Source organism: Peromyscus maniculatus, chromosome 20 (genome assembly GCF_049852395.1).
Source record: "Peromyscus maniculatus bairdii isolate BWxNUB_F1_BW_parent chromosome 20, HU_Pman_BW_mat_3.1, whole genome shotgun sequence".
In the NCBI taxonomy this organism is placed as follows: Eukaryota; Metazoa; Chordata; class Mammalia; order Rodentia; family Cricetidae; genus Peromyscus; species Peromyscus maniculatus.
The window spans coordinates 216,042-288,130 of record NC_134871.1 but is presented as its reverse complement, the minus strand read 5'-3'; the positions used below and the strand labels follow the sequence as shown (position 1 = coordinate 288,130).

General features: G+C 42.1%; 1 long non-coding RNA gene across 1 annotated transcript; it reads left to right on the top strand.

The window, feature by feature from the left end:
• Nucleotides 1-33,197: 33,197 nt before the first annotated feature.
• LOC121824412 (uncharacterized) lies at nt 33,198-42,865 on the top strand. Its single transcript, XR_006066304.2, has 2 exons — nt 33,198-33,951; nt 41,996-42,865. It is a non-coding gene; the product is annotated as an uncharacterized LOC121824412 (long non-coding RNA).
• The last annotated feature ends 29,224 nt before the right edge of the window (nt 42,866-72,089 follow it).

Below are 72,089 nucleotides of genomic sequence, written 5' to 3'. Positions count from 1 at the left end.
AGACTAATTGTCTCCCACCTACTAAGATGACATTTAACAAAAATTAAAGGCTGAGAACAAGCAAGGACAGCATTTACAATTCAGCCTCTAGGAAACTGGCCTAGCCCTTCTGAACAAGCGTCCTATCAACTTCAGTCAACAGTACAATCCTACCGCACATCAGGTGGTGAATTTGATCCCAAAGAAGTGATCAGGATGCATGGACCACTGTTCTGATTAAACACAGCCTGCTAGAATTAAAGCACCATAGGCTGTTTGCAGAACTCCTTGGTTTTAATTAGAAGAACCCCATTTTAATAGCAAAGATACAATGTAGTCAGCAGGCTCCTGGGAGTGACAAGTGTAATTAGGCCATAATACAGTGTGGGTAATCTGCACCCACTTGTGGAAATTGCAAGCTGATCAATTAAAACTGCCCAAGTTAATTCCTTGAAGCCTCATTCGGTGAACTGAGGCAGGCAGTTCTCATCATGGGAGCCTTAGGGAGCAATTCATTTCACCAGATCCTGACAGGAAGGGAACTAACATTTCTTACCAGCTGATTATACATAAACAGTAAGTGCAAGCATTCATGCGAGGCTGCCTCCCCCCCCCCACAGTCACCATATTTCTCTCACTGTTATACAGACATTCAAACTGAAGTTTTCAATAAATTCCTTCTTCTGACATATATCCAGTATGTGGCAAAGTTTGATTCAAATCTGTAGTCATCTAACATCCATGATTCTGCTGCCAGGAGACAAGGGAGAGGCAGGCCTGCATAGGTGCAGGGTCTGGATGCTATGTGTAGTGAGATAGCTTTGACAGGCTTCTTAAATGAACCCATACCTGGTTATTCTCATGGATAGATCCACCTACTGTGTACATAGGGAATCAACAGTAAGGGAAACTCCAGAAAAAGAGGGGTTGTCAGAGGGCTAACTCAGGGTGTGTTGGGGTCACTTCTGAAGTATCAGAAATAAACAAGAAGTATCAAGAGTCTTCCAGTATTTATATGATGTCACGTAGACAGCAAGTCCACACCAGGCCAAAGCCAGCACAGATCTGTGAAACACATGCTAGTGCCATAAGTAGTCCCTATATCTCCGAGATCTCCAGAACAAACAAGCCAGGTCCAGAGCACAAGATACCTAGGAGATGAGGAGATCCCAGGCATTCACACATTGAGCACAAGCAAACATTACCTCTCCTCACCTCACAATATCACTGCTATAATGTGCCCAGTCTCCTACCCTATGGCTTGTTAACAGTGAGAAACAGGCCCTTCCTGAGCAGACAGCAAGATGTTCTTATACATACCACTCTGTGTCATGACATGCTCTGATTCATGTCAGGTCATGGCTTAATAAAAGTCAACCTAATTACCAAAAGAACTTTCCTACAATTGAAATTAATTCAAGACAAATCAACATAACTATATGCTATTAGATCCATAACCATGTCTTCCTGGGTGCTTGCTACATCCACAGTCCTTGGTGCATTCTCAGTAGTACCTGATACATGAATAATAAGAACTACACAGAAATTTGAACTAATTCTGGCTGTTCACATTAACATTCATATTGCCATTATGAAACTATTGTCGTCTGAAGAGCACATAGTGAGGCATTATATCAATGATATCCTGAAAGAACAAGAGATTTAATCATAAAATTGACTTTAAGTGTGAAGTTGATATTGAAGAAGTAATAGTAAAAGAACATGTACGTAGTTTATTATTTGTACATTTTCTCTTCATTAGAAATAGCCTAGTAGCAATGTCACTGCAATAACACAAAGTGCTATTGGCACCCAGGGGGCCCTTAGAACATGTTGTCAGGTTTGGAGGAAAAGAAGCTTTTGGGTAGTTGGGTAGTAATTAAACATGTCCAAAGGACACATGAATCAGCTAGATGGGGGCATGTGCTGCTAAAAGCCATGACAATGAGAGCCTTAGAAAAATTAGTGGATGCAGAGGATTAGATTGTATTGGCTCAACTCTGCCATGATCTATAATGAGGGTCCGAAAAGAGAAGAGTAAAAATTGAAGCAGTTATTGATGCAGTTTTGTCTTTTGCAAAATGATGATTGAGAAGTAGTCATCGTATTCACTTTTCAACAGAAACTGTATTTCCAAGGCAGATGGACAGACTTGTGATGGAAATAGATGTTTTATGGAAGAAAGTCATGCCATGAAGGTGGAAAGCTGGAGTCACAACGTTCTCTTCTAAGGTAATCCTCATTTTAGGCCCAGTGAGCTGCACAGAAGGTAAAAAACAAACTTCAGGCTCAGGGACAACAGAGAATATGCCCCAGAAGAGTCAGACTGGGCCTGAAGGATGTACAGAATGGACCAAAAGCTGGATGTGGAAGAAGAGTTTGTCATTTAGAAGAATAATGCAAGGAAGTCCACAAAAGCCTGACAAATCAGCATATTGGAGGGGGACTGTCATCCACTTGAGCCAGAGTCCATACAAAAACTAAAAATTGGTCCAGGAAGATGGATCACTGGGTAAAGTAGGCCAACCTGAATCCAAACCCTAGGACCCACATAAAGGTGGAAGAAGAGTACTGATTCCAGTAAGTTGTCTCCTGACCTCATGTGTACCTGCACACACATCATGCATGTGCATGTGTACATGCACACACACACACACACACGCGCACACACACGCACGCACGCACGCACGCATGCACGCATGCACGCACTCAATCAATCAGTCAGTAAACACTTTAAGTTGTCCAAAGTCCAATTTATCCTTAGAAAATCTCCTTTTGGAGGGAGGGGGATTGAAAGGATGGTTCAATGGTTAAGAGCAGTTTCTGTGCTGGGCAGTGATGGCACACACCTTTAATTCCAGCACTCAAGAGGCAGAGCCAGGCAGATCTCTGTGAGTTAGAGGCCAGCCTGGTCTACAGAGCGAGATCCAGAACAGGCACCAAAACTACACAGAGAAACCCTGTCTCAAAAAAAAAAAAAAAAAAAAAAAGAATAGTAAGCAACTGGCAACTGCCAACAATGTTGTACACAAAGATTCTCCCACTCTGGAAGATCCATGGAAACTAGAGTAACTGTAAGAGAAAAAACAGTCCTCTGCCCCATCTTTGGTTCCAAATGAGTCATTAGCCAAGATGCCATTGGTAACATTGATGTAGCATTTATTACTCTCTTATCCCCACTTCTTCTCATTTTAATTGAAAACATCTCTGTGGTCAGCTTGAATTACCTGTGATGCAGATGTGCATGGGAAGGAGTGGGGGACCATATGAGAGAATGGAGTAGAGGGCAAGGGTCACCTTGGGAAGTGGTTACCAAAGCAGTTTCAATGTTGGCATGGAGAAAAGCCATTGGATGGGCTTATAAGTCATTCACAACATAAGAACTTTGCTTTAAAGGTAAATAATAGCCTGGTGGCTATGAGTTTTTGAATGAGCATAAGGATGCACTCAAGTGTGAAGTCTGTTGCCATATTTTGTTTAAGATTGGCTTTTTTTTACAGGTCCTTTATGAGAGACCACATGTCACATGAACTTGTTTTAGATATGAAAACTTGGATGTTTTAGACATGAAGGAGAAAATTATGTCATCTTTCAAACTTTGTGCACAAAGGGGCCCTACCTGACTTGGATTCTCCAACCACAGAAAGCTGGTGGGTGAGAAGTAGCTGGTTCCTGCTAGACTCCCCTGGGCAAATGAAGGAACAATGTGGTATTTCTTCCCTATACTGACCATAGTGGTGTAAATTATAAATGGAGCCAGGAAGTGGTCATTCACTCCAACCCACCTGCAGCATGTTCAAAATAGCCAGTGCTTGCTAAAATAAATCCTTACATTCCAAACAGTCTACTTAGCACTATTTATTCAGCAAATTTTATTAATCATCTGACAGTGTCAAGGATTGTACTGAAAGTGTAGTTTCTGATCCACATAAGTGCGTAATAAATTTTGGCTGATAATAATTTTACCGGTATAGCAAAGGCACAACAAGAGAAGTTGAATATGAGATGGAGGAGAGGATGGCGCATGAGAAACTAAAAGGGAAAATGGAAATAAGTTCTTCATAACATGAGTTCACAAGAGCTCAAGCACTCCAACTGGACATGAGCCTTTTTCTTGCTCTTTGCCACTTAGATAATTGTATGGAAGTTAAGGTTTTGAGGTGCAAGTAAGCACCCTGTTGGACAGCATGTAAGCCCTTGGAAAACTGCTTAATGATGAAGAAGAAAAATAAATTTAGTCAAAAAGAAAATGTCTTCTACGCACTGCTGCTCATTTATCCCTAGGTAAAATTTACCTGAAAGGTTGCTTAACAACCAGACTCCAGCCAGGAAGGCAGGGAGGCTAACTGAAGATCTTCAACTCTCCCTCCTCTCTCCAAACCCAATCCCCTAGTATTATCTCCAGCTCTGCAGCAGACCACCTGCTGCAGCCTCCCTCCCCCACTACCTCCATCTCCAGTTGATCACACAAATCTTCCCTTCCTAAGTTCCCTCTGCCTGTTCATTGCTTTATCCCAGCTTCCAACTCTAGCAGGCAAACCCTAAAACCACTTCTGCCAGGGAAGCAGGCAGGCTAACTGCAAAACATCACCTCTTTCTCATCCCTCCAAATTACAGTTCTCCAGTCTCACCTCAGCTTTGCAGGAGATTTTTTTTTACTGTGGTCTCCCCTCACTCTTCGCTCCCACTCCCAGGGGACACCCTGCTTTCCTACCTCCTGTGGACCCCTTGAGACTCCCTTCCAAACCCATTCTCATTCCAAAGTGTCAGCTCTCAATACCTAGAAACACACATTACTTTGGAACCACCAGTGTTCACACCTTATCAGGATCCCAGAAGAATTTTCTACCAAGCAACACACGGCCACCACTCTTTCCCGAGAACCAGAGAGGGCAACAGAAAACAAAAAATAAAACACCTACCCCCCAAAAAAGACAAACAGATATCAGCACCTAGAATTACAATCTTCCCAAACCCAGATGCCCAGACAACAGTGTAAAAACACAATTATGGCCAGACACACACATTTTTTTTTTTTTTGGTTTTATGAGACAGGGTTTCTCTGTGTAGCTTTGCGCCTTTCCTGGAGCTCACTCGGTAGCCCAGGCTGGCCTCGAACTCACAGAGATCCGCCTGGCTCTGCCTCCCGAGTGCTGGGATTAAAGGCGTGCGCCACCACCGCCCCGCTGAGAAAGCTTTTCTTAACTGAAAAAAGGAGAAGCCTATCAAGGTAAAAGAAGCATACAGAACAACAAATAGACTGTACCAGAAAGAAAGTCCCTGCTATACATAATAGTCAAAGCACTAAACTTACAGAAAATAAAATAAAACTTTGAAAAGCTGCCAGGGAAACAGAACAGATAACACACAAAGACAAGCTTATTAAAATTAGACCTGAATTGTCAGTGCAGACTTTTAAAGCCAGAAGGACCTGGACAGATGTTCTATAAACCCTAAGAGACCACAGAGGCCAGTCTGTATTACCATATCCAGCAAAACTTTCCATCACAATAGATGGAGAAAATGATACATTCCATACTATAAAACAAAGCTTAAACAATACCTACCTACAAATCCAGCCTTACAGAAGGTGCCAGGTGACAAATACAGACCTAAAGAAGTTAACCCCCACCCAAGAAAACACAATGAAAAAATAATCCCAAGCCAGCAAATGAAATGAGGGGGAACACTAACGCACGCGTGAGCACATGCACACACACCACCATCACCACTACCACCACCACCACAACAGCAAAATAACAGAAATCAAACACTGCCCATTGATACCTCCCAATGTCAATGGTCTCAATTCACACACACACACACACACACACACACACACACACATACACACACACACACACATATATATATATATGCTAACAGAATGGATATGAAGACAGGATCCATCCTTCCACTGCATTCATGAAACACTACTTAATATCAAGGATAGACATCACTTCATGGTAAAATGGGGAGATCACATACTAGTAACTGAACAGAATACCTGAAATCTCTACCTACAACAAAAGGAAGAAATCATACCCAGCATCATTGCAGTCACCAACACAATGGGAAGAAGCCAGCAACTCAGAGTAGCAGCCACTGCCTCCATGGTCCCACCACTGTTTGTGGTTCGGTCCAGGCCGAAGCTTCTCCCAAGCCTCCTAGGCTGGCCTCAAACTTGGGATCCTCCAGCCTCTCCCTCCTTCAGTAAAACCTAGCGGCATGGCATGTGCCACCACAACCGGCCGAGTATAGCTCGGGCCTGAACTGGGGCCCACAAGGCCACAGACAAGCAGCTTTTTCATGAATTCGTACCACGAACGCTGGGCACCAGATGTAGAAGGAAGTTTTAAAAGTTCTTGGATAGAGAAAGATATCCCAAGCAAATTAAACTAGGAAGCAAGCTGGGATAGCTATATTAATATCTGAAAAATTAGACTTCAAACTAAAACTAACTAATCGGAAGATATTGGAAAGGACACTACATACTCACCAAAAGAAAAGTCCACCAAGAGGATACTGTAATTCTTAACATCTATGTACCAAACACAAGGGCACTCAAGTTTGTAATAGAAACACCACTACAGCTTAAATCACATATTGACCCTCACACTGACATTGGGAGACCTCTATGGCCCACTCTCACCAACAGACAGGCCATCTGGACAAAAACTAAACAGAGAAATCCTGGAGCTAACTGACATTATAAACAAAATGGACCTAACATAAATTTACAAGATACCTTACCCAAACACAAAAATAAGATACCTTCTTCTCAGCACCTCATGAAACTTTCTCCAAAAATGACCACATACTCAGACACAACCAAGTCTCCACAGACACAGAAAGTTAAAGTAATGACCTGCATCCTATTTAGCCACCATAGATTAAAGCTGGACTTCTAACGGAAAGCTTACAAACTCATGGAAACTAGTTTGAAAATATTAGGTGAAGAAAGTCAAGGTGGAAATTTAGAAAGAAATTAGAGACTCCGTAGAGATGAATAAAAATGAATATACAACATATCAAACTTATGGAACACAATAAAGGCAGTTCTAAGAAGCAAATCCATAGCACTGGAGTACCTACATTTAAAAAAATGGGGAGATCACATACTAGTAACTGAACAGCATACCTGAAATCTCTACAACAAAAGGAAAAAAATCATACCCAAAAAGAGTAGATAACAAGAAACAATCAAACTCAGGGCTAAAGTCAATAAAATAGAAACAAACAATAGCAAACACACACACACACACACACACACACACACACACACACACACACACACACATACACACACACCATCAATGAAACACAGAGTGAGCTCTTTGAGAAAATCAAGAAGATAGACAAACCCTTATCCAAATTAACTAAAAGGCAGAGAGATAATATCCAAATTAACAAGATTAGAAATGAAAAGGGTGACATAGTAACAAACACTGAGGAAATCTAGAGAATTATAAGGATGTCCATTAAAAATCTGTATTCCACAAGATTGGAAAATCTAAAAGAAATGGATAATTTTCTCCATGCATGCTACTTACCAAAGTCAAATCAAGATCAGATAAGCAATTTAAACAGACATACACCCCCTAGTGAAATAGAAGTAACAACTAAGAATCTCCCAACCAAAAAAAAGCCCAAGGCCAGATGGTTTTAGTGAAGAATTCTACCAGACATTCAAAGAAGAGTTAATGCCAATACTCCTCAAACTATTTGACAAAAAAGAAGCAAAAGGAACATGGCCCAGTTCATTTTATGAGACCAGAGTTACCCTGATACCCAAGCAACATACAGATTCAACAAATGGAGAATTATAGACCATTTTCCCTTATTAACACAAACACAAAAATTCTTAATAAAATACTTTCAAACCAAATCCAAGAATACATTAAAAAGATTATTGACTATGATCAAGTAGGCTTCATCCCAGAGATACAGGAATTATTCAACAAGAATAAATAAATACTTAAATAAATAAAATACAATACACCATATAAACAAAATGATTGAAAAAAATGACCATCTCATTAAATGCAGAAAAGGCCTTTGACAAAATCAAACACCCTTTCATGACAAAAAGTCCTGGAGAGATTAGGGATACAAGAGACATACCTAAACATGGAAAAATAGTAGAATATTTAAGAGTCCCTCTGCCTATCAAGAAATAACACAATTAAAATGGGGTATCAATCTAAACAGAGAATTCTTAAAAGAGGAAACTCAAAGAGCTGAGAAACAGAGAAATATTAAACATTCTTAGAAATCAGAGAAATGCAAATCAAAACTACATTGAGATTTCATCTTACAACTATGGGAATGTATAAGGCCAATATAACAAATGACAGCTCATGCTGGCAAGGATGTGGAATAATGGGGAATGCACATCCATTTCTGATGGAACTGCAAACATGTGTAGCCACTATGGAAATCAGTGTAGTGGTTCCTCAAGAAAATAAGAATCAATCTACCTCAAGATCTAGCTATACCACTCTTTGGCCTATACCCAAAGGATTATTTATCTTACCACAAAGATGCTTGCTCAACCATGTTTATTGCATATCTACTCATAATAACTAGAAATTGAAAACAACCGAAATGTCCCTCAACAGATGAATGGATAAAGAAAATGTGGTATGTTTACACAATAGAATATTATTCAGACATTTGAAAAATGAAATAATAAAATATGCAGGTAAATGGATGGAACTAGGAAAAATATCATCCTGGAGTGAGGTAACCCAGACATAAAAAAACAAATGTATTTGTTTATATATGGATTTTAGCCATTAAGTAAATGATAACCAAGCTACAATCCATTGAACCACAGAGGCTAGATATAAAATAAGAAACTAGGGGTGGGAGGCAGATATATATTGTAGAATATTATTTTAAGGTGTGTTTCATTTGTTTATGCTGTGGAATATTTGTATACTGATGCAAGGATACATTGCATTCTTTTATGTTGCATTTGTTTAACTCTGTGAAGCTGTGTTATTTTGACTGTCTACAACACCTGGTGGTCTAAAAGAGCTGAACGACCAATAGGAAGGCAGGAGGAAGGATAGGTGAGGCTAGCAGGCAGAGGGAATAAAAAGAAGGAGAAATCTGTGGAAAGAAAGAGGAGCAAGAGAACAAGGAGAAGAGGATTGTGGTGGTAATCTAATTGTACTGAAATGTGATTTTGATTGTATGTTAATAAATAAAGTTGCCCGGGGTTAGAGCTATTAGAGCCATAGCAAGAGTATGGCGGTGGTGGCACACGCCTTTAATCCCATAGATATCTGTGTGTTCAAGGATATAGCCAGCATTGGAGACATATGCTTTTAAGACCTAGGGGGCTGTACCTTCAGACAGTGACGAGGCAGTCACGTGTTTGGGTTTACAACCAATGAGAAGGCAGAACAAAATACTTTAAATAGACGAACAGACAGGAAAGAGGACCCTCATTCGGGAAGCTGGGACACCGCAGGCGGAAGGGTGAGATTTTAGCTCTGAGCTCTGACCTCTCGGCTTTCTCTTTTACATTGTTTCTGTGTTTCTTATTTAATAAGACGGTTGGTTACATCTATAGAGGATGCTAGGGGCCAGTCACCCAGCCAGCCATGGAGTAAGAGTGAAAGTAAGAAGAAAAAGCCCAGAGGCAAAAGGTAGATGGGATAATTTAAGATTAAGAAAAGCTGGCAAGAAGCAAGCCCAGCTAATCCCAGGCATTTATAATTAAGAATAAGCCTCCATGTGTAATTTATTTTGGAGCTTGGTGGCAGACCCCCCCAAAAGAGTAAAAACAAATGACTACAGATATATATCCCTAGGAAAGGGAAATAGAATAGATGGTTATAGATGGATAGGGGAGTACTGAAATGGGAGGATCAAGTTGGGAGGTGAGGAATGGAGACAAGGGAAAGAATAGAGACAAAGACAGCTAAAATTAAGGGCCATTTGAGGGTTAGTATGGAAACCTAATACAGTAGAAGTTTTCTAAAATATATCCATATATGAAGGCACTCTAAATGAAATTGCCAGATAGTGGGGAGTCAGAGCCCCAACTGGACATCTCTCATAACCAAATGAAGCTTCCAGTACTAGGAATAGATTATATCTAATTGAGTTATTGGCCAAAGGGGTCCCATGGGAATCCACAAATGACCCGGGCTGTTGCCAAGACTATAGGTTGCTCTCCACAAACTGATGGCAAGCTCCCATTGCTGAAGACAGCACCCACACAACTCATCAAACATGGAGAAGTCAAGCTGATGCCTACACAGAGCCTTCATCCCTATGTGCTAGCATCTTTGGTACAGGAAGGTTCTCTGTATGCTACCAAAGGAGAATCATGAGCACCAACCCAGCCATAAACCCTGTGATCTACAATGGTGTCCTGCCAACAAGATATGCCAGTGCAGTGGTGGCACAAAGCTTGTGGCAACAACCAACTAGCATGCAATTTGACTTGAGGTCCACTCCACAAGATGAAGTTCCTACTCAATACTGCTTTGGTGACCAAGAACCTGAGACTAGATAGCCCAGGATGTAAACTAAAACCAAATACCACTGTTCTAAAAAACAATTTAAAAGTAACAATAAAATGACTCAGAATGATATTCTGCTATACTCACAGGTCAGTCTCTTGCTTAGCTATCATCAATCAAGCTTCTTCCTGCAGCAGATGGGAGCAAATACAGAGACCCACAGATAAACACTAGGCAGACAGAGACCTTGCAACACTCAGCCCTAAACAGAGTGTCTCTATCAAATCTCTCCACTTGGGGCTCAGGGAATCCCAGCACAGGAGGAGGCAGAAACAGTGTGGGTCAGGGGGGGATGGAGGACACCAAAACAAGGACCTTTAAATCAACATGATCAAAGCTCATTTGAACTCACAGAGACTGATTCACAGGGCCAGCTGGGCCTTTGCACCAGGTCTTCTGTGTATATATTAGGGCTTCCAGTTTAGTGTTTTTAATGAGATTCCCAAGTGTGCAAACAAGTGGTTCTCTGATCCTTATGCCTTCTCTTGGGATCTTTTCCTTCTGTTTGTTTGTTTTCCCAATTCTGATATGTTGCCTTTTGTTTTATCTCATTATATTTATATTTATATTATATTATATTATATTATATTATATTATATTATATTATATTATATTATATTATATTATATTGAATGCATGTTTTTCGAGACAGGGTTTCTCTGTGTAACAATCCTGTTTGGCCTGGTACTCGCTTTATAAACCAGGCTGGCTTTGAACTCACAGAGATCCTCCTGCCTCTGCCTTCCAAGTTCTGGGACTAAAGGCATGAGCCACCACTACCCAGCTTGATTATATGTTATTAGTAAACAAGAGAAGAAAATGTAAATGGGGTGGAATTTAATTCATACATAAAAAAATGAAATTATGTCAAGAAAACTAAAGTACATCATATTAAGAGACATAAGACTCAGAAAAACAAGTATTGCATGTTTTATATTATTTGTGAGTTCTATACATTATATAAGCACAAAATTTTTATATATACATAGATATATATGTATGTATATCTCAGGTAGGGGTTTTATTGCTGTGAAGAGTCATCATGATGATGGCAACTCTTATAAAGAAAACATCTAATTAGGGTGGCTCACTTATAGTTTCAGACATTCAGTCCAATATCATCATGACAGGAAGCATAGCAGTGTACAGACTGACATGGTACTGGAGTAGCTGAAAGTCCTACATCTTTCAGGCAACAGGAAGTTGACTGAGACACTGGGCAGTATCCTGAACATAGGAAACCTCAAAGCCCCACCCCCACAGTGACACACTTCCTCCAACAAGGCCACACCCACTCCAACAAAGCCACATCTCCTAATAGTGCCACTTCCTATGAGATTATGGGAGCCAATTACATTCAAATGACGTGTGTGTGTGTGTGTGTGTGTGTGTGTGTGTGTGTGTGTGTGTGTGTGTGTGTGATATGAAAGTGGAATCAATATGGGGAATTAACAGGAATACAGGGAGGGAAGGAAAGGTGCGTGGAAGACAAATATGATCCCAGTATATGATATACTTGTATGAATATGTCTTATGAAGCCCATCACTTCAGAATCTGTGAATGAGTAAATGAGCATATGTCAATTTTAAAAAGTCTTATACATTAAAACATGGACATGGATGTTGAAAATTAGATAGAGATTGATAATAGATTATTAGTAAAATCTAAAATGATACCACCATGTTGGGGAACAGTTGGACAGTTTCTTTAAATGTTAAACAATGACTTACATTATAACCCAACCTCTACTTCTGGTTTTCCACCCAAGAGATGTTAAAACATGTGTGTAAAAGAAAGAAAAGAGAAACACATGTGTTCATGATGGCACTATTTAACATATATAAAAAGCAGGGGTCTGCAATAATAGCACACAGTTTTTATATGGATTTGTCTTTCTGGCTGATTTGAGTATCAGTCTTTAATTGTTCACTGTCTCAATGTTGGAAATATTCAGGGCCATGCATCAAAAACTTACACTAGGCTGGGAATATATCTCAACCTCAGAGCACTTGCCTAAAATGCACTAAACCCTGGGTTGGACCCACAACACTATTAAAAAGCAGACTTTCCTGTGGCTGGTGTTCCTTACAGATATCTGCCCTGTGATGCCCCTGCCCTTGGCCTCTGCTCTGGTCCCTTAACAAAACTTATTTGTTTCCTAGAAAACAGCAGAAACAGCCTATCCAAGATCTGGTTTAAAATATTTGCTTGGCAGTTTTCCTGGGAATCTGTCAGTTGATCTTCGGTGAATTGATTTTCTCCAACTACACATTCACTTGATGGTTTTGGTCAGCTGCCTTTTGAAAGATTGTTTTTCAGTAAACTGAGAGCCACTAAATGGCTCTTGCTCTCCTCGTGTGTGCTCCCCCTCTACTGAGCTTCATTCTCAGCCATGGGAACATGAGTCCAGTTACAGTCATGTGTCATTATCATGTGAAGCTCCCAGTAGGGTCTAGACTTGAAGACCTGACCTTCGTCCATTCAGATTTCTTCCTTGCTAGGTCACATGAAGAAGGGTGTAAGACAGATAGCATGAGGTTTCTGTAGGCAAGTTATCTCCCCCTTTTTTTCTCAATAACCAAGAGATTGTTTCTTCAAAGTTATCCCAAATGGTAATATATTATATAAATATAAATATTATATAAATGATATAAAATATATGATAAAGTAATATATGTGATATAAAAGACTAAGCTTTGCTGACATGAGAGCCACAGGGCCCTCCCAAAGTGCTTGGCAGACATTCCTTGTAGTCCCTTCCAAGTATCTCAGAGTCAACAGGCATTCTGCATATCACAATCCAAGGGAAATAGCTTTTTTAATGATAGAATATCAACTACCCCATAACATGAGAATAAGTATAAATGAATCCCATCACTTGGTGCAGAAATTTCCTTCTCTCACATCCAAATGGCTCTTTCCGATTTGACCACAGAAAGAATATGGATTTCTCTTTTAAACAGACATCAGATCAGATCATGTTCCCCTCATGTTTCTTCCTTTTAATATAAATTTGGGCTGTCTGTTAACCTTTCTGAACTTCAGTGTTCTCATCACTAATGAATGTATGAAAATATCTGTGTTTGCAGATTGATGATCAATCAAGCTAATGTATGTAAATTACTTTAACATCTGTAGGCACATGACATGCTCTTCCATTCTTCCTCTGCCTCCTACCTCTGCTCTGAAGTATATGGGATCCAAAGGTTTGAATGTGATGTGGCTAGCCTTCAAATGCAACCCCTTACAGAAGAGCTACCAACGCTGAAAATAATCTCTGACCACAAGCTCAAATAAAGTTCACATTGATCAGTCACTGAAAACCCACAAAGAAAGCATATTCCACAGGGGGCAATAAGAAAAGCTGAAAATAGTGAAAGCCCAAATAAATTTGCATCTGAAATATCACTTCCCTTTGACTTTTCTTAAAACTCTATTTCCCTTGTGACTATATACATTTCTCGAGAGTTCTACTGGAAATTTCCTTTCTAGATATTGCTATTCTTGCCATGGAGTCTCTCAGGGGAAACAGCATTGATCAACTGATTAAGTGACTGCCTTCTGTAATTCCCAAATCAAGGAATCCACAGAGGCTAACTAGTGTACCAGGTAGAGAGACTTACGTGAAAAATCTTGAATATGAGTGAGATTCTCCAGCTTTAACCTGGAAATCTCCCAAGTGTCCATCTGAGAGAAGGAGCCCTAAGGAAGAGAAATATTTGGATTGAAAATGTCAAGATAGCCAGTTGGTAAAGTGCTTGCCTTGAAAGAACTAAGAATCCTCTGAACCCACATTTTTGAAAAAGCTGCATGTAATGGCATAGGCTTGTCATGCCAACACTAGACCGACCGAAGGGGACAAGTGGATACCTGAGGCTTGTTGAGCAGCCTGCCTAACCTAGTTGGCGGGTTCCAGGTTAGTGAGTTCCACATTTCAACACAAGTGGACAGCACCTGAGGAATGACACCTAAGGTTGTACTCTGACTCAGACACACACACACACACACACACACACACACACACACACACACACACACACACACCAGGGAGCAGAAGACCAGAGGGAAATATCTCAAATGTAGTTTGCACTGCCTTCCTGGGGGATAAGACTTAACAGAGCACAGAGACAGTGAAGACCCCCTAACGTGTGCTTGCCTTCAGTTATTGACTTCTGCTGAAAGACATTTAAGGACAATCACTGAGTCTGGTGCTTTACTTTTCATATTACTGCATTTTATTTGGCATATGTTTGTCCAAACCTTAGACCTCATCCAAGACTTGCTCATTCTTAACTTTTAAGGGAAGAAGCAAACATTGAAATGGGACACAACAGATGAAAATGTTTGTGCCAACTTTAAAGTCTGGTTCCCCTTAAGGCACAATGTCCTGCAATGCACAATGCCTCTGCTTCAAACCCACCAGGGGCTCACTATATCTGAATGTGGTAATGTGCACTTTTAACTGAAATTAAATGATATGCGTTTATCACGTACAAACTAGGTAAACTGGAATAATGCCAAGGTAAATTAAATCAATCAGGCACAGAAAGACAAATGCATTAGGATCTTCTTTATATGTGGCATTTTGAAAAGTTGACCTCATACAAATAGAGGACAGAATATGTTAATCAGGCACAGGAAACACGAGATGCAAGATGTGAAATTTCAGGTAAATTTGGAGTGGCCCATGACTCTTCAGAAAGAATATGATTATGGGTATAGCAAATCTAGACAAATACACCACACACACACACACACACACACACACACACACACACACTCACACCCTCCTTTCTTCCATCACACCACTTCATTTATTGCCTGGGAAAGTTGCTGATGAGATATTTCTCATCGAGTCATGCATAATTGGTTTAATGTTTCAGTCTCCCCAAAGCATTTGCATTTTAATAGGGGACAATATTTTATTAGCATTAATGTTAATTATTAAGTAAAATAGCTTCATTTTTATAGCACTTTAGACTTTACAAGGCACATTTACATATAGCATCAAATTTATACCTGCAAAGGTGAAAAGAGGAGCAAGATCCTATTAAGAGAAAGAAAGTTATCTTGAATTACATCTTCTTCCTATAGCAGGATGCTTCCCTTTTACTTGGTGGTGGGGGGAGATATTTAAAATGAGATCTCACTGAAAAACCAAGAAAAATTCTAAACTCTACATGATCTGTAGATTTCTAAGCATTCCTACAATCTGTTGGAAAAATTTTGTTTCATTATTAATAGCAAATAATGCTCATTGCAGCAACTTTTACCTCCCAAGGGAATTCCTGATATGAATTTTTTATTAAAAGAACAATCAAAAATCATTAAACAAATGTCAAGTTCTATTCGTGATTGCTGAACTTTGGGACTTTGTCCACCTTGTAATGTTGCCCCTTTGTTTTCCCTCAATTCTTTTATTATTATTATTATTTATTTTATTTTTATTTAATTAAATATTATTTTTTTCATTTTTCTTTATTAAGAAATTTTCTACTCACTCTACATACCACCCACAGATCCCACCTCCTTGCACAGCCTTGGTGCAGTGGGAAGGGGCTTGGACCTGCCTAGGCTCAGTATGCCGGGCTCTGCTGACTCCTCCTTGATTTGGGGGATGTGGGGATGTGGGTTGGCTTGGGAGAGAGGGCTGGGGGTGTTTTCCCTCAATTCTATGTGGAGATTCCCTGGAGATGAAAACTAGGAGGCTCTGCTCTTGTGTGTCTTGGTTCTCTGAATCCAGTTATTGGAAGCATTGAACAAGAAGGATGCTACCTGAGAGGAATCTTGGCAAACTTTAACCAATGACTGCGACATAATTGCCTTATGTTAGAAGCTTAAAGGTAGGAAATACCAACCAGGAAACAGATAAATATATCATTAAGTTCCCATCTAGGGTAGCAAACAATTAACATCCACAGAAGTAAACCTGACACTCTACCGTGTGTCGACTTCCAGTCATGATACAGCATTGCCAAGCTCATGATTGACATTACCAAGCCGCTCAAGCAAAGACATGTGCCACTGAAATTTCTTTTTATTATTTTTAACTATGTGCATATATGTAGATATGTGTAGATGGATATGTGCATGTGAATGGGAGTGTCCACTGAGGCCAGAAGAAGGTATCAGATCCCCTGGAGCTAGAGTTGCAACAGACATAAACTCATCTGGATACTGGGAACTGAACTCTGGTCCCCTGGAGGAGCTGCAAGTGCTTTTAACTGCTGAGTAATCTCGGCAGACCCACAATTATTCAAATTCCTTTGAATAAAAGCATTCACTCAATAGAATGAAAAAACAAGAATAGGAAGAAACTGACAATAGAAACTAGTGCATGGGTGGCTCATTTACTAAATTTAACACAGACCTTTAAAAAGATGTGAATGTGCTCCAAAACACCAATAACAGGATAGAGAACACTATCAGAAAAGGAAATCTGTCATAAAGACTCAAACAGAAATTAAAGGACTGAAAATACAATAACTGAATGCTATAATAATTAGATACAGTGAGTGAAGGACAGCTCATACAAAGACTGACGGTCTGAGATACATCAATAGAAAACGTCCAATCTGAAGCCTGGGGGGAGGGGACAGCAGAGTACTGAATGCCCAATCAGGAGAACTGAGGGGGAGAAATTCATAATGAAGAATTACTATATAATAGAAAATACAGCTCGAATGTTATAACAAAGATTCTTTCAGGCAAGAAGTAGTTTTAGAGATAAGAGGCCTTCTTTGTAATGACAAAAAAAAAAAAAGGCTATGTACCTAAAGGACTAAATCATGTCTATGTGCAAGCACAGAGGCCCCAGAATTGGATTATAGAAAGTGACAGAACTATCAGGAGAAATCGACAAGATGATAACTACAGCAGAAAGTCTACCAAAGCCCTCTGTAATTGTTGGCAAATACAAGCAAAAACCCAGTTGCTTGAACTTCTTGGTAGGACTGTGTCATGATACCTGTCTACACTAGAAATGGAGAGTAATCAATTTATTTAATTCCACATATAGCAAATATTTCTCCATCTTCACTTGACTGGACCCAAGTTGCATTTTATTTGGTCTGTATTTACCACTTTCAACCTCTTAAAGACCAGAAAAATAGACTGAGACTCTTAAAACACTACCTGCAACAATGATACTCCTTACAAATACACTTGAAACATACATCCAAGTTGATTACATGCTGTAAGATTTGAGGGGGCGGGGAGGGGCAAAACAGCTTGACCACACAACTGCCATGACAGGCTTAGAGGCCCAGACACAGCTTCTGGGAGGCAACACCTGGATTCAGGAAGAGCCATAAGCTGACCCCACCCAGTGGGGCCTCCCGTAAAAGGAAATACCTGACATTCCAACCATTCCCTCTACCCACCCCAACCTCTGCTATGATAAAAACCCCAACCCAACTGAGCTCAGGGCTCTCTGCATTCACTGCTGCATCAGACAGACAGAGAGACCAAGCCCTGGAGTTCGCACGCCTTTAATCCCAGCACTCGGGAGGCAGAGCCAGGAGGATCTCTGTGAGTTCGAGGCCAGCCTGGGCTACCAAGTGAGGTCCAGGAAAGGCGCAAAGCTACACAGAGAAACCCTGTCTCGAAAAACCAAAAAAGAAAAAAGAAAAAAAAAAAAGAAAATAATAAAGGCTCTTTGTAAGGATTTGATCCTTAATTACATCATCAGCCTTCGCCGGCTTCCCAGCCTAAAAAGAGGGTGAGCCCTCTGTGGGCTCTCTCCCCTCTCTCTCTGCTCCTTCCTCCCGTCGGCTCCCCTCTCTCCCTCCCCCATTTTGTGTCTCTTTGTCTCTGTTTCTCTCTCTCTCTCTCTCTCTCTCTCTCTCTCTCTCTCTCTCTCTCTCTCTCTCTCTCTCTCTCTCTCTCCTCTCCCCCCCCCCAATAAAGCTTTAAAAGGTAACCATGGCTATGATTCTTTTGATCAGCATGCTGCTCTGACGGCATGGTCGCTGCCGGCGGCTACCAGCCAAGAGGGGCAGCCCTGCCAGGGGCAACGCTGGGGCATAACTAACATTCTTTGCTTTTACATACTGGTTTTGGTCTCTGTGGTGGTCTTTTGGGGATTCCCCACGACCTGGACATAACAAGATTAAAGTAAACTTTGGTGTTTTCCAACTTTTTTTTTCAGTTTTTCTCACAAATGTTAGAAAATTAAATGATGCCATAATGAAAAAAAAAACAATGATTTCATTGTAACACAACTAGATATTGACACAGAGAGGAGGGGCTTGGTCCTGCCTCAACTTAGTATACCAGACTTTGTTGACTCCCCAAGTGAAGCCTTACCCTCTCTGAGGAGTGGATGGGGGCTGGGATTGGGGGAGGTGGGAGGAAGGGAGAAGAGGAGAAAGGGGGAACTGGGATTGGTATGTAAAATGAAAAAAAAACTTTTTAAAATAAATAAATTTTAAAAAAGAAATCAGGTTAACTAATTCTGAGGGTGTAATTGTTTAAAGTCTGTATCTGTCAGCTAAATCTGTACATATGTTAGAAAAGGGAAACGGTCCACTCCTCTCAAGAAGTTGACCTTTCAGAAATAATATTAAACAAACCCAAATGAAAACAAACTAACGAAATAAAGGAAAGGGAATAATTTGGATGGTGGCATGGATGAATCAGAATAAAAAGTTAATAATTCACAATTTGGCTCTGAGAAAACTAAGTCAGTGAAGCCACAGAAAGATCAATGAGAGTCAAAGAGGGAAAGAGAGATACAAAGATACAGACTTCAAAGCTTAAAACCTCTGAACACTATTTAGAGAATGTTAGTAGACCTCAGTAGACTCCTAGATTCTGACCGTGGGCCAAAATATTCAATATGCAAAGATATCAATTGTCTCAAGTTAATATACATGCTATGACCTCCCTATCAAATGCTCAGACCTGTTCATGAATGTTAGCCAGCAGAGGGTAAATTTATAGAAAACTGAAAGGACTAAAACAGATGAGATCATTACAAAGAACTGTTAAATAAGTTACATTATGAGATAGATATTAAGATTGATCACAGAGTCATGGTTAACTAAGCCTATACAAAGATAAACAAAGAGATCAATAAAGCCAAAAATAGCATACAAGAAAGGCTCATCCACTGTCACGAAATTCACAATGAAGATAACGCTACAATTGAGTGGGAAAATAATGATCTTTAAAGTTCTTTTTGCCTTTATTTTATTTTATACACATGGATGTTTTGTCAGCATACATGTCTGTGCACCATGTGTGTGTCTGGGTGCCCAAGGAGGTCAGAAGAGGGTGTCAGATCCCCTGAAACTGGAATTACAACAGGCTATGAGTCACCCCATGTGAGATCTGGGTCCTCTGTAAGAGTAGCCAATGATCTTAACTACTGAGCCATCTCTCCAGTCCCAAGAATGATCTTTCTAATAACTGGTACCTTGATAATCACGACTATTATTAAAAAGATATCACGTCCCAGAGAGGATTTCACACCTAGATAAAAACATTCAAAACAATAGTGTTTCGACAAAATAACCTAGAAGAGTATGCTGACACTTCAAATAGACAAATACTAAAAAGAAAAACAGGACTTTTACTAACTACAAAAAGAGAAAGCCTGATAAATTAGAATTTCAAAGCCTGTGGTTTTTCTTAGTGATAACACATGTTTAAAGAGAGAGATTTCCATACTTGCCTTCTTCTGTACCCTCTAACCCCCTTCCTAACTCCTGTAAGTGCTCTTCAGTTCACAATGCTGACTTTTGTTTTAGTTTCGAAAGAACAGGTGGTACTTGTCCTTCTGTCCCTGGCTTGTTTCACTTAACATTCTGTCCTCCACTTCCTTTCATTTTTCTGCAAATGACAGGATTTCACTATTCTTTATAACTTAATAATATCCCATTGTATTATATACACCATCCTTTCTGTATCCCTCCATCTGTTGATGAGCACAGAGGCTAACTGTGTCATAGTCACTGGGAGATAGCATACAAGTATCTCTTTTGTATGTTGATATCATTTCTTCTGGATGTACTCCCAGGAGTAGAAAAGCTGGATCGTAAGGTAGTTATAGTTTTCATTTCTTTGAAGGATCTTCACAGTTTTTCATGATGACTGTATAAACTTACATTCCCACTTTAAAAAAAAAAAAAAAAAAAAAAAAAAAAAAAAAAAAGTATGAGCTTCTTTTTCCTCCGCAGCCCCACCAGCATCCGTTAGTTGTTAATAGCCATGGAGGGAGACCATAACTCATCACAGTTGTGATTCTTTTGTTGTTGTTGCTGTTCCCTGCTGAGTGCTGGACATCAAAATAATAGAAGAATTTCAAATTAGTGATCAAAAAGAGCACCTCTAGAACTTAGAAAATAAGAGGAAACCAAAGCAAAACTAGTGGAAGAAAACAAATGTGTGAAAAAGCGAAGTGAAAGAATGGGAAAGTTTGTTCTTTGAAAAGCAATAGATCTAACTTGGCTTGACTTTAGAAAGAAAGGGGGGAGAGAATAAGAAAAAACTAGAGATCCACGGCCAAGCCCCAGGAGTCCAATCGGTGAGAGAGAGAGGAGGGATTATATGAGCAAGAGATATAGAGATCATGATTAGAAAAAGAACAGAGACAAATAGCCAAACTATCAGAAACACATGAACTGTGAACTAGAAAAAAAAAAGGCCTTAACAAAATCCTAGCAACTCAGATTCAACAGTAAATCCAAAAGATAACACACTATATATATATATATATATATATATATATATATAATGATCAGGCTGGTTTCATTTCAAAGATAAACAATGGTTTAATTTTATATTCATAGATAAGTGTAGCTATCTCTTCAAAGAATCTTCTTCACAGCAGCAAGACATCTTTACAGAAAACCCAAAAGGTCAACATGCAGATAACAAGTGATCATGAGATGGACAGTCGAGTTGGCACTTCTCCAACACAGTTCCTTTACCTAAGGCACAGGAACCATTGCTGAAGTGGGCAAGAGCAGAAAGACTAGAAGAACCAGAGAAACAGGAGTTGGCAGAGAGACTGTATCTCCTAGAAATATCAGGGAAATTTCACCCATGATACCTCAACAATATGACCATCTAAACAAGACCTTGACAAGAACAACACCAACAGACATGTTAACATGTCTCCCATGGGGCCTAACCCATAGACAAAGAACTCAAAGCAACTAAGGAATAATTCTGAGAGTGGGAGAAATAGTCTTCCCCAGGGATGAGTCCTTAATTGGTTATCCAGTGCCGAGTGGTCAGCCTTGAAAAGATAAATGTATTTGAGCAGGTGTGTGTGTGTGTGTGTGTGAGAGAGAGAGAGAGAGAGAGAGAGAGAGAGAGAGAGAGAGAGAGAGAGAGAGAGAAAGGGAGGGAGGGAGGGAGGGAGGGAGGGAGGGAGGGAGGGAGGGAGGGAGAGAGGGAGGGAGGGAGGGAGGGAGGGGAAGAGGAAGAGATCACAGAAAATGAATCAATGAATTCTAGAGTGTATGGGGGTACATGAGAGGGGTTTGAGGGACAAAGGGGAAAGGGATAATGATGTAATTATATTGTAAATAAAAATATAAAGGTAATAAAGATGGTTCAACATTTGCAAAAGGATGCAATTCCAAATCTCCATATCTAGCAAAGCCATAGAGTATGAGAAGGAAGTCCTGATACACAAGACAATATTTATAACTCATATATCTGGCAAAGAGTTCAGATGGTGTGAGAGGTCCCTCTGCCAATAATAAAACAAGAGATTAAAAGAATGGATAAAAGATTGACCACTCTATGAAAGACACCAAGTGGGTGGCCGATAAGAAAAGATGCTAGAACTCATCATTCAGCAAGGTAGCACAAGACAACTGCATGATTATACTACTACACACCACCAGAAAGCCTACAATCAAAATGGCTATCTGCCGGTGGGTGCTGTGCACTATGAGTATTTTAGGAAAAGAGTTAAACTGTACTTCTGTGACTTGTGTGGTTTTTTTTTGCTGAGTCTATAAAAAGGTTTATTCAATAAATGGTAAACTAATAAAGACTTTTTGTAACAACCCATAATCTTACCAAACCTATGCTCTAGTCTCTGAAAGTACTCAATATTTAACCCATTCTTCCTACTTATTGTTCAAGACAATTCCTTAAATGAATCCTACTTATGATCTTACTGTACCATTGAACAGAAGGCCTTTATTACATTAAAAAAATAGAATTGCATTCACCTAATATAAATTTAATATCTTAAATGTCATATTTATTTTTAAAAAGTGGCAACATAAAGAATACAAAAGAAAAAGAAATAAGATTTAATTGTTTAGATGTTTTTAAAGAACTGTAATGTGGGGTTTTTTTTGTTTTGTTTTGTTTTTTGGTTTTTCGAGACAGGGTTTCTCTGTGTAGCTTTATGCCTGTCCTAGATCTCACTCTGTAGACCAGGCTGGCCTCGAACTCACAAAGATCCGCCTGGCTCTGCCTCTCAAGTGCTGGGATTAAAGGCATTCGCCACCACCGCCCGGCTAACTTGAGGCCAAGTCTTAATGCCCTGAGTTCAATCCCAAACACCTACCTGGTAGGAGAAGAAAACCACTCCAGCAAGTTTTCCTCTGACCTTCACACATACGTCATGACACATAATAAATAAAGAGATATGAATTAAACGTTTCAAAAGGGAATATGACAGATAATAATATTTGGAAATTAAGAACAATATACAGGAGCCACTAAGATGGCTCTGTGGGTAAGGCACTTGCCACCAAGACTGAAGACCTGAGTTCCATCCTCAGGACTCACATGGTGGAAGGAAAGAACCCACTTACACAAGTTGTCATCTGGCCTACACACATGCATAAATAACACACACGTTATTTAATGAGGAGGAGGGGGGGAGGAGGGGGAGAAAGAAACACCTTTTTAAAGAACAGTACACAGAAAATGTTATGGCTGCAAAACTAATAGCCCATAATTCCATGAAGAAACCCACGGATTCAATTCTCCTGATCTAACTCAAGACCTCGCTGAACACTTAAAAAGAGGCAAACAGTAAAGCCACGGAACCCTGCATTGCCCTTTAACTGGACTGCTGTTGCATGCTGGCACCCGGGGAGCACGAAGGCATCAACACCCATCCACAACAATACACAGCACCAATTTTCCCTTCATCAGAAACCCTGTCACCGCCTCTGCCCTGCAGAAGAGCCCCAGCACAGCTGTTAAGACTGACACCGAGACGCAGAGCAGAGGAGCCCCAGAAGGATGAGCCCACAAGCATGTCTGCCTTCCACTTCCGGCTCCCAAAACTGTCTCCTTGCAACAGTACCCAATATGAAAACAAGACAATTATTTTTTTCTAGTAGGGATCGCAGAGAACAGAGGAAGAGAGCTGGGAAGGAGAAGGGGAGTCAAGGGCTGGGGAGACCCACACAGTGCGGTTCATTTTCAGGAAGCAGCCGGGCTGGATCTGCAAGAGCAACTCATGTTTTCTCAAGATGCGTTTTCTTTGAGGTCCCCCACTCCGGATACCCCAGTGCCCTCCTTTCAGCCCTGGCCCTTGCATCACCACCAGCCAGGGGAAGGAGCCGTGGCATGGTAGTGGTCACAGTTCCCTTGGATAAACTCTACCATAATCTTCATAAACCTCAATGCTCAAGGTGCAGGGGGAGATTGGAGGAAGCTTGTTTTTCCGTTGGTTTCTGTGTGACTGCTGTGGCTGGTCATTCCTAGAACAGGAAGCTGGGGAAACTTAGGTGGGAGACATTATTCTGACCAGTCGGGTTTCTTCACCAGTCTAGGGTACAACTGATTAGGAAAAGCTTCACACTTGCATAACCTCCTTCCTGGAGGGCAGCTTCCCATGAAAAAGTGAATGGGCCTCTGGCTCGCTCAGAGACACAGTAGGCTCTCTTCAGTTGCTGGGCTTCTGCTCCACCCCCACACTCCCTTATGGCTCTTAGGGCCGGAAATGGGACCCATCCATTCACTCACCAAGTGTTTATAGACTGTCTTTCCTTCTAGGTGTTTAGAAAACCTCAATAAACAAAATGAAGGACTCTGTGCCAATGGATTTATATTTTAGTGCGGGGAGAGAGTAAACGGAAATAAATAAGTTTATGCAGTATTAGAAGGTGCTAAGAGAAACTTAAAAGACAGAGAAGGGCAGGGAGGCTGGCAGGCATTGAGGAGGGTAGGAAGGGAGCTGAGTGGCCATTTTAGACAGAGTACCAGGTCAGGCTCCACAGAAAGAGGGTGAGGTCGCCTGAGCAGAATGGGTGAGGATGACATCTAGTGATCACCTGGAGGGCCCTATAGGCTGGAAGCAGGAGTGACCTCAGTGTTCCAGGGTGGGTACAGCACCAAGCAAGAGAAAGCACGGGAAGATGTATATGGGGGGTGGGGTTCTGCCAGAGACTGTGAGAACTTGGTTTTGTGAGTATGTCAAGCAATAGCCATGGTTGGTTTGTGAGCAGAGTGGTGATCAGGTCATTCTCCCCAGACCCATCTCTGGAGAGGGAGCAGAGAACTTCCATGTGCCATTAGCATCTGTCCACACTGGAGGCCCGACGCTTCCGGAGACAGCCAGATGACCTACAGGTTAACCCCATCCTTGTCAGTCTACAAGGGGGAGAAGAGGAAACGTGACAGGAATCTCTCCAGACTCGGATAGACTTCTGAATGCACTTTCAAGAGGTTTGCCCCAGGAAAGTAATGGCTTTATGTTAAGCTGTTCGCTTTGCTTTTCCTCTCTCTATTTTTCTTGTGACAAAAGAGGCAGATTCCAAAGACCGCTAGAAGGGTTCACTCTTCGTCCTCCAAACACAGGCCAGCTAGGCTGGTGGTTATGCTCACACACTCCACTTCTCTGACCAGCCCACCCACACTGCCTTATGGGGTGAAATTCCTCTTTGAAAAATACAGACACGGAGAATTATTTTAGGAGAATTCTTCCAAGGCTGTCGGTTCCTTTTGAGCAAGACCCATCAGCTCCTGGAAGAGGAAGGATATCATTATTCTAAAAGTCTGAAAGCAGCAGGGAAGAGAAGGTCTGCAGACCAACTGGAGAAGCAGCGAGACAGCTGTGTCTCTCACCTCAAATTCAAACAGATGAAAGCAGGACCATGAGGTTGGAACTAATGATAATGACCTGACACCCATCCCACCCCATCCATCCCACCCACAACCCCCCCCAAAAAATCACTGGTCATTGAATTCTGGAGCTAGAAAGTTACTTAGAGATTTGCCAGTCCTGCAATCAAATCATGCCCCACATTGACAAGTCCAAGTGGCTAGTAGTCAGTCACATCACAGTCGGTCACTCGCAGGAAAGTGTCAGCCCAGAATTAAAAGTCTCATGAGAATTGCTTTAGCCCAGGGCAGCCCCTCCTGTTAGCACAGTCTGGCAGACAGTAAAGCCTCCAGATACCCTGGGGTCAGGTACATGGCTACAGCTCAGAACTTCATGTGACTTACTGTTGGTCATCGTTTGCTCAGTGTCTCATACAGAGCTGCACCAGGGCTTGAACAAAGGTCAGACCCTGAGCCCAGGCAGAGTACAAGGAAAAATCTGAAGTCCCATGTGGGTTCCATGAGGCTCTACAGAAAACCTCAGCCCAAACAGTGGCACTCGGATATCAAACTGAAGTGGAAATATAGGTGGCTTGATGGCGCTCTCTGACCCGACCTGTTGAAGACTTGTCTTTAGGACATGGAAGTACCATCCTGTATGCCCTTCCCACTTGACTGATGTCCTCATCCTCCTGTAGGATGCAGGAACACCCAGGATGTTCAGTTATTTGCTCATCCCCACCCTCTGCAGCAGGGCTCTAATCTCAGTACATAATCAGTACCTTTCCCTGCCGAAGCTCCAGCGTCAGGCTTTGCAATGAAAAGAGATGACTAGACTCCCTGGACCCAGAAGCAAGTAGGGTAGCAATTGATTAGATCAAACTGCTTTTGTACTCATTCATGCATCCATTCACATAAAAGACCTAGCATCACTGCCCGAGGTGTTTAGAAGATCTAAATGCAACTTATTTACCTACTGCGCCCTGAGGAAATTCTGATCATATTAATGCAGCATGTGCAGTGAGAGGTACCATTTCTGAGTCCCAGTTTCCTCGACAAAACACCTTCCATGTCATCTGGTACAAATGTGTCACGGGGCACAAACGTGAAAAGTGCTACCAGTCTTTGTGTCCTACAAAGCACAACTTCTAGGCCTGACTACCAGCTTATGTCACAAGTGCTCAAGGGTGTGACCCGTTATAAAGAGGATGTTTTCAAGGAAAAAAAAGTGGAAGAAGGAAAAGTTCTTCCTTGTCAAGTACAACTCAGAAGAAAAGTGGGAGGAAGGAGATACACAGAATCGGTTGCTCGGGTGTCATCAATGTGCCCATCAAGTGACTCTGTGATGATATAAGAATCATCTATTTATTTATTTATTTAGATTTTTCAAAACAGGGTTTCTCTGTGTAGTCATAGCTGACCTGGAACTCGCTCTGTTGACCAGGCTGGCCTCAAAGTCAGTGGATCTGCCTGCCTCTACCTCCCAAGTACTGGATCAATACGAGAAAAAATTGACATCTTGACACATGCCAAAAGGCAGAAGTCTGCTTTGGGAAGGGTCTTCCAATTGGATACTCATTAGGTACAGGAGGGATGTCAGAAACTTTACAGCACAGAAGTCAAGCAGAAACTACCTTAAGCAAATAGCTCACCTCATCAGTAATGAGGGAAACTGGCATTGTGTGCATCCACCATAATTCATGAAAAGTCCTTCCATGATGCTGCTGGAAATGCGGGAGCTGAATCTAATCACGAGGAGACACCGGGGAAGTTTGACTAGAACAGTCTATAACACACCTCACCTGTGTCCTTCTGAATGCCTGCCACAACAGACAGGAAGCTTTGCCAGGCTGTAAGACGCTCGAGGGACACAAGTTCAGTGTGGGACTCAGCTCCTCCTTTTACCATGTGACAAGGGACTGGTACCTAACAAGGGAAACCCACATGAAATCCACAGATTAAAGGAAAAATTTTACCCAGTTTTGAAAGCTTAATTAGTTGTGACCCAATAACTGAAAGTATTATTAGTGAAAACATTTGGCATTACATTTAAAATGTATTATCTATAATACATATCATATATATTTAAGCAAACTTGGCCACTTGCTAACATCAAGAGAATTCCTTCTACTATTCTCTCAAGTTCGTATTGTCAGAATAAAAAGTTTAAAACATTAGCAACAAAGGGATTATATTGTGGAAACCCCTAACCCCTTTGTGCAAGGACCAGCACAAAGCATACCAGAGTGAGTGGCCTGACTGAGTTTCTGCAAACCCATATCTCGTATGGGCCTCATCTATCTTCAAGGCTTCCAGTATTTATGATAAGATGGAGATGATGCTACATGGGCCCATTTCCTCACTGATGGCTTCCCATAACTACCCATCCACACTAGCTAAGGCTTTAAAATGTGTCTCTCAGAACCCACGTTCCACATCTCATTCCCATTCCCGACTGGACCGACAGGATATCCCCTCTGCTGCTGCACATCAAGTCACCCGCCATACTTCAGTCAAGCATAAACCAGGTGGCAGTTGGTCTCTAATGCTGTTTTGGACCCTGTATTGCACTGGATACAACTCTTCCTGTGACATTTAGGTCACATGATCAGCGCCTCTCTGTTCTAGAGAAAAACACAGATAAAATCAGTCTAGATCAGACTCTTGCCGTTTTGGAGATTCACAGTCGCAGTGAATGAACACAAGGTTGTTCTCCACACCCAAATGGACCCAGAGACTAAATTGGACAATGGAGATAAAAAGTTGTTTCTGCCTGTTAGCCAGTTAGGACAACCTAAGGAAAGTGCAAGAGTGCCCCCTGCTGCCAAGACATGGAATTTCAGCTTCAAGATGTGCAGCCTCGAGGTTTGAAATCCAGCCTTCTGCTCCCAGAGCACACATTCTTCAAATCCTATGCCACAGCTGCCCTTAAGCCAGCACTTAAGATTTAACCTGCATTATCTCACTTCATCCCTTCAATAGTCTCAAGAGCTTGGTCGAAGAGCCATCCTTGTGCCCTCTCACAGATGATTTAAAAGCAGTCACATAAGATGGTGTATGGTGAAGTTGCTTTTTCAAGGTCAGAAAGACTGTCCTTTAAAGTGGCTCCATCTTTAAAATTCCACATCCCTTAAACGCCCTCCTATAAACTCTCTCGCACCCATAGCAACATAAGCTATCGGCCAGATCTCCTAGCGGTCAGGACCGGGGAATGGTAACTAGGTACAGAAGCAAACCAATGGTGTGTGTCTTTGTAAGTCCATAGACTTCATTAAATTTCTTGTTGAGATATGACCTGCCTGCAGCTGTCTTCGGGGTGCCATGAATTAACAGTTCTTCCTCTCCCCCCACTGTAAAGTACTAGAATGAAAATGACTATCACATCTGAATTAAAAATTACTAGATTGTGAAGAGTATAGATTCAACAACAAGGGTTCAAGAATACACAGATGTTCAGAGACCAATGAATATGAAGATGTAGATATAAAACCCTGGTAGGACATCTACCAGTTGAATGGTAGTTTCCTCAGAAAAACTGTAGAAGTGTCTTCAACTTTACCCATGATATTTTACTATGTTGCTATATATATATATATATAAGAGTGTGTTTATCTATCGGATATACAATCAAATGCTGTTTCTTAAAATTTGTGTTCTTTCTGCTGGTCACTCAAATGATAAAATCGGAAAATGAAGACTGCTTTGTTTTTCCCAAGTCAGCCTGGGACAGCTACCAAAATGAGAGCCTTTGAACAGTTGAGAGAATCGTAGAAAGACTGAGCCAAATAGCAGTCTGAGAATTAGGTCAGAAAGTCATTGATGGACCTATCAGTCCAAGGATGTAGAGGCGCTTAATGTACACAACTGGGCAATGTTAAGGTCTGACAGGAATTAATATGGGAGCCCATGAGTACAAACACGTGGCTCTTTTCAAAGAGGGACCTTGGTGTTGGCGAGAGAACAATGGGCTATCATGTCTAACAGTCTGAGTCCACAGTGGGAGTCAGCTGTTTTCCTCATCCTCCTGAGGTCGTCTATTGTCTGAGGGTCACCTTTCTAGGGCAGATGATGGCTAAAATTGTCATTCCTTCAACATCAAGAGCTTATAGTTTCAAAAGGTGAATTGCGGAGAGACAAGGAAAAGTCAGGAAGAGGAAAGTGGGACACTTAAGAGCTAACGTTCCACAGGAGGAAGATGGTGGGAGTCTTCAGTCCCACACATCCCTCAAATCCAGAGACTGTTTAAAATCAGATTGGTGGCAGGCAGTTTGTGTGACTTGAGGCTCTGTGATAGCTGGGTTCAACTTGAAAGAAACGGTAACTCTGTTGTGATAGTCTTGGGCGTCATGAAGGTTTAGAATATACAGACTCCAGAGGGTCTGAAGCCATCAGATAATGGTACCAGAGCAAGAGAATACACTGCTGAATATCTTAGAAAAAGAAATTTATTAATCTGTTCAGTTTTAAAAGCAAATGGGAAAGAAGTGGAGGAAACATCACTCTTGCGATGCGAATATCAAGATTCAATTTCAAGTCTATTTTTCACTATTGTTGTGACCTTGAGCAAGATACCAAATGTCTCTGGGCTAAAACTGTCATCTGTAAAGTGTGTACAACGCTACGTGCAATTGGTCACGGCTTGTCCTGGTAACCTAGTAAAATAGTTTACAACTGAGGAAACTGATACTCAACGGGTTAAATGGACTTCCAAGGACACAAAGCTAGGAAATCAGAGCCCAGTTATAAACTGAGGCACGGTCTCGAGTCTTCTTCTCATCCCTGGCCCAGACTGATGTGTTGAGTTTAATACTATTTACTGGGGCCTGGAGAGACAGAACAGTGATTAAGAGCAGCTACTGTTATTGCAGGGGACCGGAGTTCAGTTCCAAGCACCCAAGTCAGGTGACTCACACCTGCCTGTACTTCAGCTTCTGGGTATCCAGTAGCCTCTTCTATTCCTGCACTCACATGCACATTCCTCCATACAGACACACACACACACACACACACACACACACACACACACACACACACACACACAACTAATAAAAATGAAGCTTTTAAAAAAGTAATTGTTGAACTCCACCCATTCCTTTACCCTCTAGCACTTAGCATATAGCTTAGCTCACAATAGGTCTGAAATACAAGTTTGTTGAATAAATCCATCCAGGAATTAATGAATGGGTGAGTCAATAAATAGATTCATTTAAAATCCTAGTACTAACAACTATATGCACAATTCATGGAATATGATTAGTTTTTGTTCCTAAAGTTAAAATGTATTTTTCCAATTTGTATGTGGATTTTGCAGATAGTGATGTTTGTGTGCGTAGTTCTATAGCTATAATGCATGCATGTGTGCAAAAGAGAGGAAACATGAGGATAAGACACAGACAAAAGCCGTGGTCATTACATTAGCAGCCATCCAGATGGATGCCAAGCACCTGTCTCTGCAAACCCTGGGAGCTTTCTGGAAAGTGGCCCCTTCCACATGTCAGCTGACAACCCTTATTTTGAATTGCATGTGGAAATGACCCTGAGGGGCAATTCTAGCCCCTTTGCCATCGGCATTTGATGCACAGGAACTATCAAGCTTGCAATTGGATCTATTCTCTGCATTTCCAAGGTTCTGTCTTCAAGTGAAACATCAGAAAGCTCGGTGATCAAATATCCAATGTGATCAGATAACACTTCATTACACAAGGAAGGCCACCAATGCCTGCCTCCACCTCCCCATGCTGAAGAAAGATGGTCCACAGAATGTTGGCCTTCGTGGGCTGCAACTCAGGCCTCCCAGACAGTATCCAGCTGCTTTCCTATTTGCAGTTTATGCTTTAAAAAAAAGAATAAAAGAAAAAAAGCGAATGCTCATATTTCTTTCCAGCTACGGCTCTCATTCTAGACTACAAAGCCGGGTAACTCTGTAAGCTCACCGAGAGTCAACCATTCCCAGGTTCATTCTTACTTCACCACTCACCAGATCCCTTGCCTGGCCAGATGACACTGTGACTCAACCTCCCCCTCCATAAAATAGGAATAATGGCATGGGGGTGGGGAGGACACAAATGGGTAGCCCAAGTGCAATGGCAGGATGCTAACCATGGAGTTCATTAAGCTGAAGTTGGCCAGCAGTAGTAGTAGGTATAGTATGTGTACTATGAGTAAGCTATGCCACACATGTAGAGGTTAGGTTTAGAACTCAGGTCATTCAGGCTTAGCAGCAAGTGTCCTTACCTGCTGGACCATCTTGTCAGCCCTTGAATTACAAATAAGCCAAAAATAATCACATAGCAAAAGTGTGTCCCATGCAGTGTCAGGAAAGATGCCTATTACATGTGCATTTGTTTTTATCTGAAACTCACCTTTAACTTGATGTCCTGGAGGAACAGGCATCCAGAAGTATGTGAGATATAACAACCCAGGGGAAAGGAGGAAACATTTCTTCTGTTAGTCAGAGAACAATCCCACAAAGACACTGTCTCTTCTACCCTGAGACTCCACAAAGCCCCAACACTCGTACCACTGACCTCCTAGATAAGGTACATGCAGAGGTAAGGCCTGGAATCAGCAAACTCTCCAAAGTGGCTATTGCTTTTTGTTTTGAGAAAATAAGAAAAAGCATGTATTAAACATATTATACACCCAACCATGAAATGAGAATTACATGACCATCATCTCTTAAAGACTTCACAGCCATCTTCTAGGATGATTATTGGGGCACAGAGTCCTACACCCACCCATGTCCTTGAAGTTACAACATGATAGAAACAAGATTTGAGTAAACCCCATTCTCCTTTTGTATGAATTTATCTTTCTGTGGAGTCAATTGCTTGAGTCTCCTCTGGGGGGGGGGGTCGTCATTATGATAACTCATTTGTTATCAATACCACAAGGAGACAGAGCCATGTGCTTTGTGCTCATTTCTGAAACAGCTTCCTGACACCATGTTAGGGGTGGGGAGGTCCATGGAAGTAGGCAAAGACTATCTCACATTGTCTTTAGTTGCAGGAGTGTCTGTGTGACACGAGACTTTCAGGACAGGGCCCTGCCCGCTTCCAGTCCCTGTGGATCCTTAACCCTTGGACACAAGCTTGAGTTTCTAACTTGTGGCCTCCCATTTGGTGCTTTAGGGCCCACTTTTGGCTCCATCTCCCTTGGGTCCATGCCAGCAGTGGTCGGTAGGAAGACAAGAGGGTTGGACGAGTGTGAATGGAGCCCCCCTCCGATGGTCACACCCGCCCCCCCCCAGCCTCAATTCAGTTAAAGATTGCAGGAAGTGGTTTGCCCGTTTAGAAGTCATCTCTGCCCTGAGGCCCTTCTGAGAAATGAACTTGCAGTTCTCTAAAGATAGATTGTGCAAAACAGAAGGGGGTAGCCCCCAAGGACCCTTCAACAGCAGCTCTCTGGAGACCAGAGATCTCCTCGGGGGTGGGGGGGACCTGCAGCTCCACCCCACCCCTTGGAGCAGCTGCCAGTCCCTGAATGGGCCCAATCAACACCTCACTCTTGTGCAAGGCTCAGGTTTCAAATACCCAGCTAACAAATTTTGTTCTGAGGAGGTGGCATAAAAAAAAAAAAAAAAAACGGGGAGGGTGGTTAAAGACTGTGGGGGCGGGGTTCTCAGCTGCTCATGTCATTCATTTTCCATGGATTCCAACTGTAATTTCAAACGGCCCCCGGGTTGTCTGAAGCCATGTGATTTGACACGAGGTTCACAGAAAGTTTAGGCCCCACTCCAAACATCGGGGCTTTCACGCCCAGAAGAACAGATGACAGGATCTAGGAGAGTGAGGTGGTGAGAAGAAGGGGATACTGCCCCCCTGATAGAGGGACCAGGGAGCCAGTAAAGGAGGATTTGTGTGAGAACATGGGGGCAATCCACTCAGGAATCGAAATTTTCTAGCAACCGGATAAGGCTGGGCTTGGGAAGACCAAACTGAGCCATGTTTTGTTATATTGCTGCTGTGGTCTTACTGTGGACAATAAGTTATTAAGCAGTTGCTTCTAGAAAAAGAGTACATCCGTCCAAAAGGGCTAAAATGGCTGGAATCATCCAGTATATCAGCTATGTTATTACAACCCCTTTGATCAGAACGGTTGCTTTTCTTAAAAATCCCTCCACATTTATTCTAGTTTGTGGGCTTTCTCAGTGTTGGGAACACATAGAAAATTAAGGCACAGTGAGTTTTGGTGCCTAGGATGAGAAGAGAGAAAAATGTGGACTGAGGTTACGTATTGATTGCAGAGTGTGTGTGTGTGTGTATGTAAAGGAAGGAGGGAGCATTTCCCTGGAGAGCTGTAACTGGGGATTGGGAACATGGAGGAGCCTGCTGGAGTAGATGGCAGCTGAGCTGGTGATTTCACCAGGCAGACAAAGTGGACAAGGCCGCTTCTACTACCGTAAGCACACAATATATGCAAAAGGCCAGGTGGCTTAAAATAGCCCAAATTCTATAGTTATGCAACAGCAAAGAATGTGGGACACAGTGAGAGCAAAGCCACCCAAAGCATTTGTCAATGAGATCCCAGTGGACAAAGATCTAATATGAGTTCCACCCACCCAAGTGGGCGATATGAGTCAACCTGGAACCCTATGACAAGCAGATACCACGTTTGTAGGGAGCTTGGAGTCCCACCATCAAATTCCTCCAGTCAAACAGAGCATCAGCAATGTCTTTTCACCCCTGCCCCCCTGGGGTTCGTGATTACTTACTCCATCATGCCCATCCCAAAGCCCAACCCCAGGTAACCACCTGGAACCTCAGGACATGCTGCAAATCTCAGCTGCCTCCTATTGCTCTGCTGCCTTCCTTCCAAGGCATCAGCCCTTCCATCTTTCAGCAGCTCCTGCTCACTCAGCCCTGCCACTTCACACCATCAGACACCCTGCCACTTCACACCATCAGGCACGGTCATCCCTCCCACCGTTTCTCCAGAACTTCCGCTTTTCCACCCAGCATTCACTCTCCCTCTTCTCATTTTACCCTGCAGCCCTGGAAACTCCTCCCCTGAAAACCTGTCCATTCTTCAAGCTACATATGCCACCCATGGGAAACACTGCCCTATTCCCATCACTTGGTAAAACCTCAAACCCGAGTCAGACTCACAGGCACCTTCTTTGCTCTTCTGTTGGGGTGGCTGAACACCTCTAAGGAAAGTCTCAGAGCTGTGAAGGACACCAGCATCGACACTGCTGGTGGGCATGTTCTGTTCAGTGCATTCTGTCTTTAGGACTCAAGCTCGGGTCCAATTCTTTCTTCTGCTAGTTTAGATGCCTCGACTATTTGCTTCTAAGACCTTTCCTGTTTATTTCTGTTTCATCTGCCATCATCCTAAGACACAATCTAGCTTCCTAATGCAAAACATTCGGTATGCCGTGTTCAATTCTTGCCTACCCAGACCCAAAATTAACTATTTCTGTACATTTTCCCTCACCGTCAGAAGATGTATTTAAATCTACCATTGCTGCAATGACCCTAAAGTTAGTAACTTAGAATGGCACAAATTACTCTGCTGGTAATCAGAAGTCCAGAATGAGGGAGCTGGGGAGATGGGTCAGCAGTTAAGAGCACTTACTATGCAATCTTGAGGACCAGAGTTTGGATCCATGTACCCATGTAACAAGCTGGGCATTCCAAGCATGCCTGTAATCCCTGCTCCAAAGAGGGCAGAGATAGGAAGATTACTAGGACCTATTGGCTTCCACACTAGACAGGTTCAGGGAGAGACTGTGTCTCAAAGATATAGGTGGAGAGTGACAGAGGACCCTGGATTGTTGTGTGATATTTTGAACACATTCTGACAACAATTTTGACACATTGCTTTGAATCAAAGGGCAGAGCTAGCTATTAGCTTACTAAAATAACCATAGACGTTTTGGAGGACTGAGGACAGACAGAGAGACAAGAAGTAATAGGGTGGGGCTTAGAGAGGGTCTCAGCCCTTTTGGATGTAGGAACAAAAGGGATAGGAAGTCACTGGTCACTTCTCCACCACTTTGTTGATCATTCGGATTCTTACCCCAATATCTGACTCTTGAGATTTTATTGTGAAAGAATAATTAAATAAACACTTCACCAGACACCACTTCAGGCTTCCACACGTGTGCACATGCATCTGCAATTACACAGACACAAACATGCATATACACACAAATAATATGCATTTTGTAAGTAAAAAAAATTCAGAATGAATCATGAAGCTAATAGCCAGTACCAGCCATGAGCCTACACATTCTATATTAAAATTTATTAAAATTTAAAATTTAAGTGCTGTGGGTCTGATAGTCCCTCCAAAAATCACCTATTTCTACTCTATTTTTCTTGTAGAACATACTGGGAAAATAAATACTTCACTTCTTGCCTGTGCTTCTCACTTCCCATTCACTGGCCAGACAGTTACGATCTCCCTTTTCTCCCAGGTCTCTACTTGGACTGTTTGGACATAGTCTCCAGAGAAGACACTATCAGCAAGACAGTGACTCCCTTCCAGTCCGTTTGAACTGGACTCCCTGGCATCAGATGTTAGACTGGCCACTGATGGTGCTGAAATTCTTCCTCCCTCCTTTGATCTTCAGGTGTTGCTAATCAGGCCTTTCATTTGCTTTGGTACACCTTTCCCCTCTTTTCCCTTCCTCAATACTAGAATTAGGTTCTTGGCTTTTCTTCTTCCCGTTGACACTATGCTTGGGTAATATCATCTACCCTCAACAATTAATTTTGTTTTGCAGTGGGGTGTGGGTGGATGTCTATGGGTGAATGCACATGGAGACCAGAGATCAATGTCACATGTCCTCATCTATCACTGTCCACCTTATTTATTTTTAGAACAGAATCTCTTCACCAGTACCTCACCAACCAGTTAGATTGGTTGGCCAGTGAGCTCCAGGGACCCATCTTGCCTCTCCTTCCCCACCGCTGAGGTTAGAGATGCACAGCATCATATCTGGTCCCCCCTACTTTAAGTAAAGACTTTGTTTATTTTTTTTTTATTTTTCTCTCATACATTACATGCCAACTGCAGTTCCTCTCCCTCTCTGGCCTCCTCCCAGCCCCTGCCCCAACCTCCCCTGTTCCCCCGGATCCACTCCTCCTCCATTGCCTCTTTGTGGAAATGCTATGGATTTGAACTCAGGTCCCCAATCACTTTATCTTCCCAGACCCATACTCTCATCATTATAACAACTGCCTACATCAGTGCTTCTCAACCTTTCTAATGCTTCAACCCTTTAATACAGTTTCTTATGTTGCGATGACCCCCAACCATAAAATTATTTTCATTGCTACTTCATAACTGTAGTTTGCTACTGTTATGAATTATAATGTAAATATCTGATATGCAGGATGTCTGATATGTGACCCCTGTGAAAGGATCATCCAATCCCCAAATGGGTCTTGACCCATAGGTTGAGAGCTACTGAGCAATATGCTGGTTTCTCCATATCCACATTTCCAACCCTAATCTCTCTCTCCTGAGGCTCCTATACTCAATGTCCACCTGACACCTCCAGCTTGATAGGCCAAAGGATCCTCGGGATCCTTTGCCCTTCCTCTTACTCTTGTAATCCCTGTCAAATCTGTCATTATCTACCCAGTCATCACCCTCCCTCCCAGCCACCAAGTCAACAGCCTCCCCTCTGGTTGTTCTTAGCTGACGAGCCTACTGACCTAGTTGAGGGCATCCTACAAAAACCCCAAACAAAACTAGCTTTACTCTGCCCCTGCTCACCTCAGCCTACTGCTGGCCCATCATCCACAGCCCTGAGAGCTGTCTGTTTGATCTCTGTACTGGAGAAAGCCTGATTGCCTCACATTACTTTCAGATCGGAACCAGCATGTCTGTTCTGTATGTGAGGCGGCAACCTCTCTTGCTTTTCGTAGTTTTAACACCAGCCTTCTTTTAATGCCCCCAAGTGTCAGGGCTCTCTCTGCTTTGCACCATGGCTTAAGCTGCTTTTTCACACTTCTTTTGATGGTAACTCTCACTGAACTTCGAATGCCAGCCTCAAGTGTCACCTCTTCTAAGAAACTGTCTCAGATCCCCAGGCTTTACCCTGAACTCCCACAGCACGGTGTGTATTTCTCTGTTGACACTTATCATGCAGTATTTTTTTTCTTTTCTTGATAAAGCTCTTCTTTGACAACCCCATACATGTATGTAGTGCCTTCCATTTACTCACCGACTACCATCTCTCCTCTCTGTCCGGCTCCAATTATCTCCCGCTCCTCCCAACAGGCCCCTTTCCCACAACCATGTCTTTTTGTTTTGTTTTGTGACCCACTGATTTTAATCAGGACCTTCTGTGTGGCCACAGGTTTAGAACTAGCTATTGGAGCCTGATGGGCTCCCAGCTGGGTATACATCTGTAGGCAATGACTATCCCTCCCCCAGAATGCATCAGTTCAGCACACTGTTGAACTGAGGAAGCCAGAGTGTTTCGACAAGAAAATAGGCACACACGTTTCCTCTCAAGTATCTGCCCTTTCTTCCTCTGCAGCAAAATTCAAAAGAGCATCTACTCTACCCCAATGTTTAAAGCACTTTTTAAAACTTAGTCTTTAGCAACTTCATGAGCAAAAACACTTTTTAGTGTGTTTTCTGTTGTTAATAACACAATTCCATCCATTTTGCAAGTAACAAAGAAGAGAGATTGCTTTGGGCTCACAGTTCTGGTTCAGGGTTGAGAAGCAACCTCTAGTGGTGACCTTCTTGCTGCCAGTCTTAAGACAGTGCAGAGCATCTGTAGGCAGCAGACCAAACACACAGGACAGGTTTAGTCAGGGATTCTGAACCTGTGGATCAAGACCCCTTTGGGACTCGAATGACCCTTTCACAGGGGTCATATGTCAGACATCCTGCATATCAAATATTTACATTACGATTCATAACAGTAGCAAAATGACAGTTATGAAATAGCAATGAAAATAATTTTATGGTTGGGGTCGACACAACATGTGCAATTGTATTAAAGGGTCACAGCATTAGGAAGGCTGAGAAGCACTGGGCTTAGGCACATTGCCTTCTGTAGAAGACATACACTTAAAATGGCCCATTCACTCATTAATGAATTCATCCTATGAATGGCTAATCTTGGTTGTCACCTTCACTGGATCCAGAATCAACTGAAACCAAGCCACTGGCCACTCCTAAAAGGGAATAAGTTGATCAGATTATTTAGAAAGGAAGATCCATCCTGAATATGGTTGGCACCTTCTGATAGTAGCCCAAATAAAAGTGTACAAAAGAAGGAAACTTCTGCAGTATCTAGCACAAAAAAAAAAATGTGTAAAATGGTCTAAGTTTCTTCCAATTTTTTTTTTATCATGGCAAAATACACGTAATATAAATATTGTCAGGTTAACCATTCTTAATTGCACAGCTCAGTGATATTAAATGCATCGTATTGCATTGCAACCATCAAACTAGATCTTTAGGACCTTTTCATTTCCCAAAACTCAAGCTCTGTGGCCATTAAACAATAATTCCTCTTTCTCCTGTTACTAGCTGCCTGGCAAACCACTTTCTACTTTCTGTCTTTATGGTTTTGACTACTGGGATCCCATCTTTGAGTTTAACCACACAGCCTATGCTCTTCTGTTACTCTTAACGTGACGTCCTTAAGGTCCATCAGTGCCATATATACACCAGCACTTCCTTCCAGGTCCAGGATGAATTGCACATTTCAGACACAGACCACCTGCTCTGTTTCCCTTTGCTGTTCAGGTTCATGAGATCAAAACTAAGAACTTAACACCGAGTCACACGTCAGTATTGTGACTGGACTCCCATTCCTTCTCAGAATTTTAGATCTGTGGCTCCTCCAGTTTGGGCTTTAATCCTCTTTGGCTTGCCTCTCTTAGCATGCAAACTGTATTCGAGGACTAGAACAGAGAAAGTTAAGGCCATGTTTGCTAAGCCATACTACTCCCGGACTGGTGCTCCATCCCACAGGGTGGAGCCGGGTGGAATGGAGTCCCTGCTTTCAGAAGCGTTGCCTTCTGCCATAGATATAGAGGAGCAGAAAGACAACTGTTGATGCTGTAGCCACCACCACCTAAGCCACACACGCACGCATGCATGCACGCACGCACGCACGCATGCACACCCTGAGGCACACAGTCCTCCAACTTAGAGCAAAGAGGAGCAGGAACACTGGCTATGGCTCTAGGTGGTGATAGACTGTGCTGTACTCTACCTTAGGGAGCAGGGATGAAAGAGTGTATGGGCCTTGCTTCAGCCAGCACAAGACTCTCACCAGTTCAGCCAGAGTTTTTAAATGTTTTCTTGAGTAAATAGTTCTTCGTTTGCTGTCTACCCTCTGAGACATTTCTAGGACTTCAAATGGTTGGGTTTTATATAATGTTTACATTTCACTGGGGAGTCAGTGGATTCCTCAAACCAGAAGGAAGACTCTCAGCATAACTTTAAATGGTGACGTTCCCTGGAGCTCATTCCTGCTTCTTTCTCTTCTTTTCTCTCTCCAGCCTCACTCCCTCAACCGTCTCATCTAAGCATGTGGCTTGATCTCACCTACACTTAGGTGCAAATCTCAAGGCTGACTGTCCTTCCTGAACTGCAGATTTTCACATCAGCTGTCTCCTCCACTTGGATGTGAATAGGCATAAAATATTCAACAAATCCAAATTCAGACTCCTGTCTGGGTCTCTTATGGCAGCTCCCACAGTCTTCTTTATTCCAATATATTCATTCTTCTAGTCTTTGGGGCTAAAATTCTCTTCTCTCTCTCTCTCTCTCTCTCTCTCTCTCTCTCTCTCTCTCTCTCTCTCTATCTATCTTTCTCTCTCTCCCTCCCTCCCTCCCCCCCCTCTCTCTGTGTGTGTGTGAGTCATTTCACATTTTTTCTGTAGGAATTCATGGCACTCCAGCTTCAAAACAAACCTGGACTCTAGCCGAGTGGTGGTGGCACACACCTTTAATCCCAGTACTTGGGAGGCAGAGGCAGGCTGAGCTCTGTGAGTTCAAGGCCAACCTAGTCTACAGAGTGAGTTCCAGGAAAGGCACAAAGCTACACAGAGAAACACTGTCTCAAAAAAACAAAATTAATTAATTAATTAATTAATTAATAATAAACAAATAAATAAAAATCTGGACTCTACCCACTTGTGACTTCCTAAACATGACCACACTTAATTCCATTATCACTTCTCAACTAGATTATTTAAATGGACCTCTGTGTGACTGGACTCTGTTTACTCTCTTCTTCTCCTCTCCTTTATCACCCACAGAGCAGCCAGAGGTCTGTTCTCATACAGTAAGCCCATTCTGTGCACGTCTTTACTACACAACATGGGCATCCTTGACCTAAAAGATGAGCCAGGAAGTGAAATTCTAGGATGGTGGAAGGTGGTGACAAAGGGTGAGTGTGTACAGCCTTAATGGCTGACATCTCATGAAAGCTGGAGGGGTACGCAACGTTCTGTTCACTTGTGCTCTCAAGCATTATACCCAATTCAGCAATGCCGCCTATCTCCCCTCACGTGCATTTCTGAATCCCCCTCAGCCTCGTCCATGTTTCTACTTGTAACTTGCAGTTCTGCACAATTGACTTCCTCATTATATGCCTTCCTCGTCCCACTAGGATTCACACTAAGAGGGTTGACAACGGGGCTTCTGTCTAGTTCCTCACTAAGCCACGTGAAGTGCTTATAACAGAGCCTGCAGTACAGCAGCACACCTTTGATTTTTTATTGAATTTATAACTGGATGTTTGTTTTCTGTGTGTCTTAAAAGTCCCTTGCAGGAGCCAGAGAGATGGCATAGTATTTAAAAGCATTTGTTTCTCCTGATGAGGATCTGGATTTGGTTCCCAGAGCCCACATGATGCCTCCTAATCATCTGTAACTTCAGTTCTGATCCCATTTTACAAATTGGGATATAGTAATATAGCAAGTCATGCAGGTAAAATAATATACCAAGTCATATGGGTAAAAAAAATGCCACAATGTTGACTTCAAGCCAAGTCTGCTTGGCACAAATACAATGTTCTTAACCCTTAAGTGTTTAAAAAAAAATGAAATAAACTTTTTCAGGATGTGATTAGAGACTTGATAGACAGAATTCTGTGGGAACCCAGGGACACCTCCAAATGTTCCCATCCCTGTTCCTCTCTATAAGAGGACAACCAATGCCCAACATCTTGACCACAAACATAGAAGAGTCACTGCTATTATTTGAGTCAGGGGCTGGTGATGCATTGTTATACAAGTAATAACACATAGATCTCATCTCACAAGGCCTAACTTAGCTCAGGGTTTGGTTCAAATAAGAGGTAGCCAGGAATTGCCTCAAAAATATCTATTAGCAAGCCCTGATGCTCCAGTTAAAAGTCAGAAAAGCGTCTTTAAAACGCAGTTTAGAAGCAAATAAATGCTGTGCACTTTCCTGCTACTTTCATGAATTTCTAAACTGTATCTTTTTCTTTTAGGAGCACTATTGGCAGTTCTAAAAGTCAAGTTTATAATGGCTTGGAAAAAAATATCCACGAAGACAAGGTCATCAGCTATAAGAAATCCTTGATGTGAATCCACAGTCCACAAAGCCCTGTCAAGCCTGTTGTCTCTTTGGATCTCTCCAAACAATCTTTGAGGTTAACCGCTATAGGAATTACTCAGCCCTGACGAGGCTATGTGGAATGGACAACAGGAATGGAGAGGCCACTGTCCTATGAACAATCCAGTCCAGACTTGCGCAGACCACACATAAAGAACATCTCAGCATATGAATGACAGCCAGCAAGCCATGAACTCTTCCAGCAGGAAAAGCCAGCAATGGCCAGTGTGCAAATCAGTCTTGTCTTCCAGATTCATGATTTGACTTTCAGAGTCCTCTAACCTACCAGAGTCGTGATGTCCTGCTCTGTTAAGTGGGGTGACACTGATACCTAATACGTCTACCTGGCCATGCTTACAATTAAGAGCTAACCCATGTCAGCACTCCCAGGGCAAGTGTTCAAGAAACATTTCTTCCTCCTGCTGCTTCCGCTTTCCCCATCCTCGCTATTCAAGGCTCATTTTGTTGTTTAAAAGCTAATTTTCTGACAGCTCATTTCCTCTCTGAAGGCTATTGGGATTCCTCCCGTCTGAACTATGACTGATCTTTCTATCTGGTTCCTTTAAGAACTAAAAAATAATTCATTCTTATTGTTTTTTACTGGCCTAGTATAAAAACAATACATGCTTATTCCAGGGGAAAAAATAGGATAATATAAATAAGGCCAAAAATGTGTCAGAAAAATCAAGCAATTATTTTCAAGTAAGTCAGATAACCACCCTAAGTATATTTTATTAATTTTTCAGACATGTTTCATAATGTACTTTACCACTAAATACTATATGATAGCTATCTTTCCAAAGATGATATGCCTTTGGACTGGAGAGATGGCTCAGTAGATAAGAGGGTCTACTATGAAAGCATGAAGACCAGAGTTCAAATCCCTAGCACACACATGAGAAGTTGGGTTTGGCAGAACACACTCGTGTAACCCCAGTGCTTGGTAGGGAGAAGGGACAGAGAGAGAAGGATCAGGGAGGCTTACCAGCAGCCAGTTTATTTCCTGTCTCAATGAGAGACTAAGTTCTGAACATGAAGAGTGATAGAGCAAGACACTAGTCCTCTCTGGCTCCTATATGCACACAGATACACAATGGAATACACGCATGTACAAATAGTACACACATTTTTGCATTATCTGTGGCACTCTATTATGCAGATGGTGCTATCATTTTCTCACTCTTCGTGGTTACATTTTTAGGTTATAGGTAATGAGAGTCATAGTGACTATCCATCCAAACTTTTGTTTCCACATCTTGATTTTTTTTTTTCTTTAGTATCTACTTTAGTCCTTTTAACCTTAAGACTTATCCTGGTCATAGGTTCCATTAAGTTAGAAACTATCTGTCTGACACTACTTAAATGCTTCTAGTGTTCAAAGTGATCCCTTGAAAACTATAATCAGATCTCCAATTTTTACACTGATAAACTGTCTACCCCAGAAGCCAACTCTCAGAAGGAGTAGAGCTAGCCTAGCATAGTGGGGCACACCTTTAATCCCAGCACTCAGAAGGCAGAAGCAGGTGGCTGTCTCTACGAGTTTGATGCTAGCCTGGGCTACATAATATGTTCCAGGAGAGTCAGCGGTATATAGAGAGAGACCCTGTCTCAATTTGATAGACACTAGCCATGTATATGACTATTTAAATGTTTTTAAACTAACATTAAATAAAATTAAAATTTAGTTCCTTGCTCAAATTTACTCTAAATATATATATATATATATATATATATATATATTCACATATATATATATTTCTTTATCAAATTAATTGTAAGCAAAACAATCATAAAATATGGGCAGGGTAAAATGTAAAAAGTTGGAAGTCTGAACAAAATTGCTTTAAAATTACCTTTAAAGCTGGGCGGTGGTGGCGCACGCCTTTAATCCCAGCACTCGGGAGGCAGAGCCAGGCGGATCTCTGTGAGTTCGAGGCCAGCCTGGTCTCCAAAGCGAGTTCCAGGAAAGGCGCAAAGCTACACAGAGAAACCCTGTCTCGAAAAACCAAAAAAAAAAAAAAAATTACCTTTAAGCTACTGATCCATTAAAAGAAAATGGATCTAGAAACAGATTATTCATTATAGACATTCCTGTTGCTTTGTGTTCATGTTTTGTTTTGTTTTGTTTTGTTTTGTTTTGTTTTGTTTTGTTTTGTTTTGTTTTGTTTTGAGACAGGGTTTTTCTGTGTAACAGTCCTGGCTGTCCTGGAATTCTCTCTATAGACCAGGCTGGCCTCAAACTCACAGAGATCCACCTGCCTCTATCTCCAGAGTGCTGGGATTAAAGGCATGCACTGCCAATGCCTGGCACTTCATATTCATTTTTACAAGAAAGATAAAACAAATACATAAGTGAGCTCAGCCTTGAATCAACAGATGAGTACATAACTACATATGTACATATGTTTAAAACATACTACATGTTTAAAATTCTTTTAAAATTTTGTATGTATATTTTCTGTTAAATTAATTTTTAAAATATTTTTTATTTTGTATAGATAATATGGGTATGCATACCCTGGAGCTGGAGTTACAGGCAATTCTGAGCCACCTGATGTGGGTACTGGGACCTGAACTTGGGTTCTCTGAAGAAAGAGCCACAAATGCTCTTAACTACTGAGCCATCCCTCCAGCCCTAAGTGAATATTTTAATGCATTTTGATTGATCTATCAAATACAGATTCTGCTCATTTTAAAGACAGAACTTCTAATACAGGCACACAAACAATTGAGTGAATGAATGAACATTGACTCAAATTAATGAGAAAAAGAATTGCTAAATAAACTGGGGGATTGTCCTAATATATGCCCATTTTATATCCCATAGTACTCATCTGGGAAAGATTATTAGCTCTTCTCTTACTGGTCCTGTGGCTTGTTAAATCATATCCAAACAAACCTGAGGATGGGTTCTTTTGGTTTTTTTCTTTCTTCTTAAGCTTTTAAAGCTCTTTTCTCACCATCATTTCCCCATTTGTTTCACCTGTGCATGTGGATGAAAGACTCTCAGTGAAAAAGCCCAATGAGGTGAGAATATATCCCATGAAATTCCCATTGAGGAGTTTATTGAATGGGCTTCTACTCTGCACACTCAGATGGCCATTTGCTCCTCCCAAGGAAACTGGACACCCTTAATCCAAAAAGAATGCAATGACAACCAAAAAGGAAGAGGAGGGATTGGGCTGCAATCCTTTATTTTTCAAAGAGCATTCAGGAGAAGAAATCTTTAAGTAGCTTTCCTCCGCCTCACGAATGCAAACCTGAAATCACTCTAACTCCTGCCTCACCTGTTCAACATCACCCTGATGAGCACAGCAAGAGTCAGTGTTGAAAAGAGAAACCTGTGCGAATGATGAAGCATTGATATTCCCTTGCAACGAATAAATAAATATGCTTCTTAATAGGACTTGAAACAGCATGGTAAAGAGGGGAGTTGTGATTGGACAGAACAAGATTTAAATCTTAGCTGGGATACCCAGTGCTCTGGGTCCCTAGGCAGGCCATCTGGTGTCTTTGAGATTCAGTTTCCTGCTGTATAAATGAAGATAGAAAAACTCACTTGGTAAAGTTGTAGTAAGCATTGCAGAAAGTACAGACTGTAACATGCAGGGTGTAATTTCAACCCTAAAATGAGGCTCCCCCGCCCTCGCTTTGGGAACTAACAATCCTTGATTTACAGCTAAGATTTTTATTTTGGTCTGGATTCTAAGCCTTCCCATTGCTGTCCTGGGGTTATAATAACTAAAGTAGATAGATCTTCTAAAACTTGAAAAAGTAGTATACAAAAACAGGAGAAACTCTTCAGAACAGTGGCACGGGCAAAGAAACTCTGAAGAGAACAGGAAATGCTAGCAAGAATTGGCAAATGGGATTGCACTAAATTAAAAGACACAACAAAGGAAAGTTAAGATGAAGAGACAACCTGCAAAAATGGGAGGGATCTTTGCCAGCTATCCATCCCACAGAAGACTGGTATCCAAGATATATGAAAAATTCAAAAATGTGAAGTGCAAGAAACAAGCAATTCAATCAATGAGTGGGCACATTAGTTGAACTGTACTTCCCAAAAGAAGTACAAATTGTCAATAGTTCCACAAGGAAATGTTCAACAGGTTTAATCAGCAGGGAAAGGCAATAATACTACATGACACTGAGATTCTATCTCACTATAGTCAGTGGTGTGGGATAATGCTTTTGTATCCTGGTTCAATAAAACACTGATTGGCCAGTAGCCAGGCAGGAAGTATGGGCGGTATAAGCAGACAAGGAGAATTCTGGGAAGAGGAAGACTGAGTCAAGTGATGCCAGCCCGCTGTCCAGGGAGCAGCATGTAATGGCACACAGGTAAAGACACAGAACACATGGCAACATAGATTAACAGAAATGGGCTGAGTTTAAGTGTGAGAGCTAGTCAGTGGTAGGCCTGAGCTAATGGCCAAGCAGTTTTAATTAATATAAGCCTCTGTGTGTTTACTTGGGTCTGAGCAGTTGCAGGACTACAGAGCTGTGGGAGCTGGGCAGGACCAGGAAAATTTCCAGCTATAAATCAGAAAGAATGGTCACCAAGAAAACAAAATCCACAAATGCTGGTGAGGATGTGGGGACTAGGGAACTATATTCACTGTTGGTGGGAATGAAAATTAGTTACAGTCACTATTGGAAATAAGTATAGATGCTCTTCCCCTAAAAATGGAAACTGTCATATGATCCAGCTATATCACTCTTGGGAACACACTCAAAGTACTCAAAGGAATATGTGAACTGAAATGACCAGGAAAAACCTCACCTGTGTCCAAGTTCTCCGAGGCTGGTGGACTTGTGAGAGTTTCAGTGAATGTTGCAGGCCCAGAGTCAGATCATCTTAGGCTATCTTTTACCCCCTTCAAAGAGCTTCAATCATCCATAAAGAAGAATAAAATCATTTCTTTCACAGGAAAATCAATGGAACTGCCAAGCATCATGTTAAGCAAAATGAGATAGACTAAGAAAGATAAATATTTCATACATTATCTCATCCATGGAATCTACAGAAAGAAAAGAAAATAAAGACGCCATGAAAATGGAACAAGGGACAATTGGTGAAAATGAAGGAGACCAGGAGGAGGACATGGAATAAAGTGGATAGTGATTTGGAGAGGGTATGATACCAAAGTATGTATAAGCATACTTTTGAATTAAAACCCATTATTTCATAGAAGTTAATGGTGCTAATTTTTTAAAGAAATGGGTAGTTCTTTTCCTTTGAAAGACACATTTAATATATTTTAATAAGTACATGTTAATGGCGTTGCATATTTGCTTATTAATCCCCACAACAATGCTGCAAGGTGCCTGAACTTTAAGGTGGTTAATTAGCTGCCTAAGCCCACACAGCCAATAAGAGACAAAATCAGAGTTTGAATTCGGGTCTGTTTCACTTCCCAATATTTTTCTGGATTCCTCGATGTTGTCTCATACATTGCAAATATTTTTAAAAAATAGTAATTCAATTCTCCTTTTTCCACTCTTTCTAGTCTGTGCAGTCAGCTGCCAACTAGACCACAGTCAACAGGAGGAAAGATTCCCATCTGAGATGATGTTGGTGTTGGGTGTCGGCTAGGATACCTCTCATTTGCCAAAGCCACCTTCTGCTCCTTCACCTTCATAATAAACTGAGACCAGAGCTCCAGCTAAGAAGGATCTAAAGAGCAGGCCAGCCAGCATGAAAGGGCATCCAAGACAGAAGCCACAGTCTTTGCATAACTCAATTTCAGAAGCGAGATCCCCTTCGTTTTGTGGCATAGAATTTATTTCAAGTCAATCCATCCTACAGAGAAGAGAGTTTAATAAGATGACTATCAGACGGACAATAAGGGCCAACAGGCCCCTTCTAAAAGCATGCCTGCCACAGACATATGGTTCCAAACCAATTTTTTTTAGCTTTTCATATCCTTCATGGGTCTTAATGATTTTATTAATTCTTTAAATGTTTTTATTATATTGTATTTTGATCGTATTTGTGTCCTCATTTTTTTTCTCAAGCCCATTGAGTCCTGTCAGTGCTACCTCTATACTCTTATGTATGTGACCATCAACCTAAGGCCCACTGCTCTGAATGCAATAGAGGAGAGAGTGGGGCATGTACCTGAACTTATGGGCACAGCAAAAGACTTTCTGAACAGGGCCCTACTCATGCAGGTGCAAAGACCAACAATTGACAAATGGGACCATGTGAAACTTAAAGCTTCTATACAGCAAAGGATATCATCATTAGAGTGAAGAGGAAGCCTACAGAATGAGAGAAAAAAATCTTCACTGCCATACATCTGAATATACAAAGAACTCAAAAAAACTAAACATCAAGAAAACAACTCATTTTTAAAATGGCACATGGTTCTTAGCAAAGAGGTCCTGAAAGAAATACAAGTGATTGAGACATTTTTAAACAAGTGTTGAACATCCTTAATCATCAGGGAAATTCCCAAAACAACTGTTTTCATCTTATCTTAGTCAGAATGGCTAAGATAAAGGAGAGAAAGAGAGAGAGAGAGAGAGAGAGAGAGAGAGAGAGAGAGAGAGAGAGAAGAAGAAGAAGAAGAAGAAGAAGAAGAAGAAGAAGAAGAAGAAGAAGAAGAAGAAGAAGAAGAAGAAGAAGAAGAAAAATGGCAGGGGTGGGGAAAGAGGGACACTTACTCCCTGCTGGTGGAAGTACAAACTGGTGCAGCTTCTATGGAAATCAATATAGGAGTTCCTCAAAAAAGCTAAAAGTAGTTCTCCCACAAGATCTAGCTATAGCACTCTTGGGTATATACCCAAAAGACTCTACATCCTACTATGAGATACTTCTACCATGCGCATTGCCGCTCTGTTCATAATAGCCAGAAAACGTCCAATTTGACAAGCATCAAGTATAGCATAAGAAAAGGGAAAGAAGAAGGGATTCTGATTTATTGGTCCCCCACTAAGCTGCAGGCACCCTTATTACTTATCTTAAACTCCTCCCACATGGAACCACATGTTGCCACGTATGCAAAGCTGTCATCCTTGCTCTTGTCTTTCCTCACCTCTTTTCCCACTGAAGTCAAAGAATATCCAGTCAATCTATAGGCTGGGATTACAGTGTTGATTTCATTCTTTTTGATGGGAAAAATGTTATTAAAATAATAAGGGAAACAAAGACATTGTGCATTCCAAACCAGCCCAGGTGACCTGCTCTGCCACCTCTGCTCCCAAAGCACACTGAGAAAGTTTGGATTCTCCATGGACAGGAAGCAAGAGTCATCCAAGATGATGTTGGTGTTGGTTGTTGTTGTTAGCTGGGGTACTGCATTTCCCCCCACATCACCTCTGGCTGGTCTGCCAGGGCCAAGACCTTCCATTCCGGGCAACAGATTCTGCCTAGGTTTAAAGTGATGGGTATATAACATGCCTCAATTAATTACCATTCTGGCTCATGCCTCTTGGTCCAGCTACTTTGGGAGGCTGAAACAGGAAGATCACTTGAGTGCAAGAGGTGGAGGCCAGTCTGGTCAACACCAGAGAAGAGAGAAGATGGAGAAAGGGAAGAGGGAGAAAAGGAGGAAAAAATGCTTACAGTAAAACAGTGGGATTCACCTGGTTTCATTCCCATCACCTCTACACACATGCACCTCCATCTAAATCACTCCCGACATCCTCACGGAAGCACAACAGCCAAGGCAGAGATATCATCACCTCCACTGACTTGACTTGAAAGCAAGCCATTCCTTTCTCCCTTTGCAGCTGCCATCAGCCACCCTGCCCCAATCCTTTGACATCAACTGGTAGGTATGTGAATAACTGAAGGTTGGTGTGCACAGATTCGAGAGACCCTCTGACCCCTTTCTCTCTCTTCACTACCATGCATAGCCTCCCTTCATTCTCTACCTAGAGACACTTCTGATGCAGGCCATAGGGGTCAAGCTACCAAGATCCATTTTGCCTATGTTGGATGTAAGATACCCTTGGCTATGCTAGAAAGGATGTGGGAAGTATTCAGCAATACTGAGAGTTAAGCATCGCCCAGGGACAAACCATGGGACACGACGTAGAGAGGGGCACCTTGACTTCCATTTTGTACAAATAATAATGGTACCGAGGACCCCAGGAGTGAAGAAAGGGAATGACCCCCACACTGCCACGCAGACAAGGGGTCAATTTGAATACCAACTTCACTATTTCAACACCAAAGGTTTTTTTTTTTCTTTTGGCAGTCACCATTCATACAACACAAATGCTCTTCCCTCTGACATAAATTCTTTCTTTTAGAAGCAAAACAAAAAAAGACCTCATCCTCCAGGCTCTCTGGCTCTAGACAATGGCCGAGCGTGGCTGCCAGCATCCAGTGAAGGATCCACTGTGCCTCTGCGGCCTCCTTATCTTCTATCTCCTGCCCACACCACCACAGTGCTTGATTTTCCTGGGTGTTTTCACGACTTCTCTCCTACAGCTGCTTTGACAAAATTTGCCTGCTGCCGGCTCATGCAAACAACCCTCTTCTTGTGCCGGGTGCCTCTTGTCTTCACTCCAGGCTGTGGGGGAGAGAGCAAGTCTTTGTGGCTTACCTTCAATAGCTCTCTGAGTCCAAAGCCCTCATGGGCGCTGGCAGGCCAGCCCGTCAGCCTGTGAATAGAGGATGTTGTTCGGCTTCTCTTTGCAAAGCCGGCCTCTGGGCATCAGAAATGGATCCGCATCCTCAGCCTGGTAGCTTGGGGACAGATTCATGGACAAGCTGGCAGAAGCCCAACAATGATTATTTTCCCTTGGCATACAGGCACATATTCAAGTCCCCCTGCAAAATGCTTTCAGAAACCCTGGCCCACTGGGTTAATATTAGCAGCCCTGCCCTCCCTGGCTCTTCAAACACTACCTTTGCCTCCCCTATAAGTATTGTTATGGCTCATTCTTCAGTTGAAGAAATGGTTGACAAATAGAAAAGTGATTTTCATGTGCCCATTTAGCTGCAAAATTACAGAACTGCTTCATCCAGGGTCACTGACAGCTTCAGGGATATTCAAAGTTCCCCAGAAAAGATAGATGCCTTATTCATGTATAAGCCACAGAGAAGGAATTCAATCCCACCAGCCTAGACACTGGGTGCTCTGCCTCCATCATCTAAGAGAAAGGGGAGAAATGGCTGAGTTCCCTTTCCAACCCCAAGTCCCTCCTACCCACACATAGCATCTGATAATCTTCTAGAAGAAAAAAGAGTTGGTCTAGATGCTGATACATCAGAGTAAGTAGACTCTGGCTCTTTAAACCATACCTAGTTCTGCACCTAATGTTCAACTTGACCTCCATGGTACAATGTAAAGCAGACATTGTTCCCCAGGCACAGTTAGAAAGGTTCAAGAGCCACATGATTTCATTGAGCCACTTGTGGTGGTATTGTGTTCCCCAAAATATTGTGTACCTTAATAAACTTACCTGGGGTCAGAGAACAGACAAGCCACTAGTTTGGCAGTGATAGCACACGCCTTTAATCCTAGCATTCCAGAGACAGAAATCCCTCTGGATCTCTGTGAGTTCAAGGCCACATTGGAAATAGCCAAGCATGGTGACACACGCCTTTAATCCCAGAAAGCCAGCCTTTAATACCAGGGAGTGGTGGTAGAAAGCAGAAAGATATATAAGGCGTGAGGACCAGAAACTAGGAGATTTTGGCTGGTTAAGCATTTGGCTGGTTAAGCATTTGGCCTGGTTAAGCTTTCAGGCTATGGAGCAACACAGTACAGCTGAGATTCATTCTGGATGAGGACACAGAAGCTTCCAGTCTGAGGAAACAGGACCAGCTGAGGAACTGGCGAGGTGAGATAGCTGTGGCTTGTTTTGTCTCTCTGATCTACCAGCATGGACCCCAATAACTCACCTCAGGTTTGATTTTATTAATAAGAACTTTTAAGATTCATGCTACAGCCACTTCTCAAAGTCTTCTTTCCCCTGGCATTATGCGGTTTCCAACAACGCCACCCGGAGGTATCAGAACAATTAAATGAAAGAAAGCAAGGGTTATGGGGAATGATGCCAAGCCTTACATTGGCGCTGTAGCAGCTGCTGTTGTGGAAGTCCTGGTAGAAGGCTTGGTAGTGTAAGAGAGACATCTCACCAATCACCCTAATGGCCTGAAGTAGTCATTGTCATCTCCCATTAGTCACATAATAAGAATTGTATGCTTCCCAGGAAGAGAGGCTTTTTCCAGAAACCTACACAGCTTCCTCACATGCCGAGAAATCAGTGATGACAACGGAGGTAGAGTGGTCTAGTTGGCAGTTATGGGTTAATGCGGGGAATGTAATCTGGCTGTCCGGATGATGGACCAGCCACACTGATGTGTTTTACTTGACACGTAGGTTTAAAACATCAAGAATTTTAAAATCAGGAGCCTAACCACCCTGAGCCTGTATATTAGGCAATTACCAAGGAGAGGAGACTGGAGTTCCCCTCCTTATACAGGACAGGCACTTTCCAGTTCACCACAGACCCCACCACTGCCTGCTGCCTCATCAACATCACAGCTCATGGTCCACTGCAGGTGCTATTGTGATTCTACTGTTGTGGTCCTTTTAGTAAATAGTGTGCCCATGGATCTTAGAAGAACACTAATTGCTACAAATAGCAGACCCCCAACATCTGCAGTGTAGACTCTCACATCATAGTCTTATACCAGTTAATGTGGTAGCTTTCCTCCAAGTGTTCATTCAAGGACTGTGCTTCTTCTGTCTTGTGGTTTTTCCAATTTTTAGGCCTTTAACATCCATTTAACAAGCTTTAGCCATGTTCTTCAGCTAAAGAATAAGGAAAGGCACGGAAAAAAAAATTCCTTAAAAATGTGATCCTAGGGGGAGGGGGTAAAAAAAAAAGTGATCCTATGGCTGAGAGACAGCTCAGTCAGTAAAGTCTTTGCCTTCAATGCACAAAGACATCTGTTCAATCCCCAGAACCCAAGTTTAAAAAAAAAAAAAAAAAACAGAGAAGAGGGGTGGTGTGTACTATAATCCCAGAGTTCGGAAAGCAGAGACAAGTGGATTCCTAGGGCTCTCTGGCTAGCCAGTCTGGCCTACTTGGTGAGTTCTGGGCCAGTAAGAGACCTGATCTCAAAACAGAAGATTAACATCACCTAAGGTATGATACTCATAGTTCTCCTCTGACCTCCACACACATACATGTGTGCACACATGTGTACACACACACACACACACACCAAGAGGAGCATTGGCCAAGAGGAGACATTATCCATTCTTTGCACCCTTCACTTGGAAGAACAAGCCCCATGAACACTTGGAGGAAAGCTAGCACATTAACTGGTATAAGACTATGATGTGAGAGTCCACACTGCAGATGTCGGGGGTCTGCTATTTGTAGTAGTTAGTGTTCTTCTAAGATCCATGGGCATACTATTTACTAAAAGGACCACAACAGTAGAATCACAATAGCACCTGCAGTGGACCATGAGCCTTCTAGCTACAAAGTGGTTAGGAAGATAGAGTCCTGCAGGATAGGCACCTCTCTGCATACTACAAATGTCGAAGGGGGGACCTTGACTTCTAGTTTTCATCAATCTGTGCCACAACCCTATTCTATGAATAGCATGTGTCACTGAACAGAAGACTACGAGCTATGAGTTTCATAGACTGCCAGCTATCCATATTCATAGTCAGTCCTTACTTTTCAATATCAGAATTGCAAGCCCAGGAACAGTCCATCTAGGGAATGATGCTACCAGCAGTGGGCAGCTCTTTGCACCTCTATTAACTTAATCAAGAAAAAGCACCCACATGTATGCCGAGGTCCATCTCCCAGGTTATTCTAGATCTGATGAAGTTGGCAACTGAGACTCACTATCACGTAGCCTCCAAGGACTTTCAACCTAATTGGAGCCATGAGAGTGGTGATACAACTTAAGCCAAGTAAAAACCATGGAGAAGAGCTAAGTACCCCCTTGCATGACACCTACTTAGAATTTTGGAGAAAGGAGAGTAATTGATAATGCACTGCACATTGATGTTGGTGTATAGAATCTTTCAAGCTTTTACTAACACCATCCACGCTCTACCTGTGCCCTTCTCCCAACCCAACCATACTCAGATGTTTAAGTCCTTTTCCCAGGACTCCAGAAAGTGGCTGTATTTAGAAAGGATCTTTAACAAGGTAACTAAGCTAAAAATCAGTCAGTAGGATGGTCCTCAATTTTGTACTCTACTGTCATCATAAGAAAGGGAACAAAGACCCAGACATGCACAGAAGGAAGACATGGACTTATCTGCCAGCCAAGAACAAGACACTCATAAAAAGACAGCACAGGGGCTAAGGAGAGGCTCAGTGGTCAAAAGCAACTGCTGCTCTTGCAGAACCCTAGAGTTGGGTCCCCAAGACCAATTTCAGCCAGGTGGTATCCAACTGTAACTCCAGTTCCAGGAGTTCTGATGCCCTCTTCTGGCCACTATGGGCACCTGAACACACATGGTGCATATATCGACAAGCAGGCATGCACACACAAATACATACATGTTTTTTTTAAAATATATATTTAAAGAAAAGGAAAAAAATCAACAAACCTGCCAAGGCCTTGGTGTTGGATTTCTAGCCTGCAGAATTAGAAATGTCAGTTGTTTAAGCCCAGAGTGTGGTGTTTTGTTATCCAGCAGCCTTGACAAATGATACAGTTTATATACTCACTTCTTAGCCACCCTGGGTGTTTACCTATTCAGGAAAACAATAAAAAGGAAAGAGAGCAGAGGCTTATGAAGTACTTAGGATGGGATCCTGCTGGCAACACACCTTACTGAATGCTCATCACAACCGCAAAGGACAAATTGCCTTATGATTCACACTTTTGCAGGGGGGAGGTTAAGAAAGACAGACAGAGAGTCAGTTTTGAAACTTCAGACCATTCTCGGTAAACCTCCTTCCACTGCGTCTAAACCACCCTCAAATTTGGCCAATGGCCTTATTAGGGGGAAAAATATCAAAATGTAGACTGTGTATAGGTGCCATGGAAAATATTTTTAAACATTATAGCTCTCAGTGGCATCAAAGTTACTGGAACAAATATGATACTATTCCTGAACAAAGAGAATGTAAGAAAAACTGGTAGAAACGGGACTGCCGTCTAAATAGGCACATTCTTAACCTTTTCAAGCCAAACGGCCTACAACGATATCAAATTTTACTCATGTTTCTAGTTTTTCCACCCAAGTTGGCTTTGTAAGTTGTTGGTTTTATCAAAATTGAGTCGGGGTATGTTCAATACAATGTTGAATTCATTGGAGAGGGGGAAAAAAGCAAAAGAAAAACCTTGCTTCTTCCATGCCAGGAGCTTACAAAGACATACAAACCATGAGGAATTCCAAGGACTTACTCAGAAGCTGTTCTGCAAATGCATGGCTTGAACAAAGGACCAATGTTCCTTTCAGAGAAGAGTGCAGGACCGGTTTCCGGCATTTTCTTTAAGTCATTAGGACCGTGCCAACAAACAAACATATACTGGTCCCCAGAGAAAGAATCTCATTCACCACAGCTTACAAGAGTTCGATTATTGGGACAGGGGTGCTCCATGGCACGTGCCTTGCCAGCCGGCCCCCAAATGTACAGATTTGCTTAAAGGGCTTTATTGATGGTAGCCACAGACAGATAGAGACTGTGGGGGAGCTGACATCCCCTGGATACTAACGGATTAGTGTCATCCAGACCAACACACAGTCCTTACCAGAGAGAGCTGAAAACTCTGCCTTGTTCCTCAGGAACCTGTTTCTTTAAACATGCAAAATATAGAAACAGCACACTTGTGTTTAGGAGGCTTGAGGTTCCCTTTCACTGGGACAGTCAAAGGGTTCTGAAGACCTGGAATGAAATGTTACTGAGTGATATTAGGTGAGGTAATGTTTGGCTCTTTACCCAAATACATGTTTCAGCTTTTAACAAACATGAAATTGAATAGGTGGATCTTGAAAACACCGGGGCATTGGATAAAGAATGAAGCCCTTTTCCCAAACTCCAACTCTCTACACATTATCTAGGTGTCTTTGATAACCTCTTAGCTGTAGAACCTTCATCTTTACAACAACAGTAAAAACAGGACTTCCTACAGTGTACAGAAAAATAAAGTAGCATTGTGTGATTCACTCAGAATGTATCAAGCATTAGTGGTGGTAGAGCACTTGGCCCTCAACTTTCCTAATGCTGAGACCCTTTAATACAGTTCCTCATGTTGTGATGACCCCCAACCATAAAATATTTTCGTTGCTACTTCACGACTGTAATTTTTCTACTGTTATGAGTCATAATGTAAATATCTGATAGGCAGGTATCTGTATGCAAGTATTCCCCTGTGAAACAGTCCTTGGATCCGCAATAGGTCGGATCCCACAGGTTGAGAATAACTACACTGATTGAACAATTAAATGTAAAAAAGTTAAAAAGGCTAAAAGACATGTGGGGAATGCTATACAATAGGCAAAAGGATGCTGAGTTGTAGTTGAGAAATCAACATCATGCAAAGAGAAACCTGCATGAGTGAATGATTTGTCCTGAAGACAGTAGAGAAGGCTTCAAGGAAGTAGTATTGGAGTTGAAACATGACGACACAAGAGATGATGAAATTCATATGGGAAAAAAAATGATGGCAAGAGTCCTCTGAGCATGATGAAGAGCTTGTCAGGGGCTGGAGTTTAAGGGGACAGGGGGAAAAAGGCACATGATCCATCTGTCTCCTCTGGGAAGCATCCCTACCAGCTCTCCCTCATCCTCTCATCTGAGTACCACACTTCTTTCATGTAGCCCTACTTCACCTCTTTTCTAACAGCAATTCCACAGTATTAGAGCATTCTCTTCCATGCCAGATGCCTAACACACAAACACACACACAATATACCATCATGGGCTGAAAGGTTCCTGAGAATTAGAATCCTTTTTCTATATGTGCAAACCAGAACTTAGCACATTACCTGAAACTCAATTACGTACTCAAACATAAAGGAGACTGTGAGTTATGACAATCAATAACTGCTTTGTTGAATTTAGAGTGGAAAAAGACACTGTGTGTGAGGTGTCACTGTTATCTGAAATTAGGAATGTAGGAGTAGAGCACTTCCCTGCAAAGATTCAGATAGAGGCCTTATGCATCATCATGAGTGGACAGACGGTGTTCCAGGGGCAGACGTAGGCTGGAGTTCTAGATCTGAGATCACCTATGATGAGATGGTAGTCTCATTCAAGCACAGTATGCATCCAGAAAGGGATGTAAATAATGAGGACGTGCACCAAAGCCAACAGAGAAAACAGTTCCCCAGAGAGTTGGAAAAAAAGCTCTCAAAAGAGCAAAAGACTCTGTCATTGCTGAGTCAGGGCTGAATGAAGAGAGAAAAACTGGCCCACAACCATTCCAGAAATGTCAATGGGAGAGGCAGTCTTGGAGAGGCCTGTGTTTCCCAGGCTCCCAGCCCTGGTTCAAAACGCTATCTTCATTTCACCATGCACTCCCAAGACCCTTCTCCGACCCTAGTCCTTCCTCCGCTATTTACACTGTTGCTGTGGTTTTCCTTCCTGACCCTTCTCATTGAAACTATGGAAGAAACGGGGAAGAAAGCCAGGATGCCTTTCACTGACCAGCGTTAGAAGTAGGTGACAGCTTTGACCCTATGTGGTCTCTGGGGAGGCAGCATGAGACCATAGTAAAGCCAGAGGTTTCACTTTTTACTCCAGATGATGTAAGCAATTCCATAACTTCTCAGCCCCCCCCATTTCCTCATTCATTTTTATCAAATGGATACATGCACATACACACACATACACACGTAAACACACACATGTAAACACACAAATTTCAGTTCAGTGTTGTGCCCAGTGCAGTAAAATTCTAACCATTAAAAAAAAATCTCATTTTATACTTGATACATCCTATATAGTCCATAGACATACATTTCTGTTCCTTTGAGCATGTTTGACAACTTTCCAAAGCCACAACTCTTCCAGACCTCAGTACTTTCAGAAGAAAAAGAGGATAAAATTAAACAATACTCAGCTAATGCACTTAATAGACACTTAATAGAAGTATAAACACAAAAAAAAGCTCCTGGACATTTTCAATGCAGGAATCTCTGGACTTCTGTTTTGTTGTTGTTGTTGTCGTTTTTGTTTTTGTTTTCCTTGCTTGGTTCTCTTACTGGAGGAGTCAGGTGCAGAAGAGCTGGAAGGCCAGTGTTGTTATGTGCCCAGGGGATGTCTTTTAATAAATACATGAATGCCTGGATGATGGGAAAACAGGAGGATGGACGGATGTTGTCTTAGTTGGGGTTCCTATTTTTATGATAAAACACCAATGACCAAAAGCAACTTGGGGAGGAAAGGGTTTGCTTATTTCATTTACAGATCCACATCACAGTTCATTAGTATGGGAAAGCAGGGCAGGAACCTGGAGGCAGAAACTGAAGCAGAAGCAAGAAAGAGTGCTTCTCACTGACTTGCTCCCCATGGCATACTCAGCCTGCTTCCTTGTAGAGCATCCAGGGGGTAGCACTGGGTCCTCCCATATCAATCATCAATCAAGAAAATGCATCTCAGAGCAATCCAGTGGGGTCATTTTCTCAGCTGAGGATTCCCAAGGACTCAAGCTTGTATCAAACTGACAGAAAGCTAGTCAGCATCGATGTGTCCAGAGACATAAAATAAATTTCTGCACATACAGGATCTTCCATATTCAAGTGCTTCAGCTGCACTGTGATCTCCTGAGAAACTAGAGCCACAAAAGTAGACTCTTGGGGGTCTCAGGACTATGAAAATACTTTCCTCCCTGTTTTGTGCACTCACAAACTTGACATTCTTGGCCAAGTCTTGTTTAGAAATAGTGGTATAGCCTGAGAAAATTGGATTTGACTTGCCATGTAGAATTCTGTTAACACAGTTATATAAACATAGCTCTTTATTAATCTAAATTACTGGCCTTCGGGCTGAGTTTATTTTATTTGCACACAGGATCTTCAATCCCTGGGAACTCTGAAGGACAAGTGTGTCCCAGTGAGAACAAGACTTTTGTGAACCACTTAGAAACAGGCCCTGAGGAGGTGCTACATAAACAAAATGTAATGAATTGTTCTCCCTGTCGAAAACGAACAATTCATAATGTGCCCCTGAATGGGAACCAACTGGTCCTCTTGTCAAACACTGCACTTTGATGTCCTTTTCATTGGCCAGAAAAAAAGAAAGAAAATAACAGACTTTTTAATGACCTTTTTTTTTTTCCATATAATGAAAGGAGAATTAAACGTATCAACTACCAAGCATGAGCACCCTTCCTGGTAACTATTGATGAGGCATACTGGACATCTAAATCAAACTTTCTTGGCTAGAGAAAAAAACTCAGCTGATACAATTACAGTTTTCTGTGAGTGTGTTGGAAATTACAAGCAATTTAAATCAGTATTCCTAAACACCCAGTGGGTTTTGTAGATGTAATAACAGAACATAAGAAGTAGAAGGGGTTACCAACATCTGTTTCTCTCTGGCAAAACACTGTAGATGCAGTATGATGTAGTACCATCCCAACAACCCAAGGTGGAAATGCTGGTACCATCCCCGTTGTACAAGGAAGAGCACTCACGAGTCTAAAAGAGACCAAGTCCCCATCCCAAAATCACACAGACAAATAAGTGGTGAAAACAAGTGTTCACAGGAGGGGAGTCTGAACTTGAGACACATCTTGAACTACGATGCTCTAAAGAGCATTAGACGAGGAGTGACGCTGTTATGCCCAGATCGCAGGGACCCCCAAATGACCACCACGGAGACTGAATCCCACATGTAAAAGCAAAGAGCCTTTATTTCAAGCTCAGAGCTTGGTCCCTCTGTCTGTCCAACACAGCGGTGAGAGCAGAGAACCCTGAACTCAGGTGGGGCAGGATTTTTTATCATAGCAGAGGTTGGGGTGAGGGAATTTCCAGGGTCCAGGACCCTGATTGGCTGACAATTGTCTAGGGGTATCTATAAAACAAAAAATAGGTGTGTGCTAGACTCAAGGACATCTGGTCACCTTATCTAATCCTTAGAATGTTTGGGATGTCAGGTACTTCCTCACCGCTGGGTAGATCCCTGGGTGGTATCAGCTTAAGGCTTTTCCTGAATCTGGGTGTTGCCTGCTAGTAAGCCTGTCACAGAAGCTTTGTCTAGGCCCCTAAGCCTCTCATGGCTGCTGTGTGGTCAAGCTATTTTGGGACCCCTTTACAACGCAAGATCCTTTGGGTTCATATTCTGCCACTAGCTCACTGTATGATCAGGGGCAAGTTACTGATAGACCAGTTTTTCATCTCTCTAACAAGTGTTTTTCATAGATGATTTCTGCTTCTGTTGGGATTCTGTGCTTGCAGAAACTGAAACCCATGTTACATAACAAGCAAAAGAACAGGAGGAAGAAGAAAAGGAAAAGCCAGAAAGGGTGGCATAGGAAGAGGGACTTATAGGCATGATACTTAAGTGACTCATACAATAGACAGAAGGCCGGGGACTGGAGATCCAGGTTTCAAGCAGAATCTAAGTGAGGACGGGAGTCCTGGAAAGTTCGCATGCGAAGTCCACTAACCCACTGTATTCAGGTGCCACCGTGGTGAACAGTGAACTTTATTACCAACCAACCGGTGTGGCAGTGAACTTTATTAGCAACCATGCTGGGCAGTGAATTTTATTAGCAACTGTGATGGGCAGTGCACTTTATTAGTAATGTTAACTGTTGCTGTGATGAAATGCCCCTGACAATAGCAACTTAAAGAAGAAAGGAATAGTTTTGACTCACAGTCACAGTCCATCATGGTAGGGAGGACATGGCAGCAGGAGCTCAAGGCTGCTGGTAACATTGCAGTCAAGAAGCAGAGGGTAATGAATACTGGAGCTCAGCATGCTTCCTCCTTTGTATAGATTCCAGGATCTCAGCCCAAGAATGAAGCTCCCTAGATCTTCCTACCTCAGTTAATCTAATGTAGATAATCCCTGGCAGGTATGCCTGGGGACTTGCTTCCTAGTGATTGCAGACTGTTACATTGATGATTGACACTAACCATTACAGAGTTTTCCATCTTCTCACACTTTATTTGGTGTGTGTGTGTGTGTGTGTGTGTGTGTGTGTGTGTGTGTGTGTGTACAGGCAAGTTTGGGTCCCAGGGATCAAGCCCAGAACATCAGGCTTAGCATTAAGTGCCTTTACCCTCCAGCAAGCCCTTTCTTCCATTTTTACATCAACCTTTAAGATTTAAAGTCCCAGCTAGGTATGGTGGCACAGGCCTTTAATCTCAGCACTCAGGGGATGCAGAGGCAGGTGGACTCTGTGAAGTCGGGGCCAGACTGATCTATGTAGTGAGCTCCCCAGATAGCCAGGACTACATAGTGAGACCCTGTGTTGAAAAAAAAATCAAAAAATAATAAATTCCCAGTAAAAATTCCATTTGACCTTGCATGAGTCCACTGGTCAGAGCAAGGCATGTAAGTTATAATTCAATCAATGTTGAGCACATAGGGAGTGGGTTCCCATAGAGACAGTGGGTCCTGATAGGAAGTTACAGATTTTGTTAATGGATCTTCTATGATCTCATAGATCAATTTCAAAGGAATGTGTTGTAAGAAAAGTTTGAATTACACCTAATTTGTAGTGCCCTAAATTCTAAGAGATGGCTATGGGAAAGGACAGTGGTGGCCCCAGACACTGCCGTTTTTTCCTTCCATTGTCTCTCTCACAGCACAGCTGTGCCAGGGCTCTATATAGCAGTTCAGCCTAGGTGAGAAGAATCTACACTCACAAGTCACCAAGAACATGTCATCACCACTTCCCGCTGCAGCCGAGTGCCCACCTCTTTAGATAAGTTCATCATACAATGTGGACTCCTTGACTTGATTCCTCCAATGAAAGAGAATATGGTAAAGGAGACAGAGGGTAAATCATTCAGGTGGTTTTAGCAGTCGTTCACAAGACTGATATGTGTTTGAACCAGGCCAAAAGTATTAAGAATAGAGGAAACAAAGCTTGCTCAGAAAACATGTTAAAGACAGACACGAGAAGACCAAGTGAGATGCTGATTCAACACACACACACACACACACACACACACACACACACACACACACACACACACACACAAATATATGAAGGCTAGCATAGAGTTTAAGTGGAAGAACTGACAGGAACCCATAGTAGCATTAGTTTAAGCCACGGTTTTCCTTGATTGCAGAAAAGTTTAAGCATTGGGAAATGGTAATAGGTCCTCAAAGTACATGGGAAAAGAAATCCACAAAACATATAGAAAGGAAGGATGAAGGAGGCCTGAATAAAAGACCAAAAAGGGAACCACTGATACCCAAGATTAGGGGAGAGCCACCAGCAATATCATCTGCAACCCAGGATAAGGAAGAAAGTCATTTAAAGAGTTCGGGCAGAAGGGCTTTCTTGATGGTCTGTGGGAGAGCAGAGCACAAGCTATCTACTATACAATTAGACCGCAGAGGTACCAACAGCACAGAGGAAAGAATGGCCAGAGAAAGCTGAGGTTACAAGGTGGACATGACCTGCTGTGAAAATAGGGACTGAAGAGTTTCTACTCATGGATAAGGAACTGGGAATGAATACTTAAAGCAGACAATGCTAGTGAGATTAGAGTGACACAATTAGAAGAAACATTCGATTGCATGTATTTAGAGTATACACACACACACACACACACACACACACACACACGCACGCACACACGCACACACATGCACATGCTGTTTTGATATACATACATACAAGAAATTATTACAGCAGTCACACAAACCATCTGACCCGTCACTGTTTATAGCTATTTTTCTGATGCTATTATAAGAACAGCTAAAATCTACTCTCCGAACATAGGAAAGAGGAGGAAATGGGAAGAAAGAGTTCAGAGTATCTCAACTTGCATTTATATGTGATGAGTAAGTCCAGAAATCTCAATGTACAGCCTAAGAACAGGCTTGAGCTGGGTCCTAGTGCAAGATTGCTTACCCAGCTTCCCTAACACCCTGGGTGTAATTACCAGTGCTACAAAGCAAAGTTGGACAGTATCAGGTGTGTATTACATACAGAATAACTGTGTGTGAGCTGCATGGTAGAAGCCTTCTTCGAAAATCAAGAACAAATGCAGGGAAGCAACTGGGAGGATCCTGAACACATACTGAAGCAGCAACAGTGATGATTCCAGGCGACGCTCTGGGTTGAAGTCCTACCTCTGAAACAACTTATACGTAGGATACAATTTTAAATTCTTGGTGCCTCGGTTTCTATCTGAAGATGAATATGCAAATGCTTCCCTACCAGCAAAGGGGGTATTAGGATTAAATGCAAATTGTGCACATCAAGAAACCAAACCACACCTGGCTTGGAGCACTCTCCTTTGTTGCAACAGTGCAGGGAGAAATCAAAGTTGGAAAGATTAGAACTGCAGCAGAGAAAACAGGATTGAATGAATTTAGAGGGTAGCTGATAGTTGTAGGCAGCAAAAGCCATAGAACTTCAGAGTCAGCTAAATTCATGGAGTTTGTACTATTTGTGGGGAAGTAGGAAATGGTGTTGTGATGGGAATTTATGAAAGTGTAGGATCTTATGAACAGAGTTTTTCATAGTATTGTTACAAATTCGGATTTTGTATAATGAACATGGAAGTGGACCAAAGAAGAATTAAGAGATGAAGCAAAACTCCGCATTGCTCAGAACAGATGTGAGATGCAAACTGAAACTTTATCTGCAAATAGGCCCATTAAGTGTCGAGCATCAGCAATCACTATGCCTGGCTCTGTGGGATGTCCCACAGCTAGATGAAACACCTGCCACAAAACGGAAGAGCCTTTGAGGGCAGCAGGGATATCTCACTCTTCTCTCTACAAGAAGGTCCAAGAATCCAGGGTATTTTATTAGGGAGGAAATGGTGTGTGTGTGTGTGTGTGTGTGTGTGTGTGTGTGTGTGTGTGTGTGTGTGTAGAATGCACATTACATACTCCCCAACTCACTGGGGCTGCTGAATAAATGTTTTCTTTTATTACATTAGATGATAATAGCAACTTCTTTGTGCGTCTATCATTACAAACGGGGGGTCATGAACTAGGATGCTGAGAGCCTCATTAGCAGTAAGTGCTCAAATATGTCACTTTATTTGAAAAGATAATAGCTCATCACTTGCTATATTCATTTTCTGGACAACGTACTTGATTAATGATGAAAACTGTACAGGCTGCATATGTACTTAAAAACTATAGAATAATTTATACCACAAGATAAATAGCTGTATCCAAAATATGCTAGAAGACAGTGTCTAAAGTGTGATCATACCCCAGGACCTCCATGTTCCACTCTTACCAAGAAAGAAGATTCTTTCAGACAAAAATAATAAGAAATAAGTAGGAAACAAAACTAAAAAGCACAAATTCTTCTCAACAGATGCTAGTGTTATGTAGCTTCATCTCCACTGCAGGGTGAAGATACTGTAAAGGTTCAAAATGAATTTAAGGGGATTGGGGGTATAGCTCAATGGTAAAGCAATTGGTTGGCATGCACAAGGCTCTGGGTTCAATCCCCAGCACCACAAAAGGAAGAATGAAAAGAAGAAAGGAAGGTGGAACCAAGTAGGTAATACATATTAGGTCACTAGCCCCAGAAAACATCAAAATTGAAAAACAGAAGTATGTTTCCTACTAAGTGCACTATAAATTCTGCATAATCAACAGGTTGAAAAGTTATGTCAAACCACAGTAAGTCAGGAACTGTCTCTCAGAAACAAAAGATGAGAGTTATTACAAGGTCAGGAAGAAAAAGGGGCATAGGGTGAGCAGCTGCATTAGATGATAACCTTGACATTGAAACTTGGTCTCTGAACTCTTTATTTTCTTGTATCCGAATGGATACTGTCAAGTATCATAATGGATACTTCCTAACCAAGTAGGACCCTATCTGGAACAAGGGTGAGAGCCAATCCCAAGTGAACCTCAACTCCAACTGGTGTCCACACTTGCCTAGCAAGGCAGTGGCTATCTAAGGTGTGATGGAGTAAAATCTCTGAAAAGGTCAAGAAAGTCAACTGGAAATGAAAATCCAAATATGAGCATGTGTCCAGGATGCTCTACTCTCTCTGGGTTGTTCTTGTTCGAAGAATCTGACTGCCTCCAGCACAAGAATTGCAGGTGCACTGCCGAAGACAATTGGTTTTTCATCACGAGGCAGATCCAGATGAGAACTCCTTCCCCAATTCTCTTCTAAAGATGTCTTTCTTGCTACAATAGACCTTGCAAGTAAGTGTTCCTCTTTCCTCTCTCTAATGGCAGCTGCACCAAAGGCAATTATGGGCAAAAAAAAATGGGGGATTTAGGAATTGGGGAAGTGAACAAAGCTCTTAAATGGCTATCATTAATTTTTTTAATTTAAAAATCCAAGAGCATAACAGGGTCTGAGGATATGAAGAGGGCTCAGCAACAGCTGTCCGCTGGAAATCTGATATAAGGTAATGTAATCGGGTCAGATTTATAAAGTCCATTTTGTTTACAGTGGGAGATAGGACTTTCTGAGCCACCATATCCAAGTTCAGAAATGTATACTCTTCTGGACAGGAAGCCAGGCTCTCAGCCACAACCACTTCATTCAGCAAGCTTTGACATGGATCTGATTATTTAGGGAGTTCTCTTTGGTGGGCCAGGGCAACGCAGCTCATTGTCCAAAGCACATGCTGAGCCCCCTGCCAACCCATACCATGTAATCATGCTCGGAAAGCACGGGGATGATACAATGGAATTCCAACAGGATGGGGTAACAACAAGAAAGAAAAACACCCAAACACCCCAAATCTTTCTTAAGTCGGTACAGCAACTGGAGGATTTAACATGAAATTCCTACCCATGGGATGACGGCCAAACCAGGAGATAGTGTAATTACAGGAGATAATACATGAAGTAAAGTGAATGAGAGGACACATCCCAAAGCTACAGATGGCAAGAAACAAAGAAGCCACACACTCAGACATTTCTGTCTATGGGGAGAGTGTCAGGATTTAAGTGGAGCTATTTGCAAGGATCTTTACTCCTGTGTGTTTCAGGTCACATGAATATATGCATATGGACACACAATTGACAATTCTACTAAAACCAGCAAACAGGGAGTTCTGTCCCAAGCTCTGAGCCAAACCATGACATAGAACAAAGGTTTTCAACTCACCACTGTTGACATGTTGAGACAGATAACTTTTTTTTTTTTTTTTTTTTTTTTTTTTTTTTTTTTTGTTTTTCGAGACAGGGTTTCTCTGTGTAGCTTTGCGCCTTTTCCTGGAACTCACTTGGTAGCCCAGGCTGGCCTCGAACTCACAGAGATCCGCCTGGCTCTGCCTCCCGAGTGCTGGGATTAAAGGCGTGCGCCACCACCGCCCGGCGGGTGAGACAGATAACTTTTTATTAAAATGTATTTGGTCAAAGTAGATACTGCCTCATGTACTGTAAGACATTAAGCAGTGTTCCTGGATTCTACCTCCTAAATACCAGTAGCAACATACGTGTTTGACCACAGCTATCTACATGAATTTTCTAATCTTCTCCCTGGATGGGGGACACAGCAACACACAATTGAGAATCATCACAATAGATAGAAACTAAGCCACAAGCATTATAGCTCTGGTTTGTGCTTAATGTGGTAAGCTTGGGTTTTTGTACCTGATCCCAATACTTACTGACTTGTAACCTGGGGAAAGTGATTTAATCAATTCTATCTTCCTTTTAAGACTTCCAGGGGTCCACAAATTAACTCATAACAATCTTTCTCATTTAAGAGTTCTTTATGGCTACTTATCTTCTTCATTGTGTGAGAGCTACTAGGCAACTGAGTTCAATCTTATTATTTCTGCATCCTCAGTGCCCACTCTGACTTAAACAAGAATAAATAGATAGGACTTACATGTCACAAGGAAGATGACAATCAGATAAGAACTGATCAAAGTAGACACCCTTCAGTTAACACATGGTTGTTACTGTATTAGAATCATAGCTAACCAGAGTATCCAGAAAAGGGTGCCAAGCATCAGCTCATTTTTAGTTCCTCAGTTGATTTTAATTTCATAAAACTATAGTCCTACATAATATGGGAGAAAGTTTCCTCACTTGAGATGTCCAAGCTTCATTTTTAGGCCAAGCCCAATGGCTGGAATGTTGCCTTGAAAAGGTTTTTGAGGCTCCCTTGGGTCTCAATAGAAGAGAGCATGGTGATTGATTAGCAATGACTGCCAAGAATAAGTAAGCATGGAGCTGCAAGAAGTCATGCTGCTAAATGACATGCTGTGATTGATGAAATAATCAGAAGGAACTAGCTGGATATAATGCCTATGCTATATGTAATATATGTACTATAGATGCATATGCAGTTATCGTTTATAAATGCATGCATGTGTACTTACTACAAGACTAACAACTACCATTTTAGAGTCTGAACTATACTCTAAGAAATGGAGCAGGCAGCTGTGTCAGTGAGTATCACTGACATGGGATCTGGCTTCAGAGTATAGACAACTGAGAGAACACAGACATTAATAATAACAATCACACAAGTAGATCATCATTTAAAAGTAAAAGAGAAAATTAAAGGATGATCTACAAATCTCGACAAAGGGATATTAAGCCAGTTTGGAGATTCAGAGATAGTCCCCCAGCCCCTGTGAAGTAACATTTGGGTTGAGCTCTGAGTGATGAGTAGGATTTACCAAGAGGAAGAGTGGGGGCGGGGGGAGGCTTTTCAGGCTAGAGGCCAACACGAGGGGGAAGGGTGGGAACTGAGGCTCCCACACAAATTGCTGGGTGTTCTGGGAAAGTTACTTGAACTCTGTGAGATACGAATGCGGGCTAAATGAGCTGTGGCTGAAACTCGATACCTCATGCCACATGCTGCCTATAGTACTATGGCAGGGAGGAGTCCTTATACAAGGAAAAGAATCAATACTTTAGCATTCAAAGCCCAAGATCCACCCTTAGCTCTGCCATTCACTAGCTGTGTGGCTTGGCCAAATGATTTCGTCTCTTTGCACCTCTGTGCTCACATCTGAAACTGCAGGTAGTAATTAGCTGTAGCGGGGAGACCACCATGGTTAAGAGCCAGCCTTCTGGAGTCAGGCAGCCCACATCCAAATTCTGGTTCCACCAACTTTCCAACTGTAGCTAAGTAAAATCAACTTCTGCAGGCCTCCATTTCTTCATTTGTACAGTGGAGGTGATAAATGAGTCATCGGTGAAGATTCACGGAGATAATATAAGAAGTTTAGCATAAAGCCACTCCCAGAAGAGGTGTTTGGAAAATACAGATTCTCTCGGGGATTTCTAACTCGAAGCTTTTTCCACATTATGGTGCATATGGAGCAGAAAAGCAAGGTGTAAGTGGGTATGGACTCCCACCCCTAACCAAAAAGCTATCTTCAATTGACACTTACTTACAAAGGAAAACCTAGTGTTCTCCAGTGGAATTTCTCTGGGTATATTAACAACATTTTGGGGAGGCCCCATGCCCAGGAGTAGATGTCCAACCAAAACACACTTGTATTTTTATATTGTGTTGCTTTGTTTGGGCTTTTTTTTTTTTCCGTATCCATCCTTTGTATATTTTGGTTTCTGATTTTCTGTTTCTGTGGAGGATGCGTGTGTGTGTGTGTGTGTGTGTGTGTGTGTGTGTGTGTGTGTGTGTGTGTGTCTGCGTGTGTGTCTGTGTGTGTGTGTGCGTTTCTTGGAGTTTTTTGGTTTTTAATTTTTATTTGTTTGAGTTTTGTTTGTTTTTTAAAGAGAGAAGAGAGAGAGAAAAAGGTTGTGGAGTTAGGTAGGTTAGGAGGTTCTGGGAAGAGTGAATGTGAATGATATAAACAGGATTAAATATATATTTTTAAAATGTACGAGTTAAGCAGATGTTTTCAAAGGAGTGACGTACATTCCTGTTTTGTTCTAACATGGATGAACGGACTGAGTTTTGCAAGCTACAGTATAAACTTCATTATCTGCATCTACTTTTTATTAAAGTGTTAAAGACTACATGCTAAATACACACTATTATTGAATCTTTAAAAATAAAGTACTCAGAACAATTAATCCTGTATATGCCAAGTGGAGGGTACTTTGATCTCTCAAGAACCACAGCAGAGCTTATCCACAATGCATTGCCGTCTGTGACCAAGTAGACCTGGTATTAGCATAGGGGACACTGTGGATTAACCTGGTGCCCTAGTTCCTTGACATAAAGTGTACCACTAGATGTCTTGAATTTCATTTCTCAAACATCCAGAGCCTTACACAGCACCTACTTAATACAATACAACTCTCCTCCTTCCCACTGACCATGGAAAAGTCAGAGGCACTCTGGAATCACAAACTGTCCTTCATAAAAGTAGAAATTAAGATAAATAGTTGCAATAAATATAAAGCTGAGTTTTCCTGGGTCTTCAAGAGCTAGACACAACTGAGAGTAACAAGAACATTGGAAAAGTCAAAGTTTTTCCATCCAACACAAGAAGATCGGAAAAGTCAAAGTTTTTCCATCCAACAATGGGTGTTTGCTTTGGCACTCAACAAATAAATACTGAATTCCCAAATGAATGAATAGATGATGAGAAATTGACAATAGCATGGTGTGCTCTCCCTGAGGGAAGGCTGTTTCTCCCACTCTCCGTGTTCTTTAGTGGCCTGTAGTCCTTTATAGATGGTTGAGGCCTTGTGGGCTTTCTTCTGCCATTGATCCATTCACAAAGCACGTGGGAGGAAGGGTTGCTTTGCATATTGACAAAAGGTGTGTGTCCCAGGGGCCACCTGAACTACTTCCTAGGCTAATGACTCTTGACAAGTTTATCCCTGAGCCTTGATGTCTTCAAATGGAAACTCTGGATGATGAAAGTACATCTCCCTTCAAAGACTTAAGAATCAGAAAAGATAACGCAAGAGCGAGGTTCCACCCTCATTATGTAGCTGTATAAAGGTCGTTCATTCTCTAAGTGAGCGTCTCTGTCTGAAGACTGAGCAATGACCTGCATGAGTCATCAGACCAGATGGAAGACCTTTTTTCCAATAAAAACCAGAATTTCAATAACAGGAATGACATTAAAATTAATAAAAGTAGAGCTCTTGGGGCCAGTAGATAAGGAAAGGATTTTTTTTGCCAATCCTAACAACCTGAGTTCAATCCCTAGTTCAATCTCACAGAGCAAAAGATGAAAAGTCCCACAAGCTGTCCTCTGACTGCTGCACATACACTATGGCAAGCACACATGCACGTAGATTAAGAGATTAAATAAATAAATAAATAAAATCTTAAAAGTCGGAAACTGTGTGCAGAGGAGATAGCTCACTTGGTAAAGTGCTTGCCAAGCAAGCATGAGGACCTGAGGTCAATTCCCAAAAGCCTGGTAAAAAAGCCAGGCATGGTGACATGCGCTTGCAATCCTGGCACTGGGGAGATAGAAGCAAGCCCAATCCATAGGACTTGCTGACCAGTGGGCCCCAGGCTACTTTGCAAGTTCCAGGTCGGTGAGAGACTCTATCTCTAAAAATGGTAGACAGTGCCTAAGAAACAACACCCTAAATTAACCTCTGACTTCATCATGCACACACACACACATACACACACACACACACACACACACACACACACACACACACACACACACACACACACAGAGGACCATGGGTGGCCCCAAGCTTAAGAACAGACAGCTTCTTCCCACCATCATTCAAGCTGTCTTCCCATGCACATTATCTTTTCCAGAAACAGAAACAGTCTCCAGGCCACCCCACACAAGCACAACAGCTCAGCATATCCGCTCTAAGATTTAAAAGGATGGTTTATCATTTCTACTCTAAAGAAAACACCCTGTAGAAACGTGATTGAAATATTCCAAAGTGAAGGTATGATCACTCTTCAAAGCTCTCAGGCGTACATGAGCCTCCCAGTCTACACAGACTGCAGATCCAGCTTCAGAAAGAAAGAGAGGCATTGGTTGCAATCCTCTTCTCGTGGGGCTGGATTTGAATAGCAAGAATGGAGTGTTTTCATCTGAGCGCCGCTATTGACCTTGCTCTACAGCTGTCCCCAAATCACCTCCCTTCTCTGGGAATCACAGTCTCCACCTAACAAAGATCTGAGCTAGGTGATTATTCAAATTCATTTGTGGACCCACCACCTACATTGCATTTGAGGAGTTTGTTCCAGATTCTCACTATCAACTGAAGGAACCATGTCTCTGGGCAAGTTAAGTGTGGTTCCAGCCCCCTTCTGTGTGACAATGCACCAACCCTTGAAATAACTATCTTGACTTTTCAACTTGTTCTGCACATTGCTCATTTCTGATCCTGTCTCCAGATCATACAAGTGGTTTAGCTGTCTGTCAGTACGTATGACTTCCTAAAAAAGATGAGGCTGAGTGCAAGTGGTGCCCCAAAGAGGTGAAGAGCTGGGGCTAACCTGAAACTTGTGGAGTCCCACAGCCAGCCACCAACACTGACCCCCTTTCCTCCCCCTCCTTCCTCCCCCATCCTCCTTCTCCTCCCCTTTCTCCTCCTCCCCCTCCTCCTCTTCCCTCTGACCATCTGACAGACAGCTACTATGCAGCTAAAACATGTCCTTTTCTTACTTAGCCATTAGAAAGGAACTCAAGCTTCTCTGAACAGTGGGTAGGAACGGACATGGCCCCTCCAAACCCAACCTGCTTTCATCTCTTCACAAGGACTCTTAACACAGGTCATTACAGGGGATTAGGCCTCAGGGTTCAGGGGTTCCCCAGGCAGGGTCACCCCCTGCAAAGCACTTCTCTTTATCATTTCCCAAGATTGGTGGGCCACTGCCTGCTCCCCTCCTGGTCTGATCTCCTACAACAAAGAATCTGATTAAAAGGGAAAAGGAGGGAGATGATATTTAAAGGGGAGAAAATGCCCTTTCTCAGCTCAGACAAAAGATGAGATTAAATGATTTGGGAGGGAGGCCCCTCCAGGTT